The 66183-nt window shown below is 54.2% G+C and overlaps 15 protein-coding genes across 15 annotated transcripts in view; 7 read left to right on the top strand and 8 right to left on the bottom strand.

The window, feature by feature from the left end:
- The window catches only part of BZA05DRAFT_408212 (DASH complex subunit Dad1-domain-containing protein), a 1041-nt gene extending 878 nt beyond the window's left edge, over window positions 1–163 (bottom strand). Inside the window, exon 1 of the mRNA XM_051484687.1 lies at window positions 1–163. This exon is cut by the window's left edge and continues 184 nt beyond it. The gene's annotated coding sequence lies outside the window, so the exon portion shown is untranslated.
- Window positions 164–239: 76 nt separating this feature from the next.
- BZA05DRAFT_378121 (Cys/Met metabolism PLP-dependent enzyme-domain-containing protein) lies at window positions 240–2193 on the top strand. Its single transcript, XM_051481849.1, has 2 exons — window positions 240–1745; window positions 1802–2193. Exons 1-2 carry the CDS (start codon window positions 562–564, stop codon window positions 1920–1922), a joined length of 1305 nt encoding a protein of 434 aa, XP_051336313.1. The 5' UTR covers window positions 240–561; the 3' UTR covers window positions 1923–2193.
- Window positions 2194–7235: 5042 nt separating this feature from the next.
- Window positions 7236–9088, top strand: BZA05DRAFT_408202 (S-adenosyl-L-methionine-dependent methyltransferase). The gene is made up of 8 exons (XM_051484686.1): window positions 7236–7565; window positions 7631–7686; window positions 7749–7762; window positions 7852–8058; window positions 8138–8183; window positions 8246–8325; window positions 8396–8815; window positions 8871–9088. The coding sequence occupies exons 1-8, from the start codon at window positions 7463–7465 to the stop codon at window positions 9028–9030; spliced, it is 1086 nt and encodes a 361-aa protein (XP_051336312.1). The 5' UTR covers window positions 7236–7462; the 3' UTR covers window positions 9031–9088.
- A 1545-nt stretch (window positions 9089–10633) lies between these two features.
- Window positions 10634–12318, bottom strand: BZA05DRAFT_408189 (queuine tRNA-ribosyltransferase). Its single transcript, XM_051484685.1, has 3 exons — window positions 12200–12318; window positions 11891–12141; window positions 10634–11837 (listed from the first exon to the last, which is right to left on the bottom strand). Exons 1-3 carry the CDS (start codon window positions 12284–12286, stop codon window positions 10817–10819), a joined length of 1359 nt encoding a protein of 452 aa, XP_051336311.1. The 5' UTR covers window positions 12287–12318; the 3' UTR covers window positions 10634–10816.
- A 353-nt stretch (window positions 12319–12671) lies between these two features.
- Window positions 12672–16055, top strand: BZA05DRAFT_342384 (putative ATP-dependent RNA helicase; the record flags this gene model as incomplete). The annotated part of the gene is made up of 3 exons (XM_051481028.1): window positions 12672–14025; window positions 14080–14634; window positions 14689–16055. 3 exons carry the CDS (start codon window positions 12672–12674, stop codon window positions 16053–16055), a joined length of 3276 nt encoding a protein of 1091 aa, XP_051336310.1.
- Window positions 16056–17561: 1506 nt separating this feature from the next.
- On the top strand, window positions 17562–19041 carry BZA05DRAFT_447940 (S-adenosyl-L-methionine-dependent methyltransferase; the record flags this gene model as incomplete). Its single annotated transcript, XM_051487208.1, has 7 exons — window positions 17562–17600; window positions 17702–17736; window positions 17805–17925; window positions 18005–18265; window positions 18370–18742; window positions 18798–18924; window positions 18999–19041. 7 exons carry the CDS (start codon window positions 17562–17564, stop codon window positions 19039–19041), a joined length of 999 nt encoding a protein of 332 aa, XP_051336309.1.
- An 8159-nt stretch (window positions 19042–27200) lies between these two features.
- On the bottom strand, window positions 27201–29616 carry BZA05DRAFT_408171 (S-adenosyl-L-methionine-dependent methyltransferase). Its single transcript, XM_051484684.1, has 14 exons — window positions 29296–29616; window positions 29214–29245; window positions 29052–29110; window positions 28923–28978; window positions 28847–28860; window positions 28603–28770; window positions 28495–28512; window positions 28419–28433; window positions 28255–28340; window positions 28137–28176; window positions 28068–28089; window positions 27737–28010; window positions 27516–27642; window positions 27201–27417 (listed from the first exon to the last, which is right to left on the bottom strand). The coding sequence occupies exons 1-14, from the start codon at window positions 29338–29340 to the stop codon at window positions 27381–27383; spliced, it is 993 nt and encodes a 330-aa protein (XP_051336308.1). The 5' UTR covers window positions 29341–29616; the 3' UTR covers window positions 27201–27380.
- Window positions 29617–32895: 3279 nt separating this feature from the next.
- On the bottom strand, window positions 32896–33630 carry BZA05DRAFT_408164 (uncharacterized protein). The gene has a single exon (XM_051484683.1). It carries the CDS (start codon window positions 33439–33441, stop codon window positions 32947–32949), a length of 495 nt encoding a protein of 164 aa, XP_051336307.1. The 5' UTR covers window positions 33442–33630; the 3' UTR covers window positions 32896–32946.
- Window positions 33631–34786: 1156 nt separating this feature from the next.
- BZA05DRAFT_447937 (uncharacterized protein) lies at window positions 34787–39408 on the bottom strand (the record flags this gene model as incomplete). Its single annotated transcript, XM_051487207.1, has 9 exons — window positions 34787–36994; window positions 37070–37614; window positions 38492–38533; window positions 38594–38773; window positions 38844–38897; window positions 38954–39010; window positions 39069–39176; window positions 39228–39309; window positions 39376–39408. 9 exons carry the CDS (start codon window positions 39406–39408, stop codon window positions 34787–34789), a joined length of 3309 nt encoding a protein of 1102 aa, XP_051336306.1.
- Window positions 39409–41447: 2039 nt separating this feature from the next.
- BZA05DRAFT_148035 (TfdA family taurine catabolism dioxygenase TauD) lies at window positions 41448–43183 on the bottom strand. Its single transcript, XM_051478975.1, has 3 exons — window positions 42507–43183; window positions 42144–42447; window positions 41448–42088 (listed from the first exon to the last, which is right to left on the bottom strand). Exons 1-3 carry the CDS (start codon window positions 43050–43052, stop codon window positions 41745–41747), a joined length of 1194 nt encoding a protein of 397 aa, XP_051336305.1. The 5' UTR covers window positions 43053–43183; the 3' UTR covers window positions 41448–41744.
- Window positions 43184–43610: 427 nt separating this feature from the next.
- BZA05DRAFT_148041 (transaldolase) lies at window positions 43611–45019 on the bottom strand. The gene has a single exon (XM_051478976.1). The coding sequence runs from the start codon at window positions 44725–44727 to the stop codon at window positions 43741–43743; it is 987 nt and encodes a 328-aa protein (XP_051336304.1). The 5' UTR covers window positions 44728–45019; the 3' UTR covers window positions 43611–43740.
- A 1375-nt stretch (window positions 45020–46394) lies between these two features.
- Window positions 46395–46992, bottom strand: BZA05DRAFT_459112 (uncharacterized protein; the record flags this gene model as incomplete). The annotated part of the gene is made up of 1 exon (XM_051487628.1): window positions 46395–46992. Exon 1 carries the CDS (start codon window positions 46785–46787, stop codon window positions 46395–46397), a length of 393 nt encoding a protein of 130 aa, XP_051336303.1. The 5' UTR covers window positions 46788–46992.
- Window positions 46993–48453: 1461 nt separating this feature from the next.
- On the top strand, window positions 48454–52618 carry BZA05DRAFT_427020 (uncharacterized protein; the record flags this gene model as incomplete). The annotated part of the gene is made up of 7 exons (XM_051486041.1): window positions 48454–48515; window positions 48899–48981; window positions 50713–50952; window positions 51027–52045; window positions 52079–52167; window positions 52230–52524; window positions 52592–52618. 7 exons carry the CDS (start codon window positions 48454–48456, stop codon window positions 52616–52618), a joined length of 1815 nt encoding a protein of 604 aa, XP_051336302.1.
- Window positions 52619–54711: 2093 nt separating this feature from the next.
- On the top strand, window positions 54712–55306 carry BZA05DRAFT_408142 (ankyrin repeat protein; the record flags this gene model as incomplete). The annotated part of the gene is made up of 1 exon (XM_051484682.1): window positions 54712–55306. A coding segment is annotated over exon 1 (290 nt), but the record flags the coding sequence as incomplete, so codon positions are not given.
- A 1644-nt stretch (window positions 55307–56950) lies between these two features.
- Window positions 56951–59105, top strand: BZA05DRAFT_321119 (fungal-specific transcription factor domain-containing protein; the record flags this gene model as incomplete). Its single annotated transcript, XM_051480445.1, has 4 exons — window positions 56951–57205; window positions 57278–57703; window positions 57754–58241; window positions 58292–59105. Coding segments are annotated over 4 exons (1983 nt in total), but the record flags the coding sequence as incomplete, so codon positions are not given.
- Between the last annotated feature and the right edge of the window lie 7078 nt (window positions 59106–66183).

Here is a 66183-nt window from a genome sequence, read left to right as displayed (position 1 = left end):
GCAGGCGGAGGAGGGCGGACTTCGTTTGTTGGCCTGCGGGGCGGGTACGGCAGTGGTGATGATGGTGGGGTTGATCGGTATCACGGTGAGTGCTCGACTATCGCGGGCGGCCTTGGTTCGATCAGGTTTAGGGACGGTGATTGGATGGCCGATAGTGGGCTTGGCGATGGCAACAACCGCACACCCGGCAACCAGCCTATTCAGATTTTGTCCAAGGAATTGCGTGCTTAACTAACGATCTTCTTCAAACGGCAATCAAGCAGGGCGTGGTCACTGGTGGATCAATGTTAGTGGGTGGCAGGGTCACCGAGCCATTCAAAAACGATTTCCCCACAGAATTCCCGAAACACCACTCATACTCATCGAAAGAAAGGAGGAACGAAACTTCCAGCATCACCGATCCCTACTTGCACCGAGCTCGAAAGCTAGAAGCTAAAATTGTTTCCCCAACCGCCCAATCTCCGTGTGCAATTCCTCTCCCTCCTGCTCCACCGCCGCGGAACAGCACTTCTTCGTCGATACCCCGCCTTCGCGCCCGCATCCACCACTACCACCACTACCATGTCCTCCCCACCGCTCAAAGCTTTCAGTAAGCTCGACCTCTCCGGCCATGACCTCCCCCCATCCCCGGCGCCGTCTTCTCCTCGCACTGGGAAGGTCTACTCTTTGGCAACAGAGCTCGTTTACACCGAACACTCGGATCAATATGGCGCCTCGTCGATGCCCCTGTACCAGACCGCCACCTTCAAGCAGACCTCTGGATCCGGCGGCGGCGAATACGACTACACACGATCCGGCAACCCCACCCGCTCGCACCTCGAGAAGCACCTCGCAAAGATTATGCGGGCGAACCGGGCCCTAGTCGTTTCCTCGGGAATGGGAGCCATGGATGTCATCTCGCGCATGCTGAAGCCGGGCGATGAAGTTATTGCTGGCGACGATCTCTACGGTGGTACTAACCGACTGCTGAAGTACCTGTCCACGCATGGCGGGATCATCGTGCACCACGTTGATACCACTTCCGTGGACGCGGTGCTACCCGTGCTCTCGGAGAAAACAGCAATGGTGCTACTGGAGACCCCCACCAACCCCCTCATCAAGATCGTCGACCTCCCCGCGATTGCCAAGGCTGCACACGATGCGAACCCGAAGACCGTGGTGGCGGTGGATAACACGATGCTTTCCCCGTGGTTGCTGAACCCTCTCGAACTTGGCGCCGATATCGTTTACGAGTCCGGCACAAAGTACCTCTCCGGTCACCACGACTTGATGGCCGGAGTTCTCGCCGTTAATGACCTCTCCCTCGGCGAGAAACTATACTTCACCATCAACGCCTCGGGATGCGGACTGGCACCCTTCGACTGCTGGTTGCTCCTCCGCGGAATCAAGACCCTCGGCGTGCGCATGGAGAAGCAGCAGGCGAACGCGCAAGCGATCGCCGAGTTCCTTGAGAACCAGGGGTTCAAGGTCCGATACCCTGGGCTGAAATCGCACCCGCAATACGATCTGCACTGGAGCATGGCGAGAGGTGCTGGTGCGGTGCTGAGCTTCGAAACTGGTAATACGGTCATCAGTGAGCGCATTGTCGAGTCCACCCGGTTGTGGGCCATCAGTGTCTCCTTTGGTTGTGTCAACAGTTTGATCTCCATGCCCTGCCGCATGAGTCATGCCAGCATCGATGAGAAGACGAGGAAGGAGAGACAGCTCCCCGAGGATCTGGTGCGGTTGTGTGTTGGAATCGAGGAGTGAGTATCCACCTTCCCGCAGTCTCCGAAGTGGACTACATGCTAACGAGAAGTAGTGTGGATGACCTGATCGATGACCTTCGAACCGCGTTAGTGCAAGCAGGAGCAGTGACAGTGTCAGTAGACGGCATGACGGCGGGTGTGCCACCTGAGCTCGCCGAAGACCTCAGGAAATAGATATTGCGTTAACCTTCCCTAAAATCCAATTCTTTCCTTTGCAGTCTGGTTTCTTGCTTGCGGTTTGTTTGCTTTACATGGGGCGAGTTTTGCTTTTTTGTTTTTGATTGTCTTGCTTGCTTGTTTATCAATCGTGGGAAGGAGTGAGTTTGTAGACGTAGTGTAAACCATATATTGGAGGGAGTCAGGAGGGAAGGGGTATCTGCACAGAGCTCGACGCACCGAGAGTTAGGAATGTTCACATTAGCTATATCAATGCCATACGTACCAGATAATAAGCCTGCTCGGATCGCACGGTGTGCTATTAAGGCGATACTATAGAGTGAACGTTTCTGTCTGAATATCTCAGATTTAGTAATCGGCTCTTCACGGTTATTGCAACTACCTACTTGACTGTGTCCGATGGCGATGGAAGAAGGACGATTAAGAAATCTTACAGCCGCGCACATGACGTCACTCGGCTTTGTCTTGGTGACTCTGATTCGAGGCCAGCAGCAGTGTGTTCTTGCATCCCATTTCCTGTAAAACACCTCAATCGATCGGAATAGTATTAACCGCGAACATTTTCCGTATCTCTACTCACATTTCTGCGCGAATAAGAATAGACTCTGCATGAATATAAATTAGTGCGGGACGAGTGTACTGAAGCAGTGAAGTCTATGAAGCTCCCACCAGGAGTCTAGGACATACTATATTACTTGCTGTCGGTCATAGGGGGGCGCCTGATGGATACCGGTACGGCGGTATGCAGGGCTGTGAGACTGCATCGGTGCTTCACATTTTACGTGGGCGGGGCCGCGGGCTCAGTAAACCCATCGCATCACATCACATCACTGTTATCATTTCAAGTTCACGAAGCAGAGTATATCAATATGTAATCGTGCTTAAATTCCTCCAAATGAAATACCGACAACTCAGAAATAAACAAAACAGACATTTTCGAAAGCTTTTCGGCTAACAGCGCCATCTGCGGGCGCTTGTTGCTGACCATAACGTCTCTGGAGACGTTACAGTGGACAATATTTGAGTCTTTCGACCTTTTGTTGGGTTAGCGGATATTGCGGAGAACAATTGGGGGAGGGGTGTCTTACCGGTTAAGATTTCCCTTCATCCCAATAAGAAAATCTTCGGACGAAGACAGCACTCCGCCCTTCATCCAAGAAGAAAATCTTCCGAAGAAGGACGGAGTACTCCGTTCCCACGCTGGTTCGGATGCAGCGACTCAATAACTTTGGGTAACCACGTTACCGTTTCGAGGGTTTTTAGTTTCCAGACATTGAAAAGTCGCATCCCCTCTTCTCTTCCGACGGCCGTTCTTCCAAGGTTGATGGGGGGTTGCCGGATGTTAATCCGGCGGCCCCCCACCCACCACCACCGTTCTTCTTTTTCTTGCCCGCTGGATGTTAATTCGGCGGGAGGCCGATGGGGCGAAGTGCCCCCCGCCTGGACGGGGGGCCCATCGGGCACAAAGATTGACAGCCGTCGTTGCTCGTTCGAAAACTTCTCTGCCAATAGCTCCATCTGCGGGAGCTTGGTGCTGACCATGATATCTCCGACCACATTACAGTGCACGATGTGGGCGTCTTTTGATCTTTTGTTGGGTTAGCAGATATTGCGGAGAACAATTGGGGGAGGGGTGTCTTACCGGTTAATATTTCCCTTCATCCCAATGAAAGAACTCCGTGTCCACGCTGGTTCGGGTGCAGCGTCTCGATAATTGTGGGCAACCAAGTTATCGTTTCGAGGGTTTTTAGTTTCCATACATTGAATAGACGCATGCCTTCCTCCCTTCCAACGGCGGTTCCTCCAAGATGAATGGAGAGTTGCCGGATTTTAATCCGGCGGCCCCCCACCTCCCACCACGGTTTTTCTTCTTCTTATCCGCTGGATGTTAATCCAGCGGGAGGCTGATGTGGCACTCGGTTTCTGGGTGTGTAAACCCAGTGATGATAGGGCAATACGTTCCAGATTGCTAGTGGGTACTGAAGAGATGGAGGCGGGTAAAGGTTAGAAACGGAGAGACCATTAACGGACGGTGTCGGAGAACCTACGGAAGTTTGGTAATTATTGTGAGGTCCACCGAGGGATCAGTGTTGATGTTGGTTGTTGAGTAAAGATGGGGAGAAAGAGAAAGAGAAGGAGAAGGAGGAGGTGGGGAGGAGGTTTTATAAATGTGGGCGTCGGCGAAATCCCACACATAGAATTTACCCGAATTGACTAGCTAGTGTCTAGTGATTCTATGTGATGCAACTGCTGCCTTGGTGAGTAATCCAACCCTCATCGACAAACCCTCGTCTACTCTACAACCGGTTTCCACAGAATCAATACCTAGCTTCCAGAAGGCAGGCGGCGGAAGCTGCACCAATGTTGGTGTACAGCTTATGCAATCGAGCTTCGATCGGTAGCTCAAAATGCGGATGGTGGCGTCTGATCATAACTAACTCGCACTCAACGTTCAATATCGGTAATCGTCCTCATAACTATCAATACCGGAAGCCTCATCGGCCGCAACCTAAACAATATCGCTGTAGCCCATTACTTCGCCAGCGCACAACCGTTCACAGGAGACTGCCGGTATGGGTTAAGGTCGCTATTTCTCCGGTCTCTCCTCCGCTTGGCTGGGTATTCATACCTTCTACGACCCCTCCCATAGTCTTTATCCAATCCCCAGCCTGACCTTTGAAGAGTATACAGTGCTGAGTGGTCGCCTACTGAGGATTCCCCAAGCACCCCGAGGCATTACAGCTTACAGGCTGCCCGGCGCTAGATGTTGCCTACAATGTGCGGAATGAGCAGTGGGTGTTCTGGAGCCTGGAGGTGTTTGGGTGCGGGCACCGTATAGTAGGTATCACCGTCACATACTCAACTCGAATCCTCCCCCAGGCCAGGACATCCCGCCATTAGGTCGAATGCCTCCACGATTACTGGCAAGATGGTATTCGACCGAATAGCTGTCCTTAACCCAGTTGGTACACCCTCGGCTCGAGCATCTCCGTCGGGAGTTTGCCGAACGCAATCATGATTCATTACTCCAGAATTCGGGGTTGGAAAGGGAGGTTGTGGTAGAGAAGCGAGAAGCAAAACACAGCGTTTGGGAACACTCCTACTATGTAGGGTACTAGTAGAACATAAGACTAGGCATCAGAGGAACCACTCTCCAGGATGTACCTCGCGCAACGCCAGATCGCATCCAACTCCCTTCACGGCTATACGGGATGCTTGGAGACGAACAGAAGTAGAGATTGAGATGAGGAGAGTAAGAGCTGCACGGGCTATTGTTTTCCACACCACCGACGGGCGCCCCGAAGTCATTCGCTGCATACCCACGAACCTGCTCATAGTCGGTCATTTCGATGGTCTGCTTCCAGTCATCTTCCGGGGGGAATCCACCTGCACACAGACTACGGGAGAGAAGGGACGGATATTGCTGATTGGGGATGGAGATCACTTGGTATTAGCGGTTGTCGAATCGCGTCTGAACGGTTATTAATAGTGGGGCTTTTCCTCCCGAGGGAGGGCACCATCCTCCGCGCGGATAGACACCATCCGTTCCTCTGCTACCTACCTATGCTAACGTTGGGGTTTGCCCCGACTATGTACCTAGGAATGTCTTCGGTTGCGGCTGGCATACTCTGGAAACAATACCGGCACCGGTACGGCTTGCCCATAGCGTTCAGGTCGCCATCCTCCTCATCTGCCGTCAACGCTGAATCCGACTGTCTGATCGGTCCAACGCGGTATGTACTCTACCTAGGTACCCCCTAGATGGTATCCAAAAAGCTCTCCACAGGATAGCTTTACCTTCTCGGCACAGCTACCGAGCTATGGTACCGGTAGCTGCCTAGCAAATGCAGATCTGCAATAGATATCGCTAGCGTTGGTTAGACTCTGACAGTCTGACTGCAGTGCGAGGGGGCTTCCGCCGGTGTTTCTCCCTTTAAGCGAACGGTGAAACGAAGGCAGAACCCATCACATGTACTCTATCGAAGCGACTCGGGATATATCCGAGCGTGGGCTTACCGACTAGTTACAGCACTAGAGAGTAGTCAAATGCGGAGCGGTCGGTGAAATTTTCCGAATCAGCGTGGCTGGAGACAAATGGTCCATGGGTTGGGTAGGTACATACGAGCCATGACAACTCTTCGTATTCGACCCACCTGTTGGTTCGTTCTAGTACGTAAATACCTTTGCATGACAACCAAGCTCTTACAGACGAAGTATGCTCGTTTTCGCTCACTGTCGTTCCCATTCCCGCCAAGCCGCTCCATTACATAATCTCACATTATTTGCGGAGGAACACTCGATGCACTGGAACGGTAAGTTCCTCTAGTGTAGGTATAACTATACTCTATGTATTATTGCATGTGCATGTGCATGTAACCAGCCGCTACATATGACAATTTTTTTTGGTGGGCCTAATATTTTTGTGAGATCAATATCAGCGGCGTCCGCATCCGCGTGCATCCGCGTCTGACCCGTTTTGACGAGCAGTACGGTATGTGTGCGGCACAGGTTTTGCCGCCAGCGGATAGCTAGTAGGTGGAGAATACATTATACTACTGGTATAGGTACAATCGGAACCATGCAGTCTAGATGAGAAAACGCAGCCGGTACCGCGTGATGCACACACGGCTAGATTGGTCAATGATGGCTGGAGAAGACCGCGGCTGCCAAGAGAGGACTTGGATTGATTGGCCATAATTGGGTGCATCGAGAGCGAGAATTCGCTGCTCCGTGAACGAGGTGCGATGGTAACCGTTGGATAACATACCCAGTACATATATGATATACGCCTCGCCTGGCCCCGACGCATTAAGAATTTATGACTGCTGGCACTTGATGCCCCCGTCTCCCTCTCTCGCAGTGTGCGGCACGATGTATCTCAGTTCGAGCAGCCGTGCCCGCGCCGAATCGTGACGTTGGCCTTAAATAGCTGCCACCTTTGCATGTCCTGGCCTGTGTCGATAGAGAGTGGCAGGAACCGCGAATCCGCGTGGTACATACCCAAGTACTTTCAGACACTTCACAGCTTTTCCTGATACCTAGTGTATTCACACATCATCACTCGTGAATTCCACTTCTACCTCCCGATATCACATATCTGATTTGAACATCCATATCCCACTCTGCAAGATGCTATTGGTATAATAACACTTCCGCGCTCTTACGATTCTCCAAATCTATTGGCTACCAGGTTCGGCCTAGACTTCTCAAATCTGTAGACTACGCATGCAAGTGCGCTGCACCTCCCGTAACCCCGTTCCGCCCACATTAGCGCGAGCTGGCCTATATACTTTCGCAACCAGGGTAATGTATTCAGATCTATATACTGTATGTAAAGATGCTGGCTGCTGCTCATCTCAATACAAGTCGCGACTTTATCCTTCTCCCTACGACACACCGATACCGGCGACGAAGATGACCTACGCCCACCACGAAACGATGGATATCGAAATCGATCCCGAGCACGATCGTGTCTCTCCTCCCCTCCTACGTTGTGCACCGAGGACCGAAGGCAGGACAGGGACTGACGGTGTCTGATGCTGCAGTGGTCCAGCGACGACGGCTACGAAACCGCGAGCTCCTACGATTGCAGCATCGAGAGTCTCAAGTCTTCGATCAACCAGTACATCCTCGAGAATGGCGTGTTCCCCCCAGCTTATTCTCCCCTCCCCCACCGACGCGGCTCAGGGGCTGATTGCGTGCAGGCCGCCGATATCATACGTACTTTGGCAGCAATCGAAATCTCATGCCGACGGACGAGGTACGGCGTATCGATCCCCCGCCCGCACCTGAACACTGCTGATCGTTCCCCCACGGGTGTAGATGGAACAGGACCGGTACGCACCCCCGCCCCCCGCCCCCCGCCCCCCACACCTACACCCGCCGATACGTAGTCTGGATAGCCGTTGACGAGTACATGAAACAGACTCGACATGCACCACGAGATATTCCTGGGGGTGCTTCACGGCGCACTGCACATGGCGCCGCTGAAGCCTGAGAAGATAGAGCGCATAATGGATGTGGGCACGGGCACGGGCATCTGGGCGATCGACATGGCGGATCGGTTTCCGCACGCGGAGGTGATGGGGATTGACCTCAGTCCGATCCAGCCGACATGGGTACCGCCGAACTGGTCGGTTGTCTCCGTGATGTTGTAGCCCGTGGGGGGGGGGGGCACGGGAAGGGCGGTGGCTGACGGCGAGTCGAGACAGTCACTTCGAGGTGGATGATGCGGAACAGGACTGGACGTACGACGCGGTATGTACGAGGATGTATGTGCGGCAGCGCGGTCCGTGACGCCTGGAGACTGAAGGTTGCAGGATTACTTCGATTACATACATGTCAGGAACGTGGCTTTGAATATCACTAAATGGCCGCATCTGCTGGCCGAGACATACCGGTATATCTCCCCTTTTACACCCCCGCACGTATGTAGGGTATGCTGACACGGTCCCGCTACCTACCGGTAGCTGTACAAAACCAGGTGGCTACGTCGAACTGGCCGAAGTCTCCGGCGACATCATCGCCGACGACGACACTGTCCCGCCCGGCCACCCGCTGAAGCTCTCCTGGGACTACTTGTCAAAGGCGATGGAGCTGACGGGACACGATCCGATATATTCGAATACCTTGGCAGAACGACTCACCGAAGCCGGGTTCGTGGACGTAAAGTCGTTCCGTGTGAAACAGCCGATCGGCGGATGGCCACAGGACAGCAAGCTCAAGGTCATCGGCGAGATGATGCTGCTAAATATCCAGCTGGGGTTGGAGGCGTATTGCTTGGCGGCGTTCACGAGGGTACTGGGGATGGCCACTGGAGATGCGAGTGCTCTGCTGAAAGAAGCGTCCGTGAGAGCGTGCGATAGGGGGATGCACGCTTATAATTACTTGTGAGTCTGACAGCCTATGGGGGGAGGGGGGATTTGCGGATGCTGATGGATGCAGCTATATCGCGTATGGCCGGAAACAGAAAGATGGCGAGTTCTCCGATGAGGATGATGACGAGGATAGTGACGAGGATTATGGGAGCGACGAGTCGGCAGAATACGATGATGCATCGGAGTCCACGGAGAAGCCCAAGCGGACGGGAGATATGGAAGAGTAAGAAATATCAATGACATAGAACATAATGAATGATACTACTTGCAAAGAAACGACTTGTCTTTGCGGTCTCCGTATACTTGAACACGCATTGCACGAGTGACAGGTTTTGATCATCGTACAGTGCGAAAGAAATGTAGAGATATGGAACATTCTCTGCACAGTGTTGAAGCCTATCTTTGTTGGTTAATGGCGCCTACGTCAACCCCAGACGCCACAGATGGCAGAGGGACTGTATCCCTACGTAGACACCGTATTACAGGGCCTTCCGGCTGGACGGCCAAAAACCTGTGGCAGAACCCGGCACTCCAGTCCCGCAGCCCCCGCATATCTACAGACTTACACCTGGTAAGCGGTATCTACCGTCGAATACCCATGGAACAAGGGTATACAACGTACTACCGACTGAGGTACCGGTATCTACTATCTACCTATCAGTCCTCAGGGGGGAGGGCTCCGAGCAATTGTAGATTCCCATATGTAAAGTGCAAACACGCACTGTGGCTCGGCTCGGGGAAACAAAATCACAGTTAATCACTTGACGTTTCGACTACTAAAGGACACACGACATGTACAAGGATTCATCCCGCGTCTGAGTCTCCACCATATGTAGTCTGCATGTGTACATAGCGGTAGACATTTCGGAACTTTTCCTTCCGACAGACCGATGGACGATCTCACTTGTCTGTGCGTCACTGCGTCGCGGTCGGCTGGCGGATATTTAATTCTCTGCAGGAGGTTAAGAGTAGTGTAGTGGGAGTTAACAGTTGACTCCTTACTCGAAGAGGCAGTCCGCGTCAAAGGTGGTGGTTTGGGGTAAGCCTAGGGATTATTTACTCCATATACTATAATAACTAGAGCAATATTCTCCATGGTATGTAGGTGTTCACTAACGCCTTCGGTACATACCCAAAGGCATAAACTTATAGGATCCAGGTACCTACTGTTGATACTACTACTATATACTAATACTAATACTACTCATAAGCATTATTTCGACAAAAACCGAACACACTTCTTACGTTAGAGTGGATACCAGCCTTTTGCTCCCTTTCCCAGGAGTCTTTATATTTGTGGCCGCTCTATAGAAGGCTGTGGATTGGAACTATGGGGAGGCTTTGTTTAGGCCGGCCGTCAGTGGCTTCTGGATGGCAGAGTCCACACCCTTTGAATCTTGGGCTTTCGGACAGACCATCCGAATGCTTTGAACAGGCCGCCCAACTGCCACCGGCTGTCGACGGATTATTACTTGCATGACCTGGCAGATCTCAGTTATGGAGTAGTAGTTATAGTAAACCACCGTGCAGTGCCGAAGTCGCCCTGGATGACCGCGTAGTGTCAGTCGGTACCGGCGGCGTTATGCCATTGAGTGGGTAGGGAGAGTGCTGCACTGTGCAGAGCACACGAGTATAGTATATCACTCGATAAACGGAACACGGGGGAAGATAGGGTGGTCTGTGGCTCTTGTTGATGGGGCCCGTCGGCTGGGGTGGAGGTTGGCCGAATGCCAAAATATCCGGAAGAGCAGCTGACAACCCTATAAGCGGCCACTGTATCGGGCTGACGAGGCAGTCAACTTGGTGGGAATGATGGATAATCCGAAGACACGTTGCGTGTGGACGGCGAAACTGTAGTATCTATTTAGAGGTACAAAGACGCAGACTCACACCCTTGGGCGTCACTATTTACCAGCCACAGCAACACATTTATCCCGCAATATCACTAAAAACATCATTGAGATGACCCCATTTCGTCGTCTAACCCCTAAACAAAGACTCTTTCATCTACATCTACGCCAACAAATCCACGCCCACGCCCTTCAGCGCATCCACCGCCCACTTCGGAAACGCTTCTTTATCCCCACCATACCATCTTCCAAACGTATCCCTCAAGAACTGCGGGTATCGATCCTCGACGACCGCCGTGCGGGCATTATTCATGAGCTTGAGTAGATACGCGACATTATGCATTGTGAGCATATGCGCGCCGACCGTCTCTTTCGCCGCAAGGTGATGAATGAACGCGCGCGTGATACCGAGGCCCTTATCTGTGTACCCGCTGCCGTCGGCGTAGGAGGCGGGGCCGTTGGTGGGGTTGAGTGGTGCTCGGGCGGGGCTATCCTGCGGGGAGCAGATGGTACAGGTGCAGTCGGGATCGATGGCGGAGAAATCGTTTGCGTATCGCGAATTGCGCAGATTGAGGACCCCGCGGCTGGTGATGGCGTTGCCGAAGCGCGCGGTCCGCGTGCCCCATACGCAGTCGAACATGTCCGCACCCAGCGCGACAGAGACGATCAGGTCCTCGGGGTAGCCGACGCCCATGACGTACCGGGGCTTCCCCTCGGGTAGCAGGTCGGTGCATGTCGTTACCACCTGGCAGTACTTTTCTTTCTCCTCGCCGCCGCTGAGACCGCCGATGGCGATGCCGGGGGTGTCGCGCTTCACCATTTCCTCGCAGCACTCCTTGCGGAGGGCGAGGTCCAGCCCGCCTTGGATGATGCAGAAGAGGTTTTGCGTGTCGGCATAGGTTGCGGTGGGAGAGGTGGAGGAGGGAGGCACTTTGAGATGCTCGGTGATGCACCGGTCCAGCCACCGGATGGAACGGTGCATGGCTTCGCGCATGCGGGCGTCGTCGGTGGAGGTCGTCGCAATCACGTCGTCGAGCTGCATTATTATGTCAGAGCCGATGCTGTGCTGGAGGTCCATGGAGTGCTCGGGGGTCAGGAGCATCGGCGAGCCGTCGTGTGGAGACCGGAATTCAACACCGGATTCGGTAACGGTTGCGAGCTCGAGTAGGGAAACCATCTGGAAACTTTGTCCCGGTCAGTTCGGGGTGCGAGGTGCGATGGGACGGGAAGGACATACCCACCGCTGTCGGTTAGGATGTTGTGGTTCCAGCCTTGGAGTTTGTGCGCGCCGCCGATGGCATCGAGGACCACCTGTCCGGGTTTCAGGCCGAGGTGGTAAGTATTATTTAGACACAATCTGCAGCCCGAAGCCTCGAGCTGTTCTGGGGTGAGGCCTTTCAGAGAGCCCTGAGTAGCCACGGGCATGAACAGCGGAGTTTCGACCGGGCCGTGAGGCAATCGGAGAACGGAGGCCCGCGCTTTCGTGGTCTGGGCGAGCGTATCATAACGTTAAACTTCGAATGGCGGAGATTGAGGGTAAACGAACCGAGCACTTGGCCACGATCTGAAACGTGAGAGCCGACGGCATCTTTGGCGTCGTGGTAGCGGCGGCGGAGGCCATGGTTTTGAGCATTGAGGGGTTGCGGGGACACGCGTAGGGGACTCTGGGACTTGTACTATTGTTACACGGAGGCAACGAGTAGGGCTGAGATTGGCGGGGAGGAACACTTGGCACATGCAGTATCACTCTGCTTTAGCATGTGATAGAGCTCGTCCGCAGTAGGACAGAATGAAATCGATGATTAAACAGAAAAGAAGACAGAATGCAGGATTGTCCCGAATAGCGGACCGCCCTGTGATGGGCTGAATGTAATGGAAGGCGTACCCGATTTAGGATTTTGCGCCTTTCTTAATTTACGTGGACCTGGTGACATCATACCATGTGCCCTCGCCACAGCCGCCATTCCGTCGCGTCTCCCCCGTCGCTCATTTCCCCAAACATATCGTACTCCGCGTCCATGCCGCCAAAACGCAAGACCGCCGCGACAACCTCCACCGCCTCCGCCCCGGCAGCAAAGAAAACCGGTCGTCCTCCTAAAACCGGTCGTGCTCCCAAGCCCGCGTCGCCCCCAACTCCTTCGATTCCATGGCCCCAGCATTTCCGCGACCTGGAGCTTGTGCACCGCGCGCTGAACCTCGTACAAGCATTCTTCTGCTCGCGCAAGCAGCTCACGACGACGTTCGACAACCTGCGGTCAGCCGTCGAGGCGCACACGCGGCGGACGCTCACGATCACAGATATCGCACAGATCAAATGTCTCGTGCCTAAGGGCGTGTACTTTGAGTACGTCGACGACGAGGCGCTGCAGATATATGTTGCTGGTGGCGGGAGGGAGAAGGAGCGGGATGAGGCGTATTCTAAGACCCGGCAGGGCGGGGTAGAGGAAGACGGCCATGGCCACGGGGAGGAGGTGCTACTGTTTGAGTTCGTCGAGGACGTGCGGTTGTCTATTGGTGGCAAATTGAAGTCGTTGAAGAAGGGGAAGACGGCGGCGGGGATGGGGGAGTTTAAGATGCCGACTGTCTCGGTTCTGCAGATGAAGAAGCTCATCGATAAGCGGAACAGCAGGTTCCAGGTGGCGGTGGATCAGTTTGTACAGCAGTGTGTAGAGGCGGGGGAGGATCCGGTCGAGAGCATACAGAAACAGCATCGGCCGTACATTCCCGAGAAATCGAACCAGCCGTCTCCCGCATCGTTGAACACTACTACCATACCCGTCGAGATCCCGACAGAACGCAAGTCGATCGCAGAGATCATCGAGGAGATCAAGAGGGAGGAGGTGTACTCGGACCAGATCGTGGAAGATGGCCATCGGATGTTTGACGAGCAACCGCCGGTCTACGGGGACTTGAGCTTTTTGATGTCTCAAGAGCTGGTGAATGCGATTTACACTGCGAGGAACATTACGAGGCTGTATTCGCATCAGGCGGAGGCGATAAACAATCTCAACGACGGCCACCATGTCATCGTCTCTACGTCTACGTCCTCGGGAAAGTCTCTGATCTACCAGATTCCGGTGCTGCACGAGCTCGAGCAGGACAGAGACTCGAGGGCGATGTTCATCTTCCCGACGAAGGCACTGGCCCAGGATCAGAAGAGAAGCTTGACTGAAGTGCTGAGCTACATGCCACGCCTTGGGGATGTCGTCGTGGATACTTTCGACGGCGATACTCCATCCGATGAACGACGGCGGATTCGAGACGAGGCATCGGTCATATTTACAAATCCGGATATGCTGCATCTCAATATCCTTCCCAACGAGGAACACTGGCGCATGTTTCTCAAGAACCTCAAGTTTGTGGTTGTCGATGGTATGGTTTCCCGCCTCACATCTTGCTTCGTTGAATCTAACGCATGAATCGCAGAACTCCACGTCTACACTGGCCTCTTCGGCAGCCACGTCGCGTTCATTATGCGCCGCCTCCGCCGAATCTGTTCAGCGGTGGGCAATCACGATGTCCGGTTCATCTCGTGCTCCGCCACGATCAGCAATCCTATCGAGCACATGCGCAACATCTTTGGCATCGACTCAGTTCGTCTGACAGACGTGGATGGCTCTCCATCTGGCCGCAAAGAGTTTCTATGCTGGAACACGCCCTTCAAGGCCGCCGATGATCCATCTTCTGGCCGCGCCGACTCCATCTCCGAGGCGGCCAGGATCTTCGCTCAGCTCATACTCCGCGGGGTCAGGACGATTGCGTTTTGTCGGATCAGAACAGCCTGTGAGCTTGTGCTGCGCGCTGTTCGCGCGGAACTGCAGAGGTTGGGCAGAGGAGAGGTTACAGATCGCGTGATGGGATACAGAGGCGGGTATATTCCGCAGGATCGCCGGAGGATCGAAAAAGAGATGTTTGAAGGTCAAATTATGGGGATCGTGGCTACCAATGCGCTGGAGTTGGGTGTGGATATTGGCAGTCTCGGTCTGTATTGCTTCCTCCATTGGCTTCTTCACTCCAGCTGACAGATGTGATCAGATGCCGTGATAACCGTGAATTTTCCGCACTCCATCTCCGCCTTCAGACAACAATCCGGACGTGCCGGCAGAAGGAATAGAGACTCCCTCTCGGTGCTCGTCGGCGGCGCATTCCCAATCGACCAACATTACATGACGCACCCGTCTGAACTGTTCACCAAGAGTTCTGCACCGCTCACTGTCGACATCACCAACGCCTCCATCCTCGAAGCGCATCTTCAATGCGCAGCACACGAGCTGCCCGTGGACACCGACCGCGACTCGTACTTCCTGGGCCCCAACCTCCCACTGGAAAAACTCATCTTCGACGCAACCACCGGCTTCCACAACCCGCACCCGCGCTACCTACCCTACCCCCCGCGCCACGTCGCCATCCGCGACACGGAGGACACCGGGTACGCCGTGATCGATGTGACGCATTCGCGCAACGTACTGCTCGAAGAGCTCGAGCCCTCCCGCGCCATATTCGCCCTCTACGAAGGCGGCATATTCCTGCACCAGGGGCGGCCATTCCTAATCCGCACATTCTCCGCAGAATCCCGCCTCGCCGCAGTCGAAGCGGTGAACGTGTCCTGGACGACCTCGCCACGCGACTTCACGGACGTGGACCCGCTGCAAACCCGCGCGATCAAGCCGCTGCGGCCCCCCTCCTCCAGCCACATCGCCTACGGCCCCGTCCACATCGCGACAAAGGTCTTCGGCTACTACAAGCTGGACAGGTACCGCCGCATCCTGGACGCGGTGGACGTGGACTCGCCGGGGATCAAGCGCGAGGCCCTGGGAGTCTGGATCGATCTTCCGTCCGAACTCCTGCAGGAAATGCGTAGCTGGAGGCTTAATTCCGCCGCCGGGATACATGCCGCTGCGCACGCGGTTCTTAACCTGCTACCTGGAAAAGAGCTGAGGACCGAGTGTAAAGCGCCCGAAAAGGAGTGGGCGAAAACACAGAGCACGAGGAGGCGCAAGGCGAGGCTGGTGTTCTATGAGGCGCGTGCGGGCGGCGGCGGGGCGGCAGCGGCGTACGGGCAGGCCGAGGATGTGCTGAGAAGGGCGTGTGAAAGGGTTGAGAACTGTCTTTGCGAGAAGGGATGTGTCGACTGCTGCTTGGGTCCGGCGTGTAAGGAGGGGAACGCAGTGGCCAGCAAGATTGGTGCTGCGGTGGTGCTGCGCGCGGCGCTGGGGATGAAGGTGGAGGAGGGCTGGATGAAGGATGTGCCGGAGGAGGGGGAGCTGGGATGGGATAGTGGGAGTGTTGTGCCTGTGGTTGGGGCGGGGGTGGGGAGGGAGGTGAGGAGGGCTGTTAAGACGGAGGAGGAGGACGAGGGGGATGGGGGAGTGAGTAGGTTTGCGAATACGATAGTATCATAGATGATAGATGATAGAGGCCGCGGAACGGGTGGGATAGATCATAGATCATGGGCGGTAATTCATGAGTCATGGCCCATCACTAATATGGCTACTGTCTACACGCCGAGGATCGATCATCGGCCCTGATAAAGTATGGGCCACAGGCCCGCAGAAGCCATGTGACGAAGCGAATGTAGCGTTGAACGTGGGATATGGGCTAAGACGGGAGTCAGGACGAACTCGTGGATCCTGCGACAAGACGGGCCGAGGCTGCGTGTGGGATCCGAGACTATATAGCCTGTAGTTTATAGCCGGCTGGCTGGCTAGCTAGGATATAGGTAATAGTACACTGCTTGTGAAGGTCCGCCGGAGATCGACATTTGTTGAACTTTGAAGTTGCGAGGCAAGGACGGGGAGACTGAATGTAGCCTGTAGGGAGCCCGGAGGTGGTGGTGCATCAACGTTCGTAACTGCTCTCCGCCACTCGTCAGCCATGGAAACCGGCGAACGTCCTGGGCGGGAGTCGGGAGTCGGGACTGTCGCTGTGTGCGCTGACCGGAGGTTTCGCATACAGTTCGAGATTCTGGAGACGAAAGACGGGAGGTGACATGACAGGACCGGGGTGACTGTTGTGGTCACGGTAATCCGTAGAGTTCCTAGTGTTTCCTACTCGACTCCGAGTCTCCAACAGATCGGATGTCGATCTTGAGTGAGGATCTGTGATGCGAGCAGGGGAAGCTTACTCACCCCCCGCCCTTTGAACTTTCCCTTCCTTCCTTCCCCGGTTTCCAGCCTGTCAACTCTCGAGAACCATCGGTCCATCAGTGCATACTCGGTTATTCCATCAGCCGGCCATCTCAAATAGGTACGCGCAAATCGGTGGGGTGGATGTGAGCCTGTTGCCTGCATGTAGAGTAAGTTGCGGGATTTAAGGTAATCCCCATAGGTCTTACACAGGAGAATCCCGACGAGGTACCGATTTATACCATGTAGGTAGGTCACACACACATATGCGCGTGTGCTGCGGGTGGGGCTCCCCACTTTCCGCGGTGGTTTGTGTAGATGGTGCTCGCAAACATCGGCAGAGTAGAGCGCGGCCAATCCGAATCGGTGCTTGCTCACAGGGGGGCGTGCTTATTCCTTCGGTCAGCTCTTGCTCTTGCTGTGGTGGAGAGAGGCGATGTGGGCGGACCGCGTCGGGCTGGAGATCGGCAGCAGCCGCAACCCGTTACGGCGGCTACAGCTTACATACGGACGTCGACTTGGCCGTGGAACTTTGGACGGCCAGGACGGGAAAGGCCCCCCTCCCTTTGGCATACATGCGTTAGTGGCTTTGCGCACCATGGGATGGGAGCAATCATATTAGCAGCCATTATAAGTCGAAACGAGCGAGCAGAGGTGGTATAAAACACATGGGATGGGACGGTGATCATTCGGCAGAACCTAACAGTGCAACGCCCAGCAGATTTCTCGACTCTCGAATCCCCAGCAACAGAAGCCACTCACGAATCGCGAATCCGAATCACGATGGCCCACAACTTTCCTCTCGAGGTCGATCCGTCACTGGTATGCTCTCTACCTACTCGCAACCTCCCCAATCTCCCCGCCAGCAAGCATAGATAGTCTAATCGTGTCTATTGCTAACGCTCCGTCTCCCCCGCACCCAGCTCGAGAACGATGACTCGGACTATTCCAGCTGCGGGTTCGTACACAGAATCCCCAGACCTCCTACCTTGTATCATCATCGAATTGACACCTGCGCCCCCACAGCTACGACACGAGCACGGCCAGCCTGACCTCGTCGATTAACAAATACGTCTTCGAGAACGGGCGGCGATACCACACCTATTTCGGCGAGGACAAGAACCTGATGCCTACTGACGAGGCACGTGTTCCCCCGCTTCCTCCCGCTTCCTCCCCCCTTCACCTCCCCCCCTCTCTCCCGCACTAACACCCCCACCGCCCCACAGGCAGAACAAGACCGCCTCGACATGTACCACGAGATAACGCGCCTGATCCTCGAGGGCGCCATCCACAAAGCGCCGATCTCGAATCCGCAGCGGATACTCGACGTGGGCACTGGCACTGGGATCTGGGCGATCGACATGGCAGACAGGTTTCCCGAGGCCCAGGTCATAGGTACCGACCTCTCGCCGATACAGCCGCGCTGGATGCCGCCGAACTGTAAGTTCGAGGTTGACGATGTAGAGCTGGAGTGGACGTATCCGCCGGTATGTACTTGATGACTCTGAAGGAGGGGTGGGGGAGAGGGGGGGAGGAGGATGGGAGGTGGATGGGGGGATGGGTGAGGGATAGGTGGGTTAACGGGCAGCAGGACAACTTCGACTTCATCCACGCGCGCAACCTCGCACAGGCAATCAACAACTGGCCGAAGCTATACCGGGAGATGTACCGGTGCACCGCACCGGGGGGCTGGGTGGAGCTGGGGGAGCTCGGCGGCGAGATATTTTCCGACGACAACACGCTGGCACCCGACAACGCCGTGAAGCGCTGCTTCGAGCTGACCACGCAAGCGATGGAGAAGCTGGGACGGCCGGCCGCCAAAGGCCCCGCCATGAAGGCTGGCCTCGAGGCTGCGGGCTTCGTCGATGTCGAGGTCATCACGTATAAAAACGCTATGGCACCCTGGCCAAAGGATCCCAGGCTGAAACATGCTGGCGCGATGGTTATGTTGCAGTGTGAAACTGGTATTGATTGCGACGGGTTTTGGGAAGGATGATGGTTGTTGACAGTGTGCGATAGGCTTCCATGCGTACAGCATGGCCGCGTTCACGAGAGTCCTCGGCATGGACGGAGAGGAGGCGGACCGCCAGTGCCGCGAGGGGATGAAGTCGGTTCGCAACAAGAACATTCACGCTTACTGCCACTAGTAAGCCCCCGTTCCCTCCCCCTCCCTCACATTTCCCATAGGCATCCACGCAGTATCAAACTAACACCCACCAGCTACGTGGTCTACGGACGGAAGCCGTCAACAGCGCGCCACTGATCGTGTTCTCTCTTGTTTTTTGTTTTTTGAGGGAGGCAGAAAGGGAGGGGGTACCGTCTATAATGGGCTGACGACGGCATCGAATCCAATTCAAATCAATTCGTACTACCTATCTCGTATCTGGTGTTTGTCCCCTTTGCTATCATTCAGGCTTCAGCTATCAATCGAAGATTCGAAGCGGAAGCGCTTATGTAGTCTAGTGCTCTAAATGGATTGCGGCCGCATGGGATCGCGTGCATACTCCACGTGCAAGAGCCACAACGAGCGCGCGTGCAGCACTACAGAAACGTGCACTGCGAGTCTGGGCAGTGGGCACTGGGCACTGGGAGTCTTGGAGGTGGTGAGGCTGAATTGCACTTCGATGTGGGGGAGGCCGTATCAGTCCAGCACGACTGGAAGCTGCGAGTTTGCCGGCTGGATACGGTATCTCCATATCTGCAGAGTCACACGCGCCCTTAACTACAGTCTACATAGACAGACCAATGTAGTCATGCTTCTTTCATTCATTCTTTCCTTTTTTGCCCAATGCCAGCTTGAGGTTACTCTACATACATGCATTGGCGGTAGATAACCAAAGTGCCGACAGACTGTCGACAGGCGACCGCCGACCGCGCGGCATCTGCAGTGCACAAGCCACAAGCGCGCCTCAGTCGACTAAGTTAGCCCGGAAACCAAGGGAAGGGCAAAAAGAACCGACGCGCGATCTAACCGGGCCTGCAGCACGCACGCACGCAACTGGTTTCGTTGAAGCCCGCAGAAACAGGATTCGAAAGTTCGAAGCCGCTCAGATCCCAATGGGAGCTTCGGTCTGGTCTTTGGAATTTGCGCCCGCTACCTATCCTCTGCGACCTCGTTTGTCGCATATATGTAATGGCTAGGGAAATGTGGCGGGGGGCTTACGCGCTAATTATCACGATTCCATGGTTGAAAATCGACCGGATTCCAGGTTTCAGTGTTCACGGCCGTCGGCAGACCACCTTGAGGCTTGCTAAACCAGAGATCTTTGCGGGTATGTGGGGGACACTAGTACCGGTAGTACCGCGTCGTCGTCCATGATCTGGAGTCTGGAGTCTGGGCCATCAACAACCAAGCTCCAATAACCAACACAGGTAGCGGCAACCAGCGCTTGGCGACATGTCGCATATATACACCAATGTAGTGTGCATACGGCCTCTTTCGTGGCGCTCCCGAGTCCCGCTTGGCCGCCTTCCGGCCTCTTTCGTGGGCAAGTCACCGCCAGTGCCTAGACGTAGACGTACCTATTCTTCCTTCCATACATAAACATGTCCACATATATAGCATATATGCGCGCCTATAAGCTGTAGCCTGTTCGAGTTCATCACATGCCCCGGCCCCCAATCGACTATCATACCGACGTAACACCAGCCGGCACTTGTAAGTTGTAAATTCTCGCTGTCGCGGCTGTTGGTCGCTGGAAACGATCGTTTGCATACCACCTGAAGTGCTGCGATGAGACGCCCAACGATGGAAATGCATCCTGGGTCCGAACGTGGTGTGGGCTGGAATAGGGAGGTGGGATGTGGGTTGCTGGAAGTGGGTTGCTGGAGGTTGGTTGCTGGAGGTGGGTTGCTGGAGAGCGGTCGTGGACTAGTGGGGCATGAAGTGCAGAGTGAAGTTCAGAGTGAAGTGCAGTGTTGGAATCCATTTGAAGAAGTGAAGAAGAGGAAGAAGTCGATGAAAGGCGGGGGTGAGGGGACCGGCGGTAGCGACGTCCAGCACGCTGCACGTGTGTGAATGTGTACATATGGGCTGGAGAGTCGAGAGTCGAGACGGAACGAACAGACGACAGGCGACATGCGTGGGGAGTTGTACATATGCTGGAATGCACAGGTAGACTAGACCGTACAGGCCGCTGAAGTCGAATCTCAATACAACTCGTCGAATAGGCATGAAGCTGGAGGATGCGGGTATCCACGGAGGCTGTTGTGGGCACTTTCGAGTCTCGCAACCGTTGCTCAAAGTAACTCCCACCATCCGAATCAAGTGGAGCGTCCTCCAGCGAATGATGAATCCGGACTCGACACGATGAGCGAGTGTCTCGAGTCTCCGCGATGTGGGATGTGGGATGGGCAGACATCCCATGCGTTCGATCTGAAGGCTGAAGCAGCTACGCGGATTTGGCCGAAACTTCAGAGACATCAGGTGATTGGGACTGTGGGGCTGCTACGTAAAGACTGAGAGCCTGAGACTGGGCATCGGGCAAAAGCTTACGTGTGGGGTGATGGCGCGGAAGAAGGTTTTCGATATGAACTCGATGGTGGGGCGGAGGGATGGAGGAGCTGTTGGGAGGAGGAGCTGTCGGGGGTGATGGAAGAGCTGCCGGCGACAGAAGGAAGTGATGGAAGAGCTGTCAGCGAGTGGAGGAAGTGCAATAGGACTTCTGTCGGCGGGAGAGAACGAATGTGGTTAGTAGCGGTGGGCATCAACGTTGGCGGCCATGGCGGGCTCTTCTTGTCAAAAGTCAGACGTCCGGACTTGGAGGTGGATCCAAGGAGACTACGGAGAACTCCCAGTGGACATGGACCTCATTCCGGACGTCTGATCCCTGGAGCGGACACTCAATGCAGACCCTACTTGTATATAGAGATCCTGTGCTCCTTGACGAGAGCATCATAATAATCAGTTCATTCACATCTATCTCTCTACATCTGACACTTCTTCGTCTTCTTCTCTCTCAATCATCATCTACAGAATAGACTATCAACCAATATCTCCTCTCCCTCTTGATGTGTTCTCCTTCTTTCAACTCGCCGCTTTCCGGCCTGGGGAGGCAGTGACAAAGTGCCCTCGCAAGAGTGGAAACGCATAATATTTGCATGTAAAGTACAAGGCCGCGAGTGATCGCCGGTGCATTACGCACAGCCATTCATGAGTGGCTACGGCCTGCGAAATGGGTAGCGGATGAGGATGTACCCGATGCCGCCTTGGCCACGAACACGTCGTGTGCGAGAGGAAGTAGAATCGAGTGTACATTTGAGTGGAAGGTCGATGCATTCCGGCCGTAGTTGTCAGATTACGGCGTCTGGAGAACTTGCAGGATCTATCTGATTCTATCCTCATGTCCGCTGTAAAGTGATAGTAGAGTTTCAAGGATCACTGTTCTCCATTCTGAAGGAGTCAAGGACTCGGTCATGCGAACTGTATCCGGAGGAGGAGATGAGCTCTGCTGTCTGGTCTGCTGTCTGGTGTCGCCGGCGGGCCTATCTCCCAATGGCAGACATATTCTGTATATATGGAAGGGCACAGGCTGGGAGAAGAAGAAGAACCAAGCAACAAAACAGTTCTATCTTCCTACCAATTTTCCTATCTATCTCAGTACATTTGAGACAGTCATTCCGCTCCTACGAATATCTCGCATCTCAATCGAACCTCAAGGAGTCCAGCATCGTCAATCTACAGACTCGCTGCCCCGCTATCTCTACGTCTTGAGAGGTTTTTAGAGCGGAAGTTTAGCACGAGATATAAGCACGGAAGATTAAAGACTGAGCAACCAAATAAATTCCATGATTCCATCCCACAATGCACATTACGACCAGTACAGATACACGTACCACAATAGGGATCTTGCCGGTGGCGCGGGGCCCTCAGCCCCCCCCCCCCCCTCCAGCTCCTACACCCTCCGCCAATCTCTTTTGCATTCCCAAGAACAACTCGAACCATCCATCAAATCAACCTCTTGGAAAAGCCCCGGTAGGGGAAAGCGCGGTGATTCCCGCAAAGGCTCCAGCCACGACGGACCGGGGCGGGACCATGGTCCCGCTCTAGCACTTCCCCTCTATGGAGAGACGTGTTCGGCGAGATTTGACACCCGCCAAATGAACTCTTTACCAGTTCCTGGCTTAAACTGGGAGTTTCACTCTGACACAATGTCGGATGGTATTCTAAGGAGCCTCTAGGTGTCACGTGCGAAAATCTTCGCAAGGCCTGAAACCGTGGTGGCTAGTAGTGGTAGCAGTGGCCGGATGTAGATGTGCTGCTTGTCACGTCGCGGTGTCGGCATGGCAACACGCAGTGTGAATTGGGTCTTGTCCTCGATTTCGTCTGTCGTTGTCGTCTGTCGTTGTCGTCTGTCGTTGTCGTCTGTCGTTGTCGTCTGTCGTTGTCGTCTGTCGTTGTCGTCTGTCGTTGTCGTCTGTCGTTGTCGTCTGTCGTTGTCGTCTGTCGTTGTCGTCTGTCGTTGTCGTCTGTCGTTGTCGTCTGTCGTTGTCGTCTGTCGTTGTCGTCTGTCGTTGTCGTCTGTCGTTGTCGTCTGTCGTCTGTCGTTTGCTGAGGTGGCCAGCAGCGGCCAGATCGTAGGTGTCAGGTCTGCGGGTAGGAGAATGGCCCTGGAATTGTGGCGGTGCACCGGGCAAAGGGCCCGGCACATGCTAGCCGCAACACCGACCATACTTTGAATAGGTGGGGATTGATGGATTCGGTATGTACCGGGTGGCCGAGTGCGGGACCATGGTCTCACACGTTTTCATCCTCAGTATAATTGCCTTCATGACGAGGATCTTTCCGCGCGCCCGGCGCCCGCCTCACTACTATTGCGAAGATCCAACAGGCGGGCGACTACAGGACCATGGTCCCACAGCAGCGCGCCCGCCACACTGCGGCCAAGAGAATGTAGCCGTGGTACATGTCATCGGTCCGCTGGCGGCCATCCTCCCCTTGCTGCCAATCACTCGGTATTCATAACATGAAACTTGGAGCCTCCGAGTCCAGCACCAAGAGCGGACCGTTCATCAACGACTGCGCAGACCCGCCAAGACACACTGGTCGGCTGTCTTCTTCCGGTACAGGCTCGGGCTCCGAACCTGGGTCCGAGTCGAAACGGATCCTCGACAAGACCCCGGTCTTGTCGACCCATTCCATGGCGTCCTCCGCGCCGCCATGGTATTACGGCAGAACGAAAGTATTTCGTTATGCCGTTTTGGCGATCCTGTTGCCAGCACAAAATTGCCCGCAATTGTGTTTGGGGATGTTCAACATCCTACAAGTATCCACCTCCACAGAGGCGCGCCCCTACTTCCTTTGTGTTAAACCTCTTCATGACGGAAAAGAAGATAAATTAACTTGAACTTACCTACAGTTCGCGTGCCGAACCGCTGAAGCTTTTGCAGTGCTCCGCTGCATTTCTTCAATGTGTCCGCATCCGCAGGGGCGTTTCTACTTTTTCTGTGTTAAATCACTTCATTCACGAAGAAAGAGAAGATATGTTTTCTTGAACTTACTAGGTGGACGAGAGGGCCCATAGGCCGGTCCTGATTTAGGTGAGAAAGTCGTAGAAATCTGGTGGTGGTATCATTGACCGACAACATTCTAACGAGGGATGATCGAGTGATGATTGTTGCTGTATGATGTGGAAAGAAAAAAAGGAGAGAGTGGGTGGCGGTGGGTGCATTTTGTACTTCGAATGTCTTGGCGCTCCTCCCCGACGCCGATAGCGAAAATGCGGCTCCGATCTCATCTGATACGCACATACATGTTCCAAATTGAGTTTTTCGATCGCAGAATTCAGATATAGGGAGGATCATTCGAAGTTGTTTCAGATTCGCCTTCTCTACGGAGGATCGATACATTTATGAGTATCGCATGGGCACGTATGTTTTGGCCGACGCGTGGTTGATTGCCCAAATCTGTCACGGGACGCATCTGAGAGTCAACCGGCCGTCTAACTACCGAGTGATTGCTCTGTTTGATCACCATTGCATTCGACCTGAATAGATCATGACAGCTGGTTCATCCTGTTCCACCCAGCTGTCGCCGACCGGAAGTAGCGAGCTCGATAACAGTTCCAGATTGCTCTCCTCCCAGCCCTCCCTTCTCGTCAAACCTTCTCACTCCCCGCCGACCAACCCTCGCTGCTCTCTCTCCGCTCATCACCAGCAAGAAAGACAGAAATGGAAGGAAGAAAGATAGAAAGCGAGAGAGTATGAACGAATGAAGGTATTCATTAATCCAGTTCTCGTCCCTGCTACCCGTATTCTCTGTCCTCCGACCAGTCACCTCGTCCATCCTGTATCCTCTTTTCCGCCCTGGCTCCCACGCTCTCTCAGTCTAGTTATTGCCGGATCTTATGATATCTGGGTAAGTAGAATGAATGGGGTAGGGAGGAAGAGCCTTAGAGGGTCGGGCCCGTCTCCTTCTGCGCGCATTCGTCTCGCTTGGCTCTTGCTTCCCTCTCCTCTTCCGCACTTGCCGCCTTCTGCGCCGCCACTGTTTTTGCACCTGCCCTCTCTGGCACAATTATCGTGTGATTTTTTGTTTGCTCATCATAGCATTCGACCTTATCTGATCATGACTGTAAACACATCCGGCCAACTATCGAGTGATTGCGACACAGCTATCACTCAACCTGCGTACGAGACAACTACCGAGTGATTGAGACACGGCTATCACTCAACCTAGGTACATACGTGAGAACGCCCAAGTATTCACGACGTGTGAATTGTCTACCGCTTGAGCAACCGCGGCTAGGCCGGGTGCTTCGCTGCTCTAGATTATACCGTTTGCTCTCCTCTCTAATCTTCCTCGTTCTCCCATCCCTGAACAGTTGCTTCCTGACGTTGGGCGTAATGGCGTTTTTGTTGACGCCGATAGTGCGAGACCACCGCACGATACTCTACAAAGTCCCACCAAGATACCTATCATTGCCATCTCGTGGGACGGTGGGAGCAATTGCTCCATCCAGCCGGCCTCGGTTGAAACTTGGAAAAACGCGGGCGTTGCAGTTTTTTTTCCCTTCTGTTTTTTTTCCTTTCCGGTAAGCCCTTGGAATCCTATACTACTCTACTGACCTCCCATTCTTTGCGATCGGGACCGCTCCTCGTCCCATGGGAGAAAAACAAGAAACCGTGCGTTTTTTTCTTGCTATCTCTCGCATATGCGTATTCCGTTATGCATACCTTTCCAGTCCACCACCGGCCCGCCTCGTAGCCCATGGGCTGGGATGAACCGACCGCCGACCGCCGACCCCGCTTTGGCCAAGTGAGTGCCCGGTGTGCACAACTCAGCTCTGCGGCAAAGCATTTCTGCACAACATGGAGCACAGCGGCGGGTTACTATAGAAGTGTGGGTGCTCCCGAGTCCGGACGTTGTTGCTTGGCCTTGAGTGTTTTTGGTTTGTGGTGAATCACTGCATCTCACTTTGTTCTGCCGTTGTTCCTCCTCCCCCCTGATGAGAAAGTTTTACTAATATTATTATTTTTCTTCCGTAAAACTTCTCGTAAAATTCGACTGAACCAGGGGTTTCAAATTACAGGTGATATATATTGTCGGAGAAGGCTTCCACAATCCCGAGTGCGGTGCGATGAAAATTAGTCCCGTGTTATAAGCCTTCTGTAACGCCTACATACTAGTCTGGACGCCTTATGAGCTCATAAGGGCTTGCTAAGGATGTCATAAGGAATACTTAAAAACAAGGATTAGTAAGGCTTATATACCTAGTATATAGGCCTGAGGAAACTCCTATGCAGGAATTACACAGTGAGAAGGCCGGTTTATGTACTGGTGGTTTTTTCTGCATAGGCGTTATGTAGGAGTTACATGAATTATAGGGGTTTGAGAACATTGGCCGTCTTTTGACATAACTCTTGCGGAAACCGCATGAGGTGGACGTGCTTATGAGTGGCTTATAAGGCACAAATAATTTCCTCATCTTATATGAGGCCTACATAAGGCTTCTCACTTTAGTAGGTACGTGGCTCAACATGGCAGGTAACTATGCCTAGTACACACCCTGCGTACATAATGGATCCATCGGCGGCTCACAACACCCATCCAACCAGCAGCTAGTCTCAAATGAATTTCATTTTCGAGTAAAACCGACACCACAAATCCACACCGTCGCGTGAAGATTCGTGACTTGACTTTCATCTCGAGTGATACTCTATGCATGCGTGATCTGATCTTGATTAGATAGAAGCCTGATAAGATAAGATAAGATTATGGTATGAATGACTAAATTTAGCCCGATGCGCGTGATCGTCGTGATCACTGATGCGGCGATGCGGCGATGCACTAGACAGCCCTGCAGTCACGCCACACCAGTGCAGTGCAGTGCGTTTGATGGATGTCATGACGTGCTTGATATATACCGGTATACCGGTATGTAGGCAGAAGAAGAAACATGCAATTCGCCTGTCGCCGGAACGATTGGTTCGATGGAATAATATGTATGGAATAATATGTGTGATGAGCGACGGTACGGTACAATGGTACAATGGAACATAAAGCGGAACATAAAGCGGAAAACAACACAGCACAGCAAAATACAACACTCCACTCGACTCCGTAATAATATACTCCTACTCCACGTCCCTGTAGGCCCAATACTAATCGCCGCCCGGCTTGCGACCGTAAACAACGTAGCTATCCAGCAAACGTTCGATGGTTAGTTAGGCATTGTCATGTCAATTACGTGCGTACGTGCGTGCGGGCGGGGGGAGGGGGGAAGGGGGGATACTCACAAGTGATTATAGAAGTGATTCTTCCTATTACTACACGAAGCATAGGCCTCCTGACACAGCTTGGCGGCCTCTTCCTGTTCCATCCCCAAGATCCTTGAAAAGCTGGCCATGACATAGGCCTCGATTCCTGTGCCCCATTTCATCAGCCCTCATTCCCTCCCCCCCCCCCCCCCCCCCCCCCCCCCCCCCCCCCCCCTACCCCATACCCCAGGGCAACGTACCAGTCTGCAACATCAACAACGCCATGGCGCCCACATGTTTGAGGCGTTTATCCTTCGGCCAGGGCCCGAACGGCTGCTTGTACGCGCAGACGTGGATGTCGACGAACCCGGCGGTCTCGAGGTTTGCGCGCATGCTGGCGACGGTGGGCGCGGGACGCCCTATGAGCTCCATTGCTTGTGTCAGGAGGTCGACGCACCGCTTCGCGGGGTCTCCGTCTAGCAAAGTGCCGTCGTCGCTGAGGAGCTCGTTGAGGCCTACTTCGGCTAGTTCCACCTGGAGGAGGGGGGTTAGTGCTGCGGGCGAGGGAGGGAGGGGGAGCGGGGGAGGTACCCAGCCGCCGGGCTTGGTGCAGCTGTGCAGGAGTTAGTCTATGTCGACTGAAGGGCGGGAAAGACCTACCGGTATACCTCCGGCATGAGTCGTGACCAGTCGGAGATGCCTATGATTGTTTTGCTCGGGTCAGCGGGGGTTCGGTGGAGGCAGGAAAAAGAAGAAAAAAAAGACGAGGGCGACGTACTCTGCGCGAGGTTGCGCATATGGATGAAATCGAAGTAGTCCTGGCGGAAGGTCCAATTCTGTTCACAGTCGTCGACCTCAAAGCGGCTGCAGCGGGGGGGGGGGGGGTTAGAGAGGTTGCGGATTTCAGGGAAGGAAGGGGAGGGAGGGGGATGTGTTGCGTACCAGTTCGGGGGAACCCTAGGACGGCGGAGGTCAAATGTGAACACGCTCTCTCTCTTGCGGTGGACATGAATCTTACCAGGTCGGTTGAAGTGGGCTGTCGTTTTCGGGGGGAGGGGCGTACAAGTAAGCACTGCCATGCAAATAGACGGACGGACGGACTATGGAGCGAGTGAGATATGCATACCTTAAATCGGTCCCGATCACCTCGGCCATCGGGTACGTGTCGGCCACGTCGACAGCCCAGATTCCCGTGCCGGTGCCGACATCGAGGATACGCTGGGGATTGTTCAGCGGTGCTTTGTGAAGCTCTCCAGCCAAGATTTCGAGAAAGATCTCGTGGTGGAGATCGAGACTAGGCAGTAGGTGCGTAGAGTCAGTTCTCAAGGTCCAACAGTCATTTGGGGATGGTTTTTGGTTTGCACTCGTACCGGTCTTGTTCGGTCTGCAGATGTGGAGCATGATTTAGCTGCCGGGCAAGAGGAGACATTCACCGAGGGATGGAACCTCATCAGTCGGGAGCAGGTTCTTCTCCCGGCCAAAGTATGCGTGATACCTGCGACCTGTTTCATTTCGTGTCAACAAGGTATTCCCAGTCCAGCGCGGGGCACGAAGGGCGAAGAATCTGTTACGTACCATTCTCGAATATGTACTCATTGATGGAGGACGACAGACTCACGGTGCTGCTGTCGTATCTTTTCCGGGGGGACGGGGTGCAAATGTTAGCCGAAGTCGGGGATTTAAAGTGCAAGTCCTGATGCTTAGCGGAAGTACATATGATGTATGTACAGTACATACCCAGCCGATTCGTAACCATCGCCACCGCCGTACTGCAGAATGGTCAGCGGCGAGCGGGAAAGGCGTAGCAGCTAAACGATACCGCGGCGGGATCCACTTCGATGAACTCTTCAGGCGTGTCGGCCATCTCGAACGCCAGAATTCCGATCGCAACAGGCTGGGCGGGTTGTGCAGGGTGGGTAGGATGGGTGTGAGAAGGGCTGTCGGAGCGTAGGACTACGGGCCAAGGCTGTAGTACAGCGGGACGGTAGAGGTTCCTTGCGAGTTGTTGGAGCAGTGCAGAGGTGAGATGATCCCCACTTATCAGTCGGGCCGATCCACGACGACGAAAGCGAACGTTCGAAAGGGAGCTTCCTTTTAGATCCGATCGCAGTGGAGCAAACGTTCGATTTCAAAGAGGGTGCTGCCCTGCGTTTCCGGTGCAACCATAGTCTGGGTATTATAGCAGAGTTACCTAGTGTGGCATAGCTGGCATGGCGCAGAGCCAAGCGCAGCGTAGGACGCTTGTCAATGGTACTCTAGTGTCTAGGCCCGCAGCTGCATCGTGCACAGACCAGCATTTGCAGTGGCCGTGGCTGCCGACCGCCTCGCCGGTGCCATCGGGAGTCGCAGTGGTCGCAGGGATTCCGCCCGAGAGCAGCAGGCCGAGCCGAGAAGAAACGTGGCTTTCCGCCGTATCGGGCATGGCGGGAACTCTGCGAAGCGGCCAAGGTGACAGACTGGCTTTTCTGAATACTGCCAGGCTTCTATCAACAGCCAACCAGATCCAATGGTGCCCGGCGGGATGCTCGTCCAACTCCACGGAACTTCCGTGCACAAAACCTATTGGTTGTCGACTAGCGAAAGCATGCGCCAAGAGATACCGGTGTGTAGGTATTCCGATACCCTACGGTACGTAACTAACTATCTGATCATCATCATCGAGTCAGACTTCGCAGAGGGTATTCCTGCTGTCTCCCCGTCGTTGCCGGAAGGACTGTCTATGGCCCCTGCTGCCGGCTGTTGCGTGCCGCCGCCTCTCACGCAATGTTTGCGCGCATGTCCCCCACTGCTCTAGTAGCATCGAAATGAACCGTGGTTAGCAGGGCGGGTTGGCTGACGAGATGGGAGACATGCTAAATACTTGGTATGTACTCCAACAGGCTCTGAGAAGCTGGGCAGTGGTCACCGCCTGGAGTTACACCCGTGATCGGAGGCTTCACGGTGTATTGGAAGTCCGGGTTGTTCACCGGTTCAGGACGATCAAGTCTCGTCTGAAACTTGCGGTGGGAAAAGATGTCGACTCAGGAGGGATACGCTTCCGGCTAGGTACGATAACATGATGTTCCTATGTAGAGTACCGTCATGTGCATCTCCATGTGTCCGTACTCTAGATATCGTCCAAGGAGCATGCCTATGTTACTAGATAGTACCAAGCATGCTAGTGTTCCCATCCGATTGGTACACTGCTAATTACTAGTACTAGTAGTAGGCTCAACCTTGGATCCGGGCATGTGGGGGGTGGGAAGTTGAAACAGCCGGCACTTGCATCCAGGACCATCCATTAATGAAGGGGAGGGAGATCGCCGCTTTGCGCGAGAGTCGAGACGCATCCCGATCTTATATACCTATACAAAGGCTGCTATACATAAAAATACATGGAGTTTCCCGTCGTGGTTCTCCTCTATGGGATAAAACAACCTTTCGGGAAGTCATGTAGGAAGGGAGGAGAAGCTCTGTACCTACATGTGTACATACAGCTACCGAAATCGTACCGCATGGGCTTCGAGGTGACTACTGAGGGTATTCCTCGTCCCGGACAGGAGACCGGACTTTCCTGCCGGCCGGCCGAGCCTTGAGGCTGGAGAATCATGTCCTTGCTCCCGCAAACAGCCGCCGCTGCTGCTGATCGGGATGTCCAGACTCCAAGTTCCAACATGAAGATCGACCTGATCTGAAGCCGTGAAGCGGTAAGCTCCTCGAAGCCTTTTCACCGACAAGTCACGCTCACACTCATAATCCATCCTAGAGTCTCTACCCAGTGCCCAGTGCCCAGGACCGGCTTTGCTTTTTTCCGCCATCCAGTGGAGATGAATCAAGATGATAGGGTCTCGACGTTCCGCTTCCATTTACCGGAAACCAGGCCGGTATTTGCCATTGGTCCCCCATGCTACCCAGAGTTCATGGCAGGTAGTCGGCGATGGATGCGGCGGTTGACGGGTGTTGTAAGTTGGAACGTGTGATGTCTGCTTCAAAGTTCGAACTTGGCCTAAAACATCGTACACGTACCACTATACTAGGTGAATATATGACATACTCTACACATGGGCCCTACTAACTAATAGGTAACTAACAGGTAACTAACCGGCTTCTAGATATCTGGTCTGGGGCTGGGAGTGTGGAGTGTGTGCGCAGCCCAGCCATGTGGACGCAATTCTAATATCTGGGGGCGTAGAGTGTGTACTCTATCTACTAGCTATCCGCGCCTTGAGGACAGAAGTGCACTCTTACTCATGTACGATGGGCGCTAGTGTAGCGAGCTCGGTGTTACCAGCTGGTCGGGATTTGTCACCTCGTGGCTCTTGGTTCTTGACTGTTGAAAGTTGAGAATCGAGAACTTGAGATGGATACGAGTGCGAGGCGAGGGACGTGCGGAATACCTACCTACATACTCCATATATCACCCCACAAGGACACCGGATGAATGGAGCGTAGTTACATAAGCCGGCTGTATCTATGATTTTATAGACTATAAGACCTACTCTTGCGCTCCGAGCCTTCCCCGAGTGCTGGAGACCATAGACGAGACAGCTTTAGCCTAGGAGGAATCAATTATCACCCTAGAAATGTATTTATATTACGAGTTACAACTTACGACTAGTGATCACGGTGCACACCGGGAACGTCACTAGGACGAGAACGAGAACGCGTGGGTTGGATTGGTTACCTAAACTATTAGTTATAGTCCCACTGTCCCACAGGTGACACTCCTAGAGCCCTTTCAGATCGACATCCTTCTGGATATGTAAATCAGGCTTTAACTACTAAACGAAAGTTGGAAGGTGGAACCGTCGGCGTCTCTGTTCGTATTGAGGATTTGAGGTCGGAATCTGTCGTCATGTGTACGGTGCTCATACCGTATTGTCTAGTATGAGGTATAAACCAAAACACTGCCTTTGCCTACATAGGTACATACTCGTGGCAGCCTGGCAGCCTGGCGGGCATTCGGAGTTTTATGTACAGATGGAGTGCGGTGCCCCACTGCCCATGGGCCATTACGGTACCACCTTTCCGCCTTGTCTTGCACTCCAGCCTCCAGCCTCCGGCCTGTGGAAGTTGGAACTCTCATGGACGATCACTCCCCCGGTTCTTGCACAGTACACACCGCATGCGGTGGAAACTCCACGAAGTTTGAATTCGGAACACCTATTTCTATTCCTCCCCTATCGACAAATGGCCCCCAATCCACCACCATCAATCACTCAAGCGGATCGCTTCGATTGGGAGGTCGAACTTGAACCGCGAGAGAAGTCCCTGGATTACCCGCACGTCCGCCCGAGCTGGTAGGTGCTGCATCGTCACGATGTTCGTGTCCGAGGCTGAGCCTATGCTCGCGATGCCAAGTCCTGCGCCGAACGTCACCGAGAGTGTCGTGCCCGTGACGCGGACGTCGGTCTCACGTGGGGCGGCGGCGTAGGGGTGGCCATGGGTATGGATCGGCCGAACTGGGGAACATGTCAACAGTCAATATCTGTCATATCATCACCAGCGAAATAAGAGCACAAGGTGCATACCGTCTGCACCAAGCCCGCAGTAATCGCTCCCGATTCCACTGTTCCCACGGGATCGCTGTGAGCGTAGACGCCGTGACATGCGAGAACTCGCAGCACTCGCCGCGCCGACAGTGTCCCATCTGAAAGAACCTACACGGCACCAGACGGACCAATCCCGGTCCCGCCGCTGTCGTCCTCCGCGACCACCAACCACGTTCCACCCCCGGCGCCGCCGCGCCCACTGTGCGCAAGTCCGTACCGGCTCGTCCGACTCCGCCCTCCCTAAGCGCCAGGTGCGCCAGGTGCGCCGACTGTCGCACAACCGCACCCGCCGGTCTTTGCCGAATTGGCGTTGGGGTTGCCGCGGCCGACGGCGGGACAGCCGTGGCCGGAGCTGCGATGTGCGAATACGTGCAACCATCACCGTTGCGACAGCGGCCTTGCTGGAAGAATATGCACGGTCTTGTCGGCGCCATGTGGTCGTGGTGAGAGATGGAGGGGGAGAAGGTTGCTGAAGGCTGGAGGCTGGTGGGACCTGGAGGCTGGAGGGAGAGACGTTGCGGGGCAGCGGGGGGCGGGGGCGGTTGCGGGGGGCCAGGTTATGTAGTGCGGAAACCAGTGTGCGACGTACCGTATGTAGGTACCTACTCACCTAGAGTTCATAGGTTGACGGGTGTTGTACTATACTCTGCTCTATGTAACGTGTGATGTCTACTCTAGAGTCTAAACTTGAGTCTTGGCCTAAAACACCCGTACACGTACCACTATACCAGACAGGTATATGACAAACACATGGGCCATCCAACTAACTAACCGGCTTCCAGATATCTGCAGAAGTGCACTCTTACTCACGTACGATGGGCGCTAGTGTAGCGAGCTCGGTGTGACCAGCTGGTCCGGATTTGTCACCTCTTGTCGCTTGGCTCTTGACTCTTGAAAGTTGAGAATCGTGAACTTGAGAAATTGAGATACGAATGCGGGGCGAGGGACGTGCGGATTATCTACATACTCTACATATCATCCCAACATCGATGAAATCGGACGAAGGGAGCGTACTCAACACAAGCTAGCTGTATCTATGATTCTATAGACTATAAGACCTACTCTTGCGCTTCGAGCCTTCGACCGCCTGCTGGAGTCTGGAGTCGGGAGACCAGACAGCTTTAGCGTACGAGGAACCACCCTAGAGATATATGTATCTACAAGTTACAACTTACGACTAGTGATCACGGTGCACACCGGGAACGTCACCGGGACGAGAACGAGAACGCGTGGATTGGATTGGTTACCTAAACTATTAGGTATAGTCCCACAATCCTAGATTCCTAGATTCCTAGATTCCTAGAGCCCTTTCAGATCGACTGTCGACATCCTTCTACATACACAAGTCAGGCTTTAACGGGCTGTATGTAACGGGTTACGCAACCATCGGCGTCGAGGTTCGTATTGATAACTGAGGTCGGAATCTATCGTCATGTGTACGGTGCTCATACCGTATTGCCTAGTTGAGGTATAAACCAAAACACTGCCTTCTGCCTACATTGGTACATACTCGTGGCAGCCTGGCAGCCTGGCGGGCATTCGGAATTTTATGTACAGATGGAGTACGGTGCCCCACTGTCCATTACGGTACGTCATTACCCCCTCTCAACCTTGCCTTGCACTCCAGCCACCGGCCTCCGGCCTGTGGAACTCTCATGGACGATCACTCCCCCGGTTCTTGCACAGTGCACACCGCATGCACCAGAAACCCCAAAGATTTGAATTCAGAACACGTAGGTAATCGGAAACCCTCCCCTATCAACCACCAATCTCTCACCATCAATCATCAGAATCACCATCATACTGCACCCCAATCCCTCCATGCTCCTTGGTCATATGTGTATAGACCTCCGGGCTGCGGGCAAAGACCATCAAGCACTTCCAGCAGATATGCGCCTTGCACACCGCACACGTGATATGGTCGCAGCCATCCGACTTCTGGATATCGGTGCCGCAGGCCGGACACGCGTGCACTCGGTTGCGACGCTTCCACTGCTCGAACGCAACGTCCGCGTCGGTGTCGGAGTGTATTGACAGCTTGTATGCTGAGCAGGTCAGCCCCGTGTGCGCTTCGACCGCGCATGAAGTGCAGATGTCGAGGAGGCAGGAGGCGCAGGTGAGTACGGTGTCCGAGGAGGTGGAAGTGGTGGTGCGATACACCGTCGGGCAGTTCGGCGTCGGACAGTATGAGTACTCGGTCGGATGGCTGCGGATGTGGTCGGTGAAGGCGGTGGACAGGATGGTCTCGTACTCGGCCGGGGTGAGGATTGTGGCGAGAACGGCGAGGTCGAGCGTGCGCTCGCAGGTCGCGCCGATGCAGGCGATGGGGAACTTGCGGGTATCAAGTGTTGATCTGGCGTAGTCGCGCAGGCAGGAGAGGCAGTAAGTATGGCCGCAGCTTGAGAACTGGATCGGGCTCTCCGCCGTGTCGAAACAGATGGGGCAATCCCCGTCCGCCGTCGCCGTAGAGGTTACGTCCTTCTCCGCCCCAGTGTTGGTCTTCAACAAAGTCCGGGTTTCTTCCAGCTCGACCGCGGAACCGGTAAACATAATGCATCGCTTGGTGACGTCGATCTTGACCATGTTCGCTCCGAATCTCTCCTGCAATGCGCGAAGGCCACCACGCATGATGCTCCTCCACGCGCCGCCCTCGAGTGCAATCTTGTGACCGCTCTCGGCGATGGCAGCCTTGCACCCGTGCAGACGCTCGACGGCCTTTTCCTGGTTCTCGACGGTGCCAAAGAGAAACAGCTGCGACTTGCGCTTATCGCAGAACACGAACGTCGCAGTCTCACGTCCGATCCCGGTAATTTTCTGGATGCCTTCCGCAGTAGCCCAGAACGGATCCCAGATCGCCTCCCCAGTCGCCGTCTGGAATAGCCGTCCCCTCACAATCTTCCCCACCATCGTCTTTGCGGCCGAGACCTTCTTCTTGTCCTGGCCCGTAACGCGGACCGTCGCCAGCGACTGCGTCTCGCCACCAAACACGCGGATCTGCACCCCCGGCGGCTGATCCTTCATCAGGCATTCCAGCTCCTTCACGACCGCGCGGTGGATCTCGGGCACAATCTTGAAGTTCGCGGTGTAGATGGGCTGCAGGAAGATCTGGCTCCCGCCGAGGAAAGCGCAGACCTTTCCGTCGTGGTTGCGCACGGCGTCGAGTGCCGCCGCAGCGCTCTTGAAGCGGATTATCGTCTTGGTCTTGCGCATGTCCGCCGGCGAGACGATCTCCCATCCCTCGACGTCCGGTGCGCGCTGCGTGAACAGACTGGCGATGTGCGCCATCGCCTCGTGCGCCGAGAGATCGTACGTCGGGTCGTGCAGGAAAATGGATTTCACACCATGATTGAAGGCCACCTTCAGCTCGTCCTTCGTCGTCGCTGCCGCCAGGCCGCCGACGCTGATCTCGCCTTTGCTGGAGAACAGCCGGTAATTGCGGTGGTCCTTGAACTCCATCTTCCGGCCGCGGATCCGCTTGCCGTCGCATCTTCTCATCGCCTGCACTGCCAGGCGCTGCGAGTTGAAGGTGATGGACGCGATCCTAGCCGGCGCAAAGAACGTACAGCTAACCCTCGTCGCGCTCTGGCTCACGCCCGCCAGGCCCTTCAGGCGGTACAGCTTGACGGCCAAGGTGTGGTCTTCGTACACGAGCCCATCCAGCGCTGCGATCGCCGCGGCCGCCTGCGCCGAGTCCGCGAACTTGGCTGTGGCGTACGTTCCTTCGTCGATCGGCGTTGCGCGGATCGCTTCCAGTGGGAGATCGAACTTGAACCGCGAGAGAAGTTCCTGGATTACCCGCACGTCCGCGCGCGCTGGTAGGTGCTGCATCGTCACGATGTTCGTGTCCGAGGCTGAGCCTATGGAAGCGATCGTGAGTCCCCCGCCGAACGTCACCGAGAGCGTCGTGCCCATGACCCGGACGTCGGTCTCACGTGGGGCGGCGGCGGTAGCTGCGGCGGGGGTGGGTGTAGGTGTGGGTTGGTCGAACTAGGGAACATGTCAGTGTCTGTCAATATCTGTCATATCACCACCCGGACATAGGAGCACAAGGTAGTTAAGTACCGACTGAATCGCGCCCACCGTAAACGCTCCCAATTCCGCTGTTCCCACGGCATCGCCGAGCCCGGTAGACGCCGTGACATGCGCGAACTTGCAGCCCTCGCCACGCCCACAGTGTCCCATTTGAAAGAACCTACACGGCACCAGAAGTCCCGGTCCCGGTCCCGGCGCCGCCGTTGTCGTCCTATGCGACCTCCAAGCTCCCTCTGCTCCCGCCGTCGCGCCCACTGTACGCAAGTCCGTGCCGGCTCGTCCGACGCCCCCCTCCCGAAGCGCCAGGTGCGCTAGGTGCGCCGCCTGTGACACAACCGCACCCGCCGGTCTTTGCCGAATTGGCGTTGGCGTTGGTGTTGCCGGCGGGATAGTCGATGTCGGAGCGGCGGTGTGCGAATACGTGCAACCATCGCCGGCGCGACAGCGGCCCTGTTGGAAGAATATGCACGGTCTGGTGGGCGCCATTGGGTCTTGGGTGGTGATTCGTGATGGAGGGAAGGAGAAGGTTGCTGGTTGCTGGTTGCTGGTTGCTGGAGGCTGGAGGCTCGAGGGACCTGGAGGCTGGGAGAGAGTGATGTTGCGGAGCAGTGGGGGCGGTTGCGGGGGGCCAGGTTATGTAGTGGGCTGAAACAGTGTGCGATGTCTGTAGGTGGGAAGTATGTAGGTATCCACATCAACCGGCGACGCATGCGGCTGCAGTCTGCAGAGTTTTGAAAATCAGTGAATAGCCAATCGGGGGGCGCGTACACACTGCCATGAGCAGTTCTATTGGACGAGTCTCATTCATGAGTGTGCACGCCGTCTCGTGAATCTTCTCGGATCCATCCATAATCATATCCAATATAATCGCCGCCCGATGTCGAACTTTGCCATCACTCTTCAGGTACCAGGACTACCGAGTCCTGTTGCCACGAACGTGTCCACACAAAACTCACAAACCGCCTGGAGGCTGGCACTGCACCCCGAAAACTCCAAACAAGATTAAAAACAAAAACAAGAGCAAGAACGAATCAAGGTAAACTTTTTGATTGAGTCCCCGAAGCACGATTGCAACCTAAGTACCCAGGCAGAATCGAAACTCCAGAGATGATTTGCCCTTTTCCCCCCCAAACCCCAGAACAGCAAAACAAACAACGCCCAATCCCCCATTTTTTTTCCACTCCCGAAGTACCCAGAAAACAAACGCCCAATCCCCCATTTTTTTTCCACTCCCGAAGTACCCAGAAAACAAACGCCCAATTCCAGCCATTGATCCCTATTCCGAAGACAACAAGATAGATGTTATAAGACACCGAATGCACAGAAAAGCCCACACATCGATGTCCGGTTCTTGTTGCTACAGAAGGTAGTATGGCGACAGATGTTGGCACAGTTAGACTGCTACACGTTAGTCCTGCGGTGAGAAGAAAGAAGGAACGGAAGATGACTTACTAGTATGGCGTCGGTAGTAGCGGTCGTGGGTAATCGCACAAACTGCGCGGTGTCAGTGTCTTTTCCCGATGATGGTTTAGTTACAGGAAGGGTTGGTCTTACGCTGACCTGCAAGGACGACGCGGGCGGGGTTCCTGGGGGGAATCGGGGGAGCTAGAGTATCAATTGACCAGGAGATGCTGTCACTGCTCTCTGCGAGGCTGACTGCATCCTCGGCAGTCTCGGTGTTTTCGAGAAACTCGTTTATGGTAAATTGGCTCTCATCCTCGATTTCACTCTCATCTTTTGCAGCCACAGAGAAGTCAGCATGAGCTGTAAATATCAGCAAGAAAAGAGAAGGAAGGCAGCTTACAGGTGACACCGTCAGCAAAGCCCGAATCTTCCGCACCGGCGAGCAGCTCGGCTACTGCAAAGGATGTAGGTCAGCATAGACTCACAGCGCATCACTCGGTAGATGCTTACCGGAAAAGTAGTTATTGCCGTCGCCAAACCCGTGAGGGAAAGGCGCGAGGACCGGATCTGCAAGACTCATCAGCAACTTTGGTGGAGCATATGGAGAGATTGAACGAATACTTACATCCTCCGTCTAGGGGGGCATGAATAACCATGGTGCCGTTACGGTTTTTCTTGATGATGGACTTACGCCTGCCACCGCAGAGTTGTTGAAAAAAGGCAAAGAATCCCTCTGCAACACATGTCAGCGGTAATCGTGCAGGATTGGATAATGGTTACTCACTGTTCTTGTCCTCTTGGGCACCGTCACCAGCGAAGGGAACCTGGGGGGGATTCATGGACTTGAGGGCAAAACCGGCGTTGCCCTGAATTGTTGCGCGAGTTAGATCGATTCATTGACAGGATATAGAGAACGGATGGAGTTGCCATACCTCGGCGACAGGCTTCGAATTAATTTGACCCATTCTGTTCACTTTTTGCGTGATAGCGGTGGTGGTGGTGGTGATGGATGTTGTGATCGTTCGTGGTGGAGGACAGAAGACTTGACTCTTCAGGCGGTAAGGAAGTTGAAAGTCTGGGTGATTTTAACTTCCAACTACCAGTGGAGAAGTTGATGGTGTGAAGAGAAAAAGAAAGGGAACAGCTCGCTCGCTGGCAACCGATTTATAGGTGGTGAAGGCCCAAACTGTTAGTTCCGCGTAACGACGTTCAAGAATGCACGTCGCGACGCCCAGAACCCTAAACGTGGGCGGCCGTCCGAGGCTCTTCGGGGTTGGCCGTTGAATGTGGGGTACGTCGATGACAATAGCGATTGGAGTGAAGGCGCATGCGAGTGCATTGGGTAAACCTATCTACTACACTCGCCCAGGACTGCGGTAAAGTGTCGGAGAGAGTGCGATAGCTTATAGCTTGAGTTTGATCCATGCAGCTCGACATGCCGGTGATGCTCATCTCTATTGTCCGATTGTGCCGTCTTCGTGGATGCTCCAACCATCGGCAAATGGTGGGCTCCCATGCTCTGCCTGCCTTGTGCAAAACGTGTGGAGCAGACTGATCGGGCCGAAGGGATGAATTGGATGGATCCGATATCCCGACTACGAGACGCAAGGCAAGGCATCTATCGATTGGCCCATTGACCTACGCATCGATGTCAACGTCCATCAGAAGCTGACGAGGCAGTCTGTCCACGCATCCAAGGACGACCTCAACGATACATGATCGTGCAAGGCCGCACGAATACGCAATATGTGCGCCAGCAGATGACTTCCACCACCGAGTTTAATCGTTACAATTCCCATGCACCTCAACGATTACGGCGATGCGTTGGGCTCCATTGGATTCCGCTGTCAACACCGGGGGTGAGAAAGGACCAAGGTCACGCCCCACACCTAGGAGTCCAACCGGCAGGCAGAACCGATCTGCAACACCTCAAGTAAGTAACCCGAAAGGGCCGAAAGGGTAGCTAACTTCTAAGCACCCATCCCGGCTCATCTCGACTAACATTGCAATGCATTCGCATGATTGCGACTGTATGGGCATCGAGGAGCTGAACGGCACGGGTGTGGCTAGGGCGTCTACAGTCAACGACTATGGCTCTCTTTCGTACGCGGGATGGGAAGTATAGTGTGGCAGAACAATGGAGGAGCTGTTAGGGACGTAAAAGCTGTCGGCGAGAGGAGGAAGTGAAGGAGGACTCCTGTCGGCGGGATAAAACGAATGTGGTTAGCAGCTGTGGGCGTCAACGTTGGTGAGCATGGCAGGGTTTTCTTCTTCTTCCTCTTTCTGGATCATTATCCCTCGAGTCGACGGTCAACCCCCCATCTCCTCTCTCTCCTCTGTGTGCGCTTCTTTTCTCGTCAGCCCTGGAGAGGCATTGGCAACGAGCCCTCGCAAAACCTGTATCAGAGTTGCACTGGGTGACTGTGTGGGATATAGGCGAGAATGAGGGAGATATCTACACCGTCTACCTGGTATGTATAAATCTTGCATTTGCTGTCTCGTTACCGCCTCCGCTTGCTGACGATTATTGACAACTCTCGCTTCACCTTGTGCGACGAAAGGTGCCTTTGGATCGAGAACCCAAACCGGTTGAGACGTGACGGATTGGTGAAGCCACTGAGAGTCACGGCCCAGACATCTTCTACTTATTCGGTCGCATCCTTCTGCTTCGGCAAGAACGATTTACCACGCCAACGCTGTACGGTTTCCAGACGTGCCTACATCAACCATCGCTCGTGATACCGCGGAGAAGTGGCGGATTGGCGAAGCCACCAAGAGCCACGGCCCAGACATCTTCTACCTAATCGATCGCATCCCTCTGCTTCGACGAGAACGATGCTACTACGTCGAAATTGGGGAGTATTCTGCGAGTATTATGCGAGAATCGAATGCGACCTCCTGCGGTATCCTACCTACTCCAGTCGCCGGTCGAGCAACTAGCTAATGTGGATGTCCTCTAGCCGTTTGTCTTTGGGAGATTTCTTCCCCTCGATATCACACAAAGTCAAGGGCAGAATTATGATCACTTTATGCCTGGGGCCTGTTCGGTCGTCCCGAGGAGTTACCTCGCTCCCGATTAATTGAGGTCTTCTACGGTTACCTTCGCCTGTCGACGTCAATTCACGCGATTACCGGCGATAGGCGCGACTACTACAAGCGCTATCTACGTGGAACCACACGACTATGAGTAACTACGGCATCACGGTGCAGCTGCGGAAATCCCTCTTCGAATTCACCCGCCTGGAAGAACTTTCAAGCTCATTATTTATTCGCACAGAAATCTCCTCTACCCAAGATGTATCTAATAAATCCTCTCCACGCCCCTCCATCCAAGCGCCTCCCTGCGGCCTCTACTCCGCTCGCCCTGACCACCGTAAAACGGTCTCTCACCCAGACTTACAGCGCGATCCCCGCTGCGCACGCCTCCAGTCTCGATATAATCGTCCGTGGCGGTATGGAAGGTGCTCCGGTTATCCCACACGGCAACGTCCCCCGTCTCCCCGTCCTTGTACCGCGCCCACCGGAACCGGACTTGCAGATCGTGGTTCTCAGATACTAGCCGAAATAGGTGGTTTAGGATCAGCTCGCTCTCGTCAATGGAGACGCCCAGGATCCGTTTCGTAAAGGAGCGGTTGACGAAGACGCCTGTGCACAGAAGGTGTTAGCAGGGACAAGGACGAAAGGGAGCAGGCGGAGGTACTTTTCCAGCCCGTCACGGGGTTAGTCCGGATTACCGGGTGCACGGCAGTCAGCTCAAGGTCGTTATTCTCCGGGGCGCCGCGATGATTCCGCAGCGTGTGGCCTCGCGCGGCAGCAACCTCCTTGAAGCGATCGGCGTTGTGCACGGCGCTCAGGGTCTCGAGGTAGGCGCGGAAGGACGGGGACAAGCGGTCGTACACCTCATAGCCGCTGGCCCACAGCGTGTCCCCGCCCGTGGCCGGCTGCGTGTGCACCTTGAGTGTGGCGTAGTCGCTGGGGACATTCTCGAAGGTGATGTCCGCATGCTATGTACATATCCCGTCAGCCACCCGTCTGCCGTTCCTAACAGAGAGTAGGTACTCACCCAACCAACGCTCGCCAACTGCGACTCCTCGCCCTTCTCCCACCCGAGCTCACGCACGCGCTCGCGCTCCTTCCGCGCATTCTCATACTTGATCCGCTCCTCACTGCTGATGATCGAGATGTGGTCGCCGTCCTTCCCGTTCTCGCGGGTCAGCGGGTGGATGTGCAGTCCGCTCGTGGCCGGCTTCCCCGAGAGCTCGCCGAGGGACTGCACCAGCTCCCGCTGCTGCGAGGGCGTTATTTCCTGCCCCCGGAAGAAGACTACGCCCCGGTGCGATATCAGTGAGGCGAGGTGCTGGAGAGAGGTGGGGGAGCTGAGGATTGAGGAGAGCTGGAAGTCGCCGCTGAACTCCGTGCCGATTACGGGCGTGGACTCGTGGTGAGGGTGCGAGAGGAGCGGGGAGAAGGCGGGTGGATAGGGGAGGGGCGCGGTGAGCGTGTTGACGGCTTGTGTGGGAGTGGGAGTTGGAGTGGTCTTGAGCTTGGTGGACTCGGTGGCAGAGGCGGTGGCCGTAGAAGGGGCGAGTGAGATAGTAGAAGGAGCCATTGCGAGTATCTAGGTTGTTGCTGAATTACGATTTGGAGACAGACCGTCGACGGCAGTCAGCTTTATACTCTGACGTCTCTGGCTGGCTGTGAGCAATCTTAACGGTTTCTTGCGTCATTCTCGGTCAGGGTCAGGCACCGATATGATCTCCATCCAACACTCGCGATTGGGCTGCATGTGGCGTGCGAATCCTCCGCAATGGCGGGATTGTTTCAGCCAGGATCGCTCGGATGTCGGATCAGCTCTTATCGCATACCTACCTCCTACCCGCGTGGAGATCCATCATCCTGGACAGTGTCACTCGGGGAAGCTGATAGGATATGGGCGGCGCGGTGATCGAGTGAGATTGGCAGCTTTCGGAAGGGCTTTCGGCGTACACCAGCGGGCTCGGATAGATTGGTTTTCCCCACACACCTCACATGTGCCATTGCTATCACGAATTCTTTGGGCTAAACAGATGACAATTCACCGGTGATGCTGGCAGTGGTTGAGGTGTCGATGAGCGGCTAGTTAGAGCAGCTGGGCGAAGCGAATACTGGGGGCGGACATGGATCCGCATGCCGTGACAGTCCCGCCCAAGCACGACTGCGCTTGAAACCATGTGGCGAAATAGTTATGTACGCGTTGATATAACTGCAATTGCTATCGAGCGCACTCATTCACCGGAACACGGCACCGCACCGCAGAGTCACGCCGCAGCCCTCACCGTCTCCAGCGCGCCCGCACACAACGCATCCAGCTTCTCCTGCACATCCGAAAAGATGTTGATCGCGTCAACGAGCTTCAGCGCGCCGCGCCCGGCATCCTCGCGATTGAGTTCCAGCCTCCACTGGGATTCGGTCAATAGCTCGCCCATTTCCGTCTCCTGCACGCTTTCGGCCCATGCGTCGACCAAACTCTGCGCCTGTCCGTGCACGAACGCCTCCTGACTAAACCCGGCCAACAGCGGCGGGGAGACGGTAACATGTTTTAACCCGGCAAGCCGCATCACCTCGTGCGGCGCAACAAAGCTCGCCGCGAGCACCTGCGTCTTCGCGCCGACGACCTCGTACCACTTCTGCGCGGCAACCGCGATCTCGAAGCCGGGATGGGCATCCACGTAGCCCTCCTCGAAGTGCACTCTCAGCGCGTTGACGTACGGCGCGACATACGTGCATCCGACGCGCGCGGCCATCTTCGCCTGCACGAGCGTGAACAGCGTCGTCGCGAGCGTGCGGATCCCCTCCGCCTCGAGGATGCGGCACGCCTGCAGGCCCTCCCACGTCGACGGGATCTTGATGCACACGCGCTCGCGCGTGATCGACGGGGACAGCGTCGCGTAGATGCTCACGATGCGCCGCGCGTCCGCCACCGTGTCGGAGGTGCTGAAGGCGTGCAGCGGGTTCGTCTGCGTGTGCACGTACCCGGTCAGGTGGGGAAGGATCCGCGCGGAGAGGAGGCATGAGGCGATTTCGGAGACGAGTGTGGGTGTCGGCGATGGGTGCGAGAGCGCGATCGTCGCAGCAGCGGTGAGGACCGGGGCGTTTGCGGGCTTGGTCAGCTCGCCGAGCGCTATCGCTTGGTTCGAGGTGCAGTCGGCGAAGGGCCCCAGGGCCTCCGCGACGGAAACGTCGAGCGTGTCGCAGTCTATCGCTGACTGGGCGCGGAGGTGTGATAGCTGTGTCTGGGTGGCCATTGAGTGTCGGAAGCGGTGGAAATGATGGGTTGTTGTTTCTTTCGATAGATTAGCAGCTCGAGTGCGGCAGCGGTGGATGATTGAGTACTTATTGTCTCTATGCAGTCCATGGCGGGGTTGTAGTGGGGTATATTATCGACCGTACTTTGCCAGAGAGCTCGTTGGATACTTTGGTACTTCCTTGGTTACTGAGGTACATATCGGCATTTCGTGCGGGCAAAACACTAGCGCAGAGCCTGTCTCCGCTTCTGTGGGGTTCGGAGGGCAGGAATCCGCGCCGATTCGTTGCCGCTCACAGGGTTGCAGCTCGAAGTGCGGATACGTTACTGGATACAGGCGCAATGCCAGGGTTCGACGTGTGGAGGGTGTTTCCCCGCCAATACAGCTGGTAGGCTATTGGTAGAGTCTCGCCCGCACCAAGTGAGTGAAGACCAAGTGGGAGAGGTCGTTTCTTGTTTCGAAATTCGATCGCAGTTTGCAGCTGTGAAGTTCCAGTTGGTCGCGCCGTATCGATTTGACACACTCTTGGGGTGACGATGTTCCGGCTCGAATACTCTACTTTATCTATTACTAGATAGTGGTCATGCTCCCCCACGCCAGCTGCCCCGCACAGGCCATCCACGCTTATGTAGCGAAGCCTTTAGGTGACGGAGCGTGGTGGCTTGGTCACTTTGTAGATACATCGCAGGTCGGCAACTTTGCATCCACATACCCTCGCATTTCGGCGAACCAGAGATTAGTACCTGGCTTGGACTTTCGAGGTCGCGCCATCGCTGGCAGGCGAGGTGGATGGGAGTTCACCAGGTGGTTGAAATACGATTGACTAACTAGTGCCCTCGCCAAAGCCTCGGGCCGACGGGTCGGCCGCCATTCCCAATCCGGTCTTAGCCAGCAATGGGAGAGCTGCCGAAGTACTCGACTTCCTGAACTCCGCTACTCGCAGATCCGAAGACTACCTAATCGCCGCAAAACCACTCTCCTGGCCCTCAACAGCGTCTCGCTAGAGCCCAGGAAGCGACGCTGCCGTCGCGCTTGGGACCACTATCACGGCAAGGATCTTTCCCGCCGTTGCAAGCTTCGAAGTTCTAACGGGGGCATGGATAGACGCCGGATAGACGGGCTTCAGGTGTCGGGACAACGGTATGTAGGTATGAGGAATGCGGTCCTCGGCGGAGGTGGCGGTGTGAAGGCGGGACCGGCTGAGAGCCGCACAGGTGGGAAGGGAAGGGGCGGGGTTGTGGTGAAGGCTATCCGATCATCATTCATGACCACGGCGGTTTGATGATAGGTAGTGGAAAGGGGTCGGACGTATGTGCCCAGCGTGCTGTGCAGGTGGAAACGTATCGGAAGACTGTGGTCGGTTGGGACAAGACCCACGGCCACTATACTTCGTTGGAGCGGCCATCTTGAGCGGCAATTCCAGCTACCCCATAGTTCCGAAGAATTGCACATAGATGCGAAGATTCCCCATCGCTGACCATCCGAATAGGTAACACATTCTTCAGCCAGTTTCGTAACGGCTGCATAACATCATACGAAGAAAGAATGAAAAGCATTATCCCAAAGTCCTCGACACGGCCGCCGCACGACAACCGAATCACCGTATCCCTCTTCCAACGTCCCACCGCTCTGTCCATCCAAACACACCAACCCCAGTAGGCTGTAGACTAACCACAAGTCCCATGCGCCCCACCATAGCAATCCTTCCTGGGCCCATACGCGCAGCACCCCCCGGTGGGATTACACTGAAACGCCCAATTACTCTGGTGCGTTCCCGGGTAGGCAGCTAGATCTCCAGACTCGTACACCGCATTCGAGCAGCCGCGGCAATACACGCCTGCTGGCGTCCCTTGGTAGCACTTGCAGCCTATGTATTTGCAGGTGCGCTTGGTGAGCCCGCCGGCGTCATCGCGCGCGAGGATGAGGTCGTCCGCGGCGGCGGCGTCGGCGTCGCGGCGCAGGAGTTGGCTGGCTTTGCCGCCGTGGGAGGAGGCGTGGATGAGTGTGAGATGGGGGAGGAGCGAGGCGATGAGGATGATGTGCTGCGGGCGGAGGTGCATGCTTGCTGCTTGCTGGTAGCGATGAAGGTGTTGGGCTGGATTCGTCAGTGCGGGTTCGTGAGCATGGCTAGTTGGGTTGGGTACTTTACCGTACTGGTGTTGGGTTGGAATCTGGATAGGAGCGGGGAAAGTGCAGAGATGTGGTAGAGTCGAGAGGGCGGGAGAGCTGGATCTTGCTGGCCTCGCGGAGGATACTCAATATTTATCCCCCCCTCCCACCCTTCCCTAAGGCATCATGAATGGGCCCTCTCCGTGCCTCATTCGCTGTGCATGCATCCGCGATGAAAAACTCCCCGCTCGCGATCACCCCCTTCCACTCTAGAGTCCAAAGTGCACACCCGTCTCCAGCAGAACACACGGCCGAAGCACCCCATGGTCCCATGTTGCTATCTTGAGAATCACTCGAGCACAAATACGAGGCCTATCGTCAGCGGCGGGCGCTATGCATAGAGGCCGAACCAGCTTCGCAGGATCACTCCCGTTGTATGTATTGTCCAATGACTCTGGGTCCCTGATGCAACAAAGACGAACTTGCGGCGAGATGCGTTTTTCACGACCTGGCCTTTCGAGTCCTTGGGGCTGAGAGTGGTCCAGGAAAACAATTCCAGGTATGTAGTCCACATACGGTGATACGACGCTCAGCCGTACGTACTGGTCGCAGACATCCGACTACGTGATGCTTGGAGCTAGTCCGGTCACGGATGGATGTTTTTCCAGTTGGAGTGTTCGTCACGCGCCCGGGCGCCCCGGGTGTGTAATCCATACTCTGCGGATCGCTATTCGGGCACGAATTAGAGCAGGGCAAAAGATAACATTGCCTGCTCTTCCGAGCTGATAGATACTCTATCCGCCGTGAGACCTGATGGAAAACCTACCATTGCCCGGTGGGTACCGGGCAGGTATACCTAGTAGAAATCAGTACATATCTTTGACACTCCACTCGCGCTGATTAGACACCATTTCTCCACGCAAAAGTTTAGATTTGCCGTACATAGGTAAGTAGAAACGTCATACCACCGTGTTGGCTTCTTCGGACTTCCTTCGGATCTGGCACTGATGCGCTGAATTGGTAACCCAGAAGCATTCGTATTTTCATCAGGCTTTTAGATCAGCATGTCTTAGCGAGAGGGAGGAGTTGGGCTGCTCATTTCTGGTTGTATGAGACCATTTTCGGTTTCCCACACATATGTCCGAGTGCACCTTAACTACGGCGTACATCAGCTCAGCCTTCAGCTCCTCAAGCTTCGAGGCGGAGACAAGATACGAGGGCTCAGGGTTCCAGTGAATGGGGGCAGCAACTTTGACGCGTTCCTGGTGTCGGTGGTCAGTGGGTCATAAACTTCTGCTACTGCGTATCACCGGTGTGTTCTGAGGCCGTAAAGTTGGTGTGCCATTTCGATGTTCTCCGGCCGCTGGCAGCTGTGCTGTCGGCAGGCTAGGATTCGATCGGCTTATCTTATCGCGTCTCTGCATCTCACCATGCCTCTTGGGATGGCAGAGTCCAGACAACACATAGCCAGGCTCGGCGGCGTGCGGCTCTTGTCGATAATTGCTGGCCACCACCACTTCTGCTCAGTTGGCCACTACCTACACTTGCTCTTGCCCACGGCTCCGTTCTACTCTTGCGAATGATCTTCGATTTCCAATTCTTGAACCGTTTGCAAGCATGATGCAATATACGATCGAGAGCATTCTGTTCCTTTACGTCCTTTACCGCCTTGTCCTCTGGTCATGTCCTTTTTGGTGGCCACGCGCCACTGAGAATGCAGCCATTCCGCAACCTACTGCAACTTCGCTACAACAAGCGATGAATTCCCGGCCCGACCGACCCGTCCGTGTAGACGATTCGAAGCGCATCGTTTCCGATTCACCGCCATCTTCAGCTAGGCCTCTCGAGTCTAGCACAGCGGCGCCAGTTGTGTCTTCGAAGGCTCCACGATTCGCCGCTTCGACGGGACGTACTCCAGAACTCGAGCGAGTAAATCGCGGGCCGAAAAGCTTTCGTATCAGCGGTGTGCCACTGGACTGGAGTGACGACCAGCTTCTCGATGGTCTGCGAACCCTCGATCCCTCACTTGAGGATCGAAAATATCGACTTTCACTTTACCCAGCTTGTTGCGGATCTACTCAGACGGCAATCCTCAACATCGATTCTTGCACCGACTACTTTCTGAACCTGCAGCCAAATCATTATGTGATAGTCAACGGAGTCCAAATTGCAATTGACGATCATTTCTACAACATGACGCCGCTGAATAAACCCGATGGTGATATCCTTGCCGAGTCCGTCTCCTATACTTGAGCATCAGATGAGAGAAATTGCTGAGACATGACCCTTTGCAGTGTTGTCGCGGTGACTGGTCTCGCTGGTCATGCATTCGGATCTTGGAGGAGCCGGGAGACCCGCAAGATGTGGCTTGCAGATTTCTTGCCTCACGACGTGACGGGTATCAGGATTATGACATACGGCTACGACAGCAGGCTTTTCAGACGGGAGAAAAGTCATTCGGGGCTACTTGACTATACGCGTGAATTCATCCAGCAGTTGGAGAATAGCAGGAGCTCGGCGAAGGTATGCATTCCTAGCTCGCGATCTGCCGAGTGATACTGAGATTCTCGGCACCCAGCATCGGCCTCTCATCTTTATTGGGCACAGCTTGGGAGGTATCTTGATCTTACAGGTAAGGAGCCTGACGACATAGGTGTCGAGTCTTGATCCGGCGGTTCACTAACAAGCGATGCGCGACAGACATTAATCAACTCTCACCGGAACTCCGATCACAAAGCGCTTCTAGATTCAACACATGGGATATTTTTCTTCGGAACGCCACACGATGGGCTGAAAGCTGGTGGCCTCGAGGAAATCTTGGAAGGAAAATCGGATGAAGATAGGCACAACTTGCTGAGGCTGTTGAAAGAGAACTCCGACTTTCTGAACAACCAAAAGGAGGATCTTCTGGGTTTTTGGAGAGTTTTCAAGCATAAAGTTGTCAGTTTCTATGAGACTTGCGAGACAGCGACAGTTGAGGGAGACGAAGTAGGTCAGCCCTGGTCTCCGCTGTTTGGTATGAGTGTTTACCGACTAATTGCTGCAGAGATCAGGAAGGATTTCTAGAAGTGGTCCGACGGAACAAATGGTATCAAAATCGTCTGCTCAATTGTTCCTGCCATCTGGATGCGAGACTCGGTTGCCGGTTCACAAAAATCATACGGATATGGTGAAGATTGCCTCTAAAACAGACACGACCTATCAGACAGTGGTCAAGCACCTGCAGGATTGGATCGGTATATTATCCTTTTATTTATTGACTCACAAACATCTATCCAGCGACTAATTCGGCCACAACTACCAATATAGCTACGGCATGCACACAAAAAATGATTCTGGCCAAGATTGACGCCATGGAACCCAAACTGTTCTTGCAACATTTATCGGCGGCTGATCAGGAGAAGCACAAAGATTCGATAGAACCTTTGGTACACCAGAAGCCAGAATACTATTGGATTTTTCGAGATACAGAATTTGAGCAGTGGAAATCGGCGGATTGTTCTCAGGTGCTTTGTTTGTCCGGACCACCACGATTCCACATGAGCAGGGTCTCGGCTCATCTTGTCGACGAATGGAAGCTGAAATCCAAGCTCCTGCTATACTTTTTTTGCGCTTCTGCTCCAGGGCCCGACCAAACCGCTGCTTATTTCACTAAAGCTCTCTTTCTTCAATTCCTGAAATCATTACCAGCACCACGTCAGACGATAGCCATTTCGGAGTTCTCTCGTGTTCTTCTTGACGGGGTTCTAGGTAGAAAAGGCTCCAACGAGGTGTCATCCGCATTCGCCAAGCAAGACTCCGCAGAAACCATCATAGAAAAGCTCCTGAACGTGGACTCTGATCCTCAGCTGGAAATAGCGGAAAACTACTGGAAAGCACTACAGAATGGTCTTCGTTTTTCGACTATTGGAAATGAACCGGTGGTCATCATTATCGACGGGCTAGACAAGTCGGATCAACGGCAAAGCACCAAATTCATTGAGGGAGTCATTTGTTTCATTGCGCGCCTCCAGGAGAGATTCCCGAGAGTGAAAGCCTTGCTTACGGGGCGAATCCCAGAGGGGCTGTCATCTGAGGTCGGTGTGGTTCGCATTGAGTATGATAAAGAAAGACAAGGTTTTTCCGTTCCTATCCAGTTATGAATAACGCGTCGATTACTATTGAGACTGACTGGTAATTACGGCTTACAGAATGTCTGAATCTTCTGAGCTTTCAGAACACACGCTACGACAAAATCTCCGAGGAGCATCGCGGATCTTTGAAATGGTTCCACAAGCACGACAAATACCAGGCATGGGAAGCGTCGGAAAAATCCTCCTTTCTTTATATTCAAGGAAAACCGGGCAGCGGAAAAAGCACTCTCACGAAATATTTCCGAAAAAAATTCAAGCCGGCTGCAGGCTCGGCTATCGTCGCCGACTTCTTTTACAGCAACAGGGATGGCGCTCTTCAGACCAGTCATTACAATATGATTCGATCGCTTCTCTTCGATGTCCTCACCGCGAGGGAGTCGTTTTTCTTCCACTTTCAACCTGAGTATCGGAAGTACAAGGAATCTCTGCGACACGGCCTTGTTTCGGAATGGCAATATGACTCTTTGAAGAGTATCGTTAAAAGATTTAGTGGTCATCCTGATGCGGAACGGCTTTATCTCATCATCGATGCCGTAGATGAATCCACTGAAGAAGACAGACGCGACATTCTAAACCTTCTGCTCGAACTCTGTTCCGATAGCAAACACTGCACTATCAAGGTGTTCATCGCCAGCAGGCCAATCGGTCTGCTCGAATCGAGAATCCCAGTTTCAGACATCATAAGGCTTCAAGACGAGAACAAGCCCGACATCGAGCAGTACGCTCTTTCTTGTCTGAAGGGTGCACCCCTCAGCTTCACCGGTGATATCCTTCGCGAATCTATCGATCACATTGTCACGTATGCTGAAGGGGTTTTCCTGTGGACACACCTCGTTATGGAAGAACTATCTGTATATGCCGAGACCGGTTACTCCAGCGAAGAAATCTTCGATGTTCTTAAATCTTTACCGAAGGAGTTGGAAGAACTATACGAGCTTATTCTGAGCCGGCTGCTCGAAGGCAAACCTCGTGATATTACAGTTGGGATACGGCTGTTCCAGTTCATTCTTTTTGCGGCCCGCTCTCCGACAAACGCCGAAGTTGCCCACGCCCTAGCTATACCAGAGTCCCCGGTCGTTAGCTATCTTGCTTCAGACGAACTATTCAAGCGCGCCCTGATCCAGGATGTCGACAAAAGAATCATACACTGTGGAGGAAACCTTCTGGAGATAAAGCATTCCAAGGGCGCCATTGGTAGGTGTTACTGCGCCCTCTCGAGTTTGCTGAGCTAATCTGATCTTTAGAAAGTGAACGCACAAGTGGTACCGTTCAAGTCATGCATCAAACCGTTCGGGAATATTTTCTGCGGCCAACCGGATATGCATATAGGACCAAATTTAAGATGGATGAGGACAACGCCCATCTTGCTATATCGGTGACCTGTATCCGATATTTAATCCTGTGTGTCGCAAGCACCAGTTTAAAGACCACTAGCGATACAACGGATTGGACGCCAGGTGAGTTCGACGAGTATGTCCAATACCTTCACGACAGACCGTTGCTCAGTTACGCCCTACAAAATCTCGCGCACCACATGAAATCCTGCCGCCGAAAAGTTTCGGATGTTGTCTCACAGCTCATTTGCGCGCTGACGAAACACCCGACTGGGTACTTATTGGAAGGATGGGCGAGGTCCGAGTCTCACCTGACAGACGTTCCGAACAAAAAGTTCAACATCAATGCCGGAAAAGAATTCAGGAACAGACTATTACACGCCGCTGTCATGAGGAAGTACCCTCGTGTATCAGAAGCTTTGTTGTTAGCAGGTGCACACATTGATTGTCGTGAGAACGAAAAAACCCCGTTGCTGGTTTCGGCCACCCAAGGGGATCATCCTACGTCAACTCTGCTTATCGCCCGGGGAGCGAGCAAGGACGTTAAAGACAGACTGGGGCGGGCGCCGACGCATCTAGCCGCCATGATAGGTGACGAACGCACGGTCAAATTATTGATCGAGAAGGGGGCCAACATGGAGGCAACTAACGCATACAGGCGGACGCCACTCCATCTGGCTGCACAGTACAGCAAAGAGGCCACATCGAGACTCCTCATCGAGAACGGGCCAACATGGAGGCAGTGGACGAAGACGGGTCGACGCCACTCCATCTGGCTGCACAGCGAGGCGACGAGGCCACATTGAGAATCCTCATCGAGAAGGGGGCCAACATGGGGGCAACTGCCAAAGACGGGCGGACGCCACTCCATCTGGCTGCACAGCGAGGCGACGAGGCCACATCGAGACTCCTCATCGAGAAGGGGGCCAACATGGAGGCAACTGCCAAAGACAGGCGGACGCCACTCCATCTGGCTGCACAGCGAGGCGACGAGGCCACATCGAGACTCCTCATCGAGAAGGGGGCCAACATGGAGGCAACTGCCAAAGACGGGCGGACGCCACTCCATCTGGCTGCAGAGCGAGGCGACGAGGCCATATCGAGACTCCTCATCGAGAAGGGGGCCAACATGGAGGCAACTGCCAAAGAAGGGCGGACGCCACTCCATCTGGCTGCACAGCGAGGCGACGAGGCCATATCGAGACTCCTCATCGAGAAGGGGGCCAACATGGAGGCAACTGCCAAAGAAGGGTGTACGCCACTCCATCTGGCTGCAGAGTACAGCAAAGAGGCCATATCGAGACTCCTCATCGAGAAGGGGGCCAACATGGAGGCAACTAACGCATACAGGCGGACGCCACTCCATCTGGCTGCACAGCGACGCGACGAGGCCACATCGAGACTCCTCATCGAGAAGGGGGCCAACATGGAGGCAACTAACGCATACGGGCGGACGCCACTCCATCTGGCTGCACAGCGAGGCGACGAGGCCACATCGAGACTCCTCATCGAGAAGGGGGCCAACATGGAGGCAGTGGACAAAGACGGGTCGACGCCACTCCATCTGGCTGCAGAGCGAGGCGACGAGGCCACATCGAGACCCCTCATCGAGAAGGGGGCCAACATGGAGGCAGTGGACGAAGACGGGTCGACGCCACTCCATCTGGCTGCACAGCGAGGCGACGAGGCCACATCGAGACTCCTCATCGAGAAGGGGGCCAACATGGAGGCAACTGCCAAAGACGGGCGGACGCCACTCCATCTGGCTGCACAGCGAGGCGACGAGGCCACATCGAGACTCCTCATCGAGAAGGGGGCCAACATGGAGGCAACTGCCAAAGAAGGGTGTACGCCACTCCATCTGGCTGCAGAGTACAGCAAAGAGGCCATATCGAGACTCCTCATCGAGAAGGGGGCCAACATGGAGGCAACTGCCATAGACGGGCGGACGCCACTCCATCTGGCTGCACAGCGAGGCGACGAGGCCACATCGAGACTCCTCATCGAGAAGGGGGCCAACATGGAGGCAACTGCCAAAGAAGGGTGTACACCACTCCATCTAGCTACAGAGTACAGCAAAGAGGCCACATCGAGACTCCTCATCGAGAAGGGGGCCAACATGGAGGCAACTAACGCATACGGGCGGACGCCACTCCATCTGGCTGCACAGCGACGCGACGAGGCCACAACGAGACTCCTCATCGAGAAGGGGGCCAACATGGAGGCAACTAACGCATACGGGCGGACGCCACTCCATCTGGCTGCACAGCGAGGCGACGAGGCCACATCGAGACTCCTCATCGAGAAGGGGGCCAACATGGAGGCAGTGGACAAAGACGGGTCGACGCCACTCCATCTGGCTGCAGAGCGAGGCGACGAGGCCACATCGAGACCCCTCATCGAGAAGGGGGCCAACATGGAGGCAGTGGACGAAGACGGGTCGACGCCACTCCATCTGGCTGCACAGCGAGGCGACGAGGCCACATCGAGACTCCTCATCGAGAAGGGGGCCAACATGGAGGCAACTGCCATAGACGGGCGGACGCCACTCCATCTGGCTGCACAGCGAGGCGACGAGGCCACATCGAGACTCCTCATCGAGAAGGGGGCCAACATGGAGGCAACTGCCAAAGAAGGGTGGACGCCGTTTGATCTCGCAGCTCAGTATGGCCACCATGCTATATGTAGTCTCTTCCGGGGCTGTGAATAGGGCGTCCAGTCCTCATTTGGGGTTGCCGACGACGAGACGGAGTTGGTCGGTTTGAGGAGAAGAAGGACTACCAGCTTTCGAGCCGGCGAAATGAAGACGGGTATCCTACAGGGGCTGATATGGAATGGGACACTGGGACATTGCAGGCGGCTGGATTTCAGTGTTGTTGTGTGGCTTTGTGAATTTGGTGGATTTGTCGGCGTGTGGCTTTGTGGCTTTGTAGCTGTTTGGCTGTGTGGCTGTCTGCGTTGCATGATTGTGTATAAGACGAAGATAACTGTGATCGGACATTACGGATTTCTGTGACAATATCAAACAGGACTACTACTATGGTCCTTTGGGTAACCTGCCCGGGACTGCCCTGCCTTATAGTCCCCCATCGGACTGATATCCGTCCGGACGATTCTCCTCCCTGGACTCCGGTCGGCGTGTAGCGGAAACGAGAATGGAGTCAACCAAAAAGGCAAGCCGACGCCGCTTCGTAGACCAGCTCGGAATGGCCAAGAGGTCATGTTGAGAATCTTCACCGAGAAGATAGCTACCTTACAGGCAGCTGATACAAACTAGGTAGGTAGTGGGCCGCCGTACGTCCATGCTAGTGCGTAGGTTATGAATGAAGTCTGTCGCTCGGTCTCTACATCCGTCTATTGCCACTGATTTCGTTGGAGCACTCTTTCATCGAATCATCGGGTCATTGCCGATGGGTGACGGAACAGCAAAAAAGTAGCCATCACCGACTTCCTTTGTGTGCTACTCGACGGGGTTCTCAAAGGTATAATCGTCGACGAAGGATCCTTGAAGTTCGATGAGGGAGACTCCCCAATGGGAACCATCGGGAAGCTATTATATGCGTCGGTCTAGTGCTTGCCGCGTCCGCTGAACGATAATACAGGCGAAGGTCCCACGCGGATGCCGAGTCGACTGCAGGAAGTAGAGACATGTCATTGGAAAGCCCTGGAGGTTTCTTCGATGTTTTATCTACTGCAGACAAATAAACATTAATTATCATCGATAGACTAAATCCAGATGGAAGGTTCAGCGAAAACATAAATTTCGCAGAAGAGGTTTCTCGCTTGATTATACACTTGCAGGAGAATTCGCGAGCATCCAAAATTTGCCATACCGAGCATACCGAGATACGGTTCAGAATGGAAATCTCCTATGATACTATAAACTCCCGGCCAAAATAAAATATGATAGGCGCGGTGTTGGCTGCGGCCTGGCGGGCAGTGGTTGCGGGTGACCCGCTTGGACATGCGATAAGCGTGATAGTATAGATGATCCGAACCATGGACTATGAAGGACCAAAGTCTCCCGCCATCCCGCCGTCGCGTGCTTCTTGACGGTCTTCGTCAAAACCTTCGGCTCTTCGCATATCTCTTCGCATGGTTTTTAAAGTCCGCAGCCGAAGCCCGCATTCTGGGAACTCACTTCGCCCTCTCCCGTGCAATTACCAAGCGAGTATCGCAAAAAAAATACCCCTGCTGGTGCTCCACACGCCCAGCCGCTAGATTACCCCACGTTTTCCTTCGCTCCATCGGTCATCATGATGAACGAGGGAAGGATCACAACTCCACGCACCTACATACGCACGCCTCGCCATACACACCACGACTCTGGCAATTGCCCTTCCTCTTATCATACGTGCTTTGCTTAGCTCAGCTCGAAGATAGCATCATCATCGACGACCGTAGCTCAGGCTCTGCGACTGAACTTTCGCCCCCCCGGCCACCCCATCACCATTACCCTCTCCCCGCCTATAACGACGACGACTCGCACAACTGCCGTCCGGTTTCTTCGCGCGATCTCCGCCATTTCTTGAGCCCGCACGTCCCCCTTGCACGCGACCAGCGATGCAGGCCTCCAACCCCCCAACCGCGTCCTCGTCCTCGCCTTCGCCCACGCCGTCCAAACCCGCGCGCTTCGCCAAGTCCGGGCGCGACAAGCTCTCGGATGCGTCCCGGCCGACTAAGCGGCGTTGCGTGAGTAGCGCATGCATCGCGTGTCGAAAACGGAAATCGAAGTGTGACGGGAATACGCCTTCGTGTGCCGCGTGCGCTTCCGTCTACCACACCGAATGTGTCTACGACCTTAACTCCGATCATCGAAGGAAGGGCGTGTATAAGAAGGATATTGACAGCTTGAAGACGCAGAATGGTACCCTACAGACCCTGATTGAGGCTGTCTTAAATGTTCGTGGTTCCCTTCTTCGATCTTCCCGAGATGGCGTGTGCCGCCGCTTCAGTGCAGCTGACTTGGAATAGTACCCGGATGAGAGGGTTTATGATCTGGTGAAGGAGATACGGTCGTGCGATTCTCTCGAGGAACTGGCAGAGCGGATCGCCGAGGAGCAGAAGCAGCTGTCGGAAAACTGGGCAGCAACCAGTCCGAAGGGGATCGTCGACGGGGATTCGCCGGAGAGCCAGGGAAGTATCTGGGAAGGGGATGGAGACGGCATACCGTCATCTCTTGAGGCAGAGTTAAGTGGGAAGATGGGATCGCTTCGTCTGGAGGAGGGTCAGGTGCGGTTTATCGGCGCGACTTCGAATTTGATGCTGCTGCCATCCAGCCAAAGTACCGAAGACGAAGAGGAGGCCGGGAATCCAGCGTTGCAGAGTCAGCGGCAAGACATTCCCATTCTTTCGTGGACGACGGTGACGCAGGATAAGGACTTGATATTGCATCTGATCGTGAGCCTTCCATTGTGCGACATTTATTGGCCTCTGCTCACCTTGGACAGACGCTTTACTTTACCTACCACTACCCTTTCTTCACCACGCTCTCGAAGGACCTTTTCTACAAGGAGTTCTTCCGCGGCAAACAACCCTTTGACCCCCGTCGTATCGTCTACTGCACCTCGTTACTTGTCAACATCATGCTCGCTCTTGGGTGCCATTTCACGACATGGCCATCGGCACGCGCAAATCCGAACGACTCGGCTACAGCCGGCGACCATTTCTTCAAGGAGGCGAAGAGAATCATCTTCGAGAACGATGAGCATGAGAACCCACGGCTGACCACTGTACAAGCGCTCGCCCTGATGTCGGTGCGCGAGGCAGGATGCGGCAGAGAAGCGAAGGGTTGGGTCTATTCTGGCATGAGTTTCAGAATGGCGATGGATCTTGGTCTTCATTTAGATCCGGTTTCGTTGAAAGAAACCGATTCTATGAGTGATGAAGAAACGGATGCCAGGAGGATCACATTTTGGGGCTGCTTTCTCTTTGACAAGTATTCTGCTCCGCGTCCATATCCATCATCCGTCACTGACCGAGAAAAAGATGTTGGAGCAACTACATGGGTCGCATGCCACAGTTGCCATCAGCGATGGTGACAGTTCCCAAGCCTGATGTCTTCCCATCGGAAGATTCGGACAACTGGGTGCCGTACACAGACGAAGGCATCATCGACAACGCGCAACCGTCGAGAATCCGTGCCATCTCGTTGCAGATCTCCCACCTCTGTGAGATTTCGAACGATATACTTCTGTGCTTCTACAACCCCACTCCGTCCTCCGCATCCCCCATGGCCAAATCTCTGACCAAATCATCCATCTCTGCCGAATTCAAGAAACTTGGCGAGCTATTTTCCCGTCTCGAAGATTGGCGCAAGAAGCTTCCGGTAGAGCTCGAGGCTCGCGGTGGAAGCCTACCAAGCGCACTACTAATGCACATGTTCCATCAAACCCTCTACATCCACCTGTTCCGACCGTTTCTCAAGTTCTCCTCCCAGAGCTCATCCACACCGCTCTCCCACCTTGATCCTCGAAAAGCGTGTCTCCACGCGGCGACGAACATTTCCAAGTACCTACGCTTCTACAAACACCGCTACAAGCTGAAGCAGATCTGCAACGTAGCTGGCTATTTTATCCATTCCGCGTGCACCATTCATCTCCTCAACCTACCACAAAAGACCGCGGCAAGGGACATAATCCAAGGCCTCCACGGCCTCGAGGAAATGGGCGAATGCTGGCTCGTCGCCCGCCGATCACTAGTGATAATCGATATCCTCGTCCGCCGCTGGCGCCTCGAGGTGCCCGAGGAAGCAGCGGTGATCCTCGCCCGCGCTCGCACAGAAGCCAAACAATGGGGCCTCCAGGAAAAGAGTACGACGTCGCCAGCTAGCTCCCCCGCATACTCGGACGTCTCGACTTCGCCGCGCTCGGACATTGTCATCCCGGAGTTCTCGCCGATCTCTGCCGCAACGCAGCAGCGCGTGCCGATGCTACCGTATACAACCTACCCTCCAAACATGGGGAGTATCTATGCCGCTGCGAGTCCTCAGGGCGCGGTCGCCCACGTCGCCACGAATATGGGCACCGCACACACGCCGTGGCAAGGGCCGGATGGGTGGTTACTTCGGGACCAAGGCGAACTGGGAAACGAGCTGGCGGGGCTAGGGGAGCTCGGATGGGAGGCGGGGGATGTCACTGGTGTCAACTGGGAGGCGCAGGGAGGATGGCCGGACTGGGGACAAACGGGGCGTTAGATGTCAAGGCAGGTATGCGGGCGTTACTGGACAGGGGCTTTCCCTTCATGCGTTTTCTCTCATTTCTCTCTTTCGATACATTCAGTTTGGTCTTGTCTTTTTCTGATTCCCAGGAGCCCCTGTTTCGTACTCATCGATGTTATTGTGCTTTTATATAACCCGGATTTCGTCTGTTTTTGTACACTCTATACACATATGGTACTTTACATATCACTCAACTGTTACTTGGTTCGAGGCTAGATTGAACTGTCACACTTTCTCGTCTTTCTTTTCGTGTGTGATGTGGGGAAGACGTCCCGTGCCGACTCGCCACTCGAATCGGTACTTGGAGGGCACATGCGGTAGCCGACCGGTTAATCTCTCACCACGGAAACAGCAGTCTGCTTCTCTCGCACAGAAACATTGAGAAATCAATCCTGTAAATCTCGTGTCGAGAACCCACCTAGAGTACCTATCTAGGTTGAATACAAGCACCTACCGCATCATGTGACCTCACTCACACGTGACACGGCTGAGGCAAGAATACCTAGACCATACGGAGGATGTGGGAGATGTCTAATCGTTGAGGACGTTGTGACGTGTAGGCACGGGGTGGGCTGTTGCCTACCACATCCACGTTCCCGCCACGATCCGGATGTGGCGTCTGCTCGGAAACACACCTGTGAATACACCCCTCACTTGCCGCAAGCAAACGGGAAGTTATAACGCCGATATATGCCCCGGGATACTGGTAGGGACGTCGGGACGACAGTCTCTCACGCTCGAACCGCAGAAACATGTTCTTTCCAAACATTCAACTTCACCAATTATCACGTCGTTCCTGCCCGGTAAAGGCGGTCTATGGAACGGTAGGAAAGGGGCGGGCATTGGGTCTGAGCAGGGGTCTTTGGGGGAACGCTAGGCATGATCATATTGTCTTGAGGTTTAAACTGCGCTAACTGGAAGGGGGTGTCTATAATAAGACGATGTGGTGGGAGGTCTCGGGGGGAGGGGTAGAAGGGCTTATCTAGGGGATGCAAAACATCGAGATTAAAAGGGAGAAGAAGAGTGTATGGGACTTCTTTGGAGTTGATTTCGTAGTTGGTAATGCCATTGTAGTTTAGAGTGTTGCATCACAGACTCAGTTGGGTGAGATCAGACGAAGAATGCGGAGGGAAAAACCAATTTTCACGACTCGCGCAGGCCACCGACAAAGCGATAAGCTGTGCGTTTCGAATCGCTAAACAGAACTTCCCATATCCAAGGCAGCTGTTAAGTATTGGTTTTAAGCATCTAGAGAACATACATCCATACATCGTGATTCGTCATTGATTTCGATGGCAACCTTGAAACGACTAGCCCACTGTTTGAGAACCCGGTGACGATGATCGGCGTGTTTCCAACCAGTTGTTCCTGGGTGCGCACTGTTAACTGCATGGGTGCTTGGAGCATCGACCAGAGGTTTCTGGAGCGTGCCCCCGGTTTGCTCCCTGCATTTCTGTTCAAAGGTTTGGTCGTAATGCTTCTCTTCTAGGCCGGCCCCGGCCTCCGTCTTAAAGAAGTGATCTTTCCCTGGTTAGCATCATAATTTTCCTCGACTTCATTGACTGCCCCGGGGCCAATCGCACCTTCCTCTAAGTCATCCTCGGTCTTGGTGTCGGGTTTCCAATCAGGAAGATACAATTTACGTAAACGTTCGACCGCACTTGAGCTTTCATGCTTTTTCCCTAACCAGACATGCTTTTCCCTTAACCGGACATGCTGACTCTTCGACAATAGTTCTAACGAGCCCAAGCTCGTGGAGGAAAGTCTCCTGGAGGTCTTCGTACAGGTGGTGGATTTTGTCAATGATCGGCGACGCGACAAATTCGTTGAGACTAAGGACGGAACGATCCTCTTCCTCCATTCGCTCTGAGGGCGGTGGAGGGGAGGCGGTGCACTGGCGAGCACCACTGCTGGAGTATTGCAGAATTGTTCACCGGGCCTCGGGGCGACCACCTCTGGAGTGATCAAATGGGTTCATCGACTCGGAGTCTCGGAGCACATTGAAGCGGTCGGTGAGAGCGACACAGACAGCATGAGGTCGGCTTCATCTGATGAACTGGACAAGGTGAGTATTTCTGGTGCTGGTAACGGCGAAACGGTGCCAATAATCACTGCAGAAGAGCTATTGGAACTTGGTTGAGTCCACGTGGTATTTAGTAAGCGATGACCTTTCCAACGTTGCAACCTGTCCGTAGGAATGTCAAGCCTATCTCTTCTCTCCGCACCTTCATTTCGATCAGATAAGTGGGCGAATAGAGGTATGATGAAATCGGATGAGTACATTATGTAGTTGCTTGAGTCGCCCGTTGTGACGAGTACATCCCGTGGGGTACGATAAGATAAGATGCGATCGTATGATAGATTAGATACAGGTTGGTGGGACAGGGTGTGATGACGTCTGAACAAGGATGACACTAGACGCGATGCGGTTAGGCTATCACACGGTGTCCTTTCGATACTCTACAGAAATGATCTCAGCTTGGAATCGAAGGAAAGGAGGAATCTCGGGGTGGCCCCATAGGAATATTTACTAGCGGGCACATTCTTCAGTATTGGTGGGATTACTCTATGTGGACACAATCGTACGGCTGCACTGCAGTTAAAAGCTCAGCATGAAACTCAGGCTCCGAACACGCAGATTGGGTAGTTCCAGCTGTTGGTTATACCACCAGGAAGCTCGCTGAGAAAGTGTCATCAATGGAGGAGACCAGTGGTAAGACTGTTTTTGTACTCATCGGCAGAGAATGGGGTACCTAGTTGCTAATGCGCTATGATAGATTCGTGGCATGGAGTCCCGGTAGGGCAATAGTGAAAACCGATACACTAGTAGTACAATGTATAGTCATTAATGTCTCGTGAGACTCATCCCTTTGTCAAGAGGGGATCAGTCCATTCGACTATAATCGAACCAAGAGCAACTCGGCATGAGTAATCACTCGTTTATGCGAGTGATGGCATCTGTAATTGCGCACATGCTCGACATAGGTGAGAATGTTCGCAGACGTCTGAATGCGATGACGGATTTTATAATGAAGACCAAACATAGAATGTTTAGTTATGTATTTTGATTTCAATCCACGTGATTTCTTCTACCGTTCAAGTACATAGGCTACTATCTATCACATAAATCCGTCAACGTCCCGAACTCTTACATCCTCCTTCCACACAACAACTACTATCCACAATATCCTCCATCTACACAACAACCACGGTGCCACCAACTGCGATATTCTCAATCCAAACAACAACCACCAACAGCAATATCCACTACCCCCACTGCAACAATGCGTAGATGCAAATGTACCACAAGCAACTCCTGCCAGCTCCTCCGCCGCACCGGTACAGACAGGGACGGAGTAACACTTGCCGAATGCGGCCACTGGATCCACAAGAAATGCTGCAAGGCATGGAGTTGCTCACTACTGATGAGGGTCGCGAGACTCGGCTACCGCAATACTGATAGGCTTCCAAGCGGATGTAAATCAACACGGCGCCCCCTGGATAGCGTTGATAGAGCAGTGGATGAAGCACTTCAAAACGAGTCTGATTCTGATGATAGTCGAGAAGATGTCTATTTTCGGTCCAGGCTGGGGGACGGGAGAGCTAGATGAAAGCCGGTTTGTGCTTGCGGTTCGCAAGCGGGGGATGGGTTCGTTTGCTATGTCACTCTGTTTGACTTTGGAATAGACGGTAGTTACCTGTCAAACATATCAAGAGCGAAATTCGCTCGCTCGGCAGTAACTAGTGAATTAAACGGACGTAGGCATTCCAATCATCGGCGTATGTACATAAGTTGAATCTGCATATCGGTGTGAAAACTAGGAGCATGAAAAGACTTGATTATTATTTCTCTCGTCATAACAGTAGGTCCTTTATATACATGTTTCCAAGCTGACGGTTCGCAATTCGGCCCCCGCCCCGATCACGGCGCCCCGGACAGCAAATCTGACTCGGACGCCCAATCACCGGAAGCCAAAGATCTGGCGCCAGTATGTCGTCTAATGTCTACCCATACACCCCCTTGTTCCTACGACACTGTCCGTCTCGACTTTCACCAAGCGGCCCGATGTGGCTTTACCTGCCCTCCGCCCCGGCCAGTCCTAGAAATGAACATAGAGCGCCCGAAAGAAACAATACCAGGATAAGACACCATCCAATCCCTGGGCTCGTTCGTACCCCACCACCTCCGCGAGTCTCTAATCCACGCCGTCGCCTCCCCCGTCGCCTCATCCTCTTCCTCGAGCCGCCGCAGCACCTCCCTCCCTTCCCGCTGCCTCTCTTCCCGCTCCCTCCACGGGTAGAAATTGCCGTGATGTAGACAGTTCGCATGCAATTAATGATTAAACAAAAAAAAGCCAGTATGTAGTCCTCCGGCGCCCAATGAGCCTAGATCTGACAGGTACCAGCCGAGGAGCTTGAGGCTTAGAAGAAAACATGGCCTGCCTCCGGCCGTCCATCCACTAGCCAGCTTGGTAGGAATGAACTGCTTCTTGCTTGGTATATCTGGTAACGGGTCAGAGCTCGGAAGTAATGTATATTCTGTAGGGTATGCGCGATGCGCAGATTCCGCCGATTAAGTCGTATCTTCCCGGACTTTAATATCATCCTACAACAGTGACACTGCGTCGTGAAAGGGCTTTGATGGATGTCGGTAGTGTGTTGGTTGACAGTGATCGTTCAAAATGGAGGATTCGTAGGCCTTGGGCTGGATAGTACTCGCCAGAGCCCATTCCCGCAGATAGCTGCAGATGTTGTCGATGTAAGGGAATTACCGAATGGATCTCGAGATGCGCCACTGTGGATAGGACGGTCAAGCCCTATCTGCCCGTTAGCCGGTCTTAATGATTCCCCACATGCTCTGCAGAACGGGTCTTCATTTCGAGGCTGTCGCTAACACACCTTTGTTTTCCATTCTCGTGTGACGTCCAAACCGACAGATCCCCGTTTGCTTTCATGAACGCTCGGTTGTAGGTTGATGTTTGTTCAATCTGAACAAAACTCTCGTCAAGAAAACACTCGATGTCCTTTATGCCCGCTTCTTCTCCTCCATATATCGTTCCACCACCCGTGTTAAGAGCCCCTCCGTATCCACCTTCCTCTCGATTCCTGGTAGCCTCGATATCGTATGATGCGGGTAGTGCTGGCGGTGTTGGGTTCCATTGGCGGAGGTCTCTGCTGTGGCAGCTGCAAATGCAGGGCGTTGATGTAAGTGGCTCGCTCCTTACTGCTGGAGTGAAACATAAATATTTATGGAGATGCCAGACGTCAAGCAAGAGGTCGGACCATACATAGCAGTGCTTGTTGCAGGGGTGCGCGACCCCAGCGGGAGTGTGGGGGGTTGGTATGACGTAGGTGGCAGGTTGCGGATACTCTACATAGCAGTGTACATATGAGGCCAAAATGCGGCAACACACATGGAGCTGGAGAACGCACGGGCTGGAAAGTATAAATTATTGCAGCTCACTCTAATGACAGTGGGACTCACATTGCCGATATGTATTTTCTACATACCGCAATGATCAGGACTTAGGAGGCTCAACTCGCCCGCATACCCAGCGCACCATACCTAGTAGTGGTTTTTCACCTCACATGGGCGACCATTCTAAGCTGGCGTGAATTGCGACTTCTGATCATCGCGGTAGCAAATGGTTATTCTCAATATGGGTGGAGTACTTTGTTTGGCCGCGACAAACAAATACTGTTGGCTCGTCTGCAGAGACCAAAAAGTCGGAGACTCGGAACATGCCACGTGTTCCTGTTCTTCTATGTAGATCATTGCTTACCGACATCGGGGAGGAGGAGGGTGGATCTAATCGTTATCCGTGTCATAGAAAGCGCAGAAGCTCCGTATGTTCTGTCACGCTCCATTAGCTTCGACGTTAGCTTCGACCTTAACTTCGTCGTAGCCCCCAACATTTAACTCAACCAACCACTGCTTTCACTCCTCTCCCACAACAACCAACACACAACATCAAACATCAACCCCAACTGCCCTTGGTGGCAATATTAGAATATTCGTTCTTTTCTTCGCATTGATAACCTGACTCATCTTTTTCCCACCCCGCCTAGGAGCGGGCTTCCTTCACAATCTCCTTTCCACTTTCACCACACTTGGTGATGGCCACGTGCAGCACCATGCACGGCGAGCCTGAGGCGGCTGCGTCGGGCCACAATGACGATCAGACCGATGATAATGCCCATGACGAGCCGGACACGGCTGAGCCTCCCAACAGCGGGCGTGACTCAGAACATGATGAGGCGACGTCGGGACAATGATGATGGGGCGACCTCGGAAACGGATGACAAGCCGACGTCGGACACAGATGATGAGGCAACCAAAGAGCCGCGGACAGATCAACTGGAAAGACGTGGGAGCCGGGTGCCGTGGCTAGTGGAGCCATCACTATGCGTCCCTTGCTGGGAAGTGCGACTTGAGCCGCTTACGAGGTGGCGGTTTAGGACCGTTTATTCATGTTCGTTGTGGTGGAAGGCAAGTACCAATCCTCCAAATGCTTAACGTAACACTAATCGTATCATGCAGATTGACGGGTTCGTCGTTCTTAACACATTGATATGTCCCCTGTGGACAGTGTCGCCGAGATGCCTCTTCCTCGGAAAATTCCTCCCGCTTGTGGTGGAAGGCAAACACTAATCTCCTAAA

Source organism: Tricharina praecox, assembly GCF_024521635.1.
Source record: "Tricharina praecox strain CBS 144465 chromosome Unknown BZA05scaffold_27, whole genome shotgun sequence".
In the NCBI taxonomy this organism is placed as follows: Eukaryota; Fungi; Ascomycota; class Pezizomycetes; order Pezizales; family Pyronemataceae; genus Tricharina; species Tricharina praecox.
The sequence above is the reverse complement of the archived record's forward strand: the minus strand, read 5'-3'. Positions and strand labels throughout refer to the sequence as shown.

What these genes read in the sequence shown, in the direction of transcription:
- BZA05DRAFT_378121 (XM_051481849.1), top strand. Translation starts at nt 562, where the DNA reads ATGTCCTCCCCACCGCTCAAAGCTTTCAGTAAGCTCGACCTCTCCGGC. An exon ending in TTGTGTGTTGGAATCGAGGA is followed by an intron (nt 1,746 to 1,801) that starts GTGAGTATCCAC and finishes AACGAGAAGTAG; the next exon opens with TGTGGATGACCTGATCGATG.
- BZA05DRAFT_408202 (XM_051484686.1), top strand. Translation starts at nt 7,463, where the DNA reads ATGCTGCAGTGGTCCAGCGACGACGGCTACGAAACCGCGAGCTCCTAC. An exon ending in CCAGTACATCCTCGAGAATG is followed by an intron (nt 7,566 to 7,630) that starts GCGTGTTCCCCC and finishes GATTGCGTGCAG; the next exon opens with GCCGCCGATATCATACGTAC. An exon ending in ACATGGGTACCGCCGAACTG is followed by an intron (nt 8,059 to 8,137) that starts GTCGGTTGTCTC and finishes GAGTCGAGACAG; the next exon opens with TCACTTCGAGGTGGATGATG.
- BZA05DRAFT_408189 (XM_051484685.1), bottom strand. Translation starts at nt 12,286, where the DNA reads ATGCTCAAAACCATGGCCTCCGCCGCCGCTACCACGACGCCAAAGATG. An exon ending in AGATCGTGGCCAAGTGCTCG is followed by an intron (nt 12,142 to 12,199) that starts GTTCGTTTACCC and finishes ACGCTCGCCCAG; the next exon opens with ACCACGAAAGCGCGGGCCTC. An exon ending in ATCCTAACCGACAGCGGTGG is followed by an intron (nt 11,838 to 11,890) that starts GTATGTCCTTCC and finishes ACCGGGACAAAG; the next exon opens with TTTCCAGATGGTTTCCCTAC.
- BZA05DRAFT_408171 (XM_051484684.1), bottom strand. Translation starts at nt 29,340, where the DNA reads ATGGCCGACACGCCTGAAGAGTTCATCGAAGTGGATCCCGCCGCG. An exon ending in TATGCGCAACCTCGCGCAGA is followed by an intron (nt 28,177 to 28,254) that starts GTACGTCGCCCT and finishes AAACAATCATAG; the next exon opens with GCATCTCCGACTGGTCACGA. An exon ending in CTCATGCCGGAGGTATACCG is followed by an intron (nt 28,090 to 28,136) that starts GTAGGTCTTTCC and finishes ACTCCTGCACAG; the next exon opens with CTGCACCAAGCCCGGCGGCT.
- BZA05DRAFT_408164 (XM_051484683.1), bottom strand. Translation starts at nt 33,441, where the DNA reads ATGGCGCCGACAAGACCGTGCATATTCTTCCAGCAAGGCCGCTGTCGC.
- BZA05DRAFT_148035 (XM_051478975.1), bottom strand. Translation starts at nt 43,052, where the DNA reads ATGGCTCCTTCTACTATCTCACTCGCCCCTTCTACGGCCACCGCCTCT. An exon ending in AGTTGGCGAGCGTTGGTTGG is followed by an intron (nt 42,448 to 42,506) that starts GTGAGTACCTAC and finishes ATATGTACATAG; the next exon opens with CATGCGGACATCACCTTCGA. An exon ending in CCCCGTGACGGGCTGGAAAA is followed by an intron (nt 42,089 to 42,143) that starts GTACCTCCGCCT and finishes TTCTGTGCACAG; the next exon opens with GCGTCTTCGTCAACCGCTCC.
- BZA05DRAFT_148041 (XM_051478976.1), bottom strand. Translation starts at nt 44,727, where the DNA reads ATGGCCACCCAGACACAGCTATCACACCTCCGCGCCCAGTCAGCGATA.